The 72089-nt window shown below is 40.0% G+C and overlaps 2 protein-coding genes across 2 annotated transcripts; one reads left to right on the top strand and one right to left on the bottom strand.

The window, feature by feature from the left end:
• Window positions 1-4120: 4120 nt before the first annotated feature.
• On the top strand, window positions 4121-14032 carry LOC140234674 (uncharacterized). Its single transcript, XM_072314708.1, has 3 exons — window positions 4121-4159; window positions 6158-6316; window positions 7053-14032. The coding sequence occupies exons 1-3, from the start codon at window positions 4122-4124 to the stop codon at window positions 7285-7287; spliced, it is 432 nt and encodes a 143-aa protein (XP_072170809.1). The 5' UTR covers window position 4121; the 3' UTR covers window positions 7288-14032.
• A 1369-nt stretch (window positions 14033-15401) lies between these two features.
• LOC140234593 (uncharacterized) lies at window positions 15402-50878 on the bottom strand. The gene is made up of 45 exons (XM_072314621.1): window positions 50712-50878; window positions 49811-49828; window positions 49086-49191; window positions 48359-48470; window positions 47353-47489; window positions 46177-46435; window positions 45316-45667; window positions 44529-44669; window positions 43592-43758; window positions 42888-42982; window positions 41991-42212; window positions 41188-41376; window positions 40431-40577; window positions 39747-39965; window positions 38999-39273; window positions 38291-38572; window positions 37275-37455; window positions 36719-36788; window positions 36186-36258; window positions 35829-35856; window positions 35094-35149; window positions 34616-34672; window positions 33906-33983; window positions 33044-33193; window positions 32031-32121; window positions 30315-30413; window positions 29742-29926; window positions 28880-29000; window positions 28186-28295; window positions 27691-27913; window positions 26874-27076; window positions 26216-26309; window positions 25378-25505; window positions 24262-24481; window positions 23587-23733; window positions 22197-22411; window positions 21609-21801; window positions 20980-21060; window positions 20413-20465; window positions 19567-19701; window positions 18625-18761; window positions 17907-18169; window positions 17025-17102; window positions 16452-16599; window positions 15402-15894 (listed from the first exon to the last, which is right to left on the bottom strand). The coding sequence occupies exons 1-45, from the start codon at window positions 50876-50878 to the stop codon at window positions 15761-15763; spliced, it is 6639 nt and encodes a 2212-aa protein (XP_072170722.1). The 3' UTR covers window positions 15402-15760.
• Between the last annotated feature and the right edge of the window lie 21211 nt (window positions 50879-72089).

The raw sequence follows: 72089 nt of genomic DNA, 5'->3' as shown, positions 1-72089 counted from the left end.
TGAACATACTTTATGCATAATAAATGGGATTTGTTTTGCTTTTTAGGGGTGTTTCCTATTTTCATGCTTTTGAAAGCAACACAGCCTTGTGACACAATAGACTTGATATCATAGAAAAATTAATTGTGACATAAATGTATTGTTATGGCAAGCTGTGGTGTGATGTGCTACCTCTTGCAAATACAATGGGTGCCTTATTCTCCATTTCTGAGCAGTATTCCAACACCTCGTCAGACATGCTTTCTTTCTTTCATAGAGAAAAATCGTCATTACACTTCTTGTGGAAGTGGAATTTGCTGAGTGTGTAATGTGTACTTAGCCATCAGTAATCATTGAATCATTGGACACCAAGTAAGGTATTATCAATACTCTGCAAATATCACAAGTGAAAATGCAAAGTAATACACGTCAGTAATCTTTGGATCATTGGACACCAAGAAACGTATTGTCAATAGTCTGAAAATATTACAAGTGAAAATGCAAACTAATCAGGCAAAACATGTTTGTAGTGCTTTCTAACTTTTGAAATACTATCAATTCAACTGATTACTGCTAGCTTGGATGTATCTGTTCATGTTTACTCTGATTCTGATAGTATTTTAATACACAATCTGACTCCAGTGTGATTGTGAGGTTTTACATAAACATTGTGCCACATTTTGACTGCATGTAAAGAATAGCCATCTGGTTTCGACGATGGGTAATATCATCCTCATCCATGTGCTTCAGGTATGTTTAAATGACAGTATGATTGCTGAGGAAAAAAGAGTTTTGACCTTTTTATCTTTTTATGCTTTGTGATCAGTCACAAATCACATTTTATATACAGTGTAAGAGCAAATGAATGAATCCCTGTGTGCCAGCTGACTTTAACACTGCCATGACAATGCATAGCTTTATGCATGATGTGTTTCAAGACTTACATTGAGATTCTAACAGTTTCTTGATCATCCTTCATTGAATCTGGTGCTTTAAATTCAAAATAACCAAAGCACAGAGAAGCCAGCAGGCTGCTAGCGTCTTCTGTAGGCCTATACAGGGAAATTCTGCTGAAACAAGCTCACTTATAACGAAGTGTAGCTTTCAGTGAGGTGAATTTTGCAGTCCAGGGCCAGATTTCATAAGAGATGTTGCGATAGCAACTCTTGCTGGAATGGCAACTTTCCGTAGCAGAGTACCAGTTAAAATGAGGCAAAATTGCCAGTCTGTGTGACCTCATAGAAGAATTCCCTAGGTAGACTTTCTAAGAGTGCAGAGTGTGTGAAGTGTCTTCCATCTCAGATTTTGTACATTATTTCTTTCTTTTTCTTTTTTTCATTTTCTATTGTCCATTGTGTTATGATGGGATGTATTGTATACATACTGTATTTAGCATTAGGAGGGTATATTGTGCAATTATTGTCGAACTGTATGAACTTTTGTATTTCCTTCAACCCTATAACTAAAGTGTCTCCACTTTTGGGGTACAGGTTTGAAAGAAAATTAAGGGTGTTTTTAAAAAAATGCAAAAACACACAAAGTGTGAATCTTCAGGAGAGAAAAAAAAATGTGCCACACTGGCTCAGAAAATCAGGAGATAGAAATAGAAAAGTGACAGTACTAGATGGTGAACTATTAAAGCACAAAGAGGACAAGATAGGTTTTACTCTCCTCCTGTACAGTGTATGCTATTTCATCTTGTTTAATACATAATAATGGTTAGAGTGGCAGTAGGCTGGATCAGTAATAGGCCTATGTCTGCTCACAGTCATAGTGGTTTAGTCATTGTTGTGTGTGATCAGTCTGGCTCTGTCCCACAGATTGGAGGTAATAGCATGCAGTTTTAATGTGTTGCTTCTTGTGCATGTCACATATTAAACCTTTATTCTTTCGCAGAGCATGGGGGAAAGTTGTTGAAGGGGACCTTTTTGACAGCCCTTCTGTAAGAAACTGGTAAACAATGCCTAGCTCTTGCAGTCCAGCGTACATACACATATGTAGAATGGTATCAACGGTCTATGTACACGCTTTCTGTGTACATGTGTATGTGTATGTAAACCTGTATTAGCCAGAATCATACCACACTCTTGAAAAGATTATTATCAGAGTGATTTGTATTATCAGTTATCTGGAAGTGATTGGTGCTCAAGATGATTTTTGGGCAAGAATTTTGACAATATGAAGGCTTCCAGTATGATTTGTCCACTGATGAAATAAAAACAGCACTTTCAAATAATACACAGTAATTAAACTCAAGTGCATGAATTATACAATGTGAGATGTGAATGGATGCTGTCTGTGCATAAAAATGAGTGGGGAAAAGTGGGTTTTGTTGTTCTTGAATTCAGCAGTGATGATAATGTGTATTTCATAAATCCAGACAAGTATCAGAAATCAGCTTTCTCACAAAGCATTTAAGAGGACTGAAAATCTAATGACAAACCACCTTCCTATGAAACACCCCCCCCCCCCAAAAAAAAAAGAGAAAAATTATAAAACACACACACACACACACACACACACACCGAAAAGTGATGAAAAGTAATTCCTTTGAATCCACAGAATGCTCAACATTTCAGATTACATATATCAGGGCTCGACACTAACGGTGGCCCGGGGCCACCAAAAATAAAAGTCGGGCCACCAAACTTCAAAAAAGGGCAAATTTGGTGGCCCGCCTCGGGCCACCACATTTTTTTGAAAAGTATGTCAATAAATTCGTAAGTTTTTGCGCCGGAAATGCATAAATGCATGCAGTAAGTGTATGACTCGTTAACAAAAACAAACAAGCGGGACTTTTGATGCTTTTTATTGTTTTTTTTTTTGGGGGGGGGGGGCCACCAATTTTTTCTCTCGGGCCACCAAAAATTTGAAATTGATGATTTTGATGGCCCCAGAAAAAAAAAAAAGAAGTTAGTGTGGAGCCTTGCATATATACATGTACATTTATTATGCATTATTACAGTACTCTTGAGGGCATCAACAGCTGCCAAACCAATGTATTAATGATCCAGGATATGTTCATGACTGGATAGATCCATCAATTATGAGTGTAAAACTGAGGGGGGCATTTCATGAAGCATTTTGTCCAACAAAGTTGTTGGACAAAATGCTCTCAGCCAATCAGATGCAAGGATTTCAGGAACTCGTAGCTGTTTGTCAGAAAAATGTCTGACCATAAAACTGCTTCATGAAATGCCCCCAGCCGGTGTGATGATGATGGTGTGTGTGTGTGTGTGTGTGTGTGTGTGTGTGTGTGTGTGTTTGATGCATGCCTGTCTGTGTGTATGTACGACCAGATGCTCTATGATATTATGTTTTTGGCATTAAAGATTAGCACTGTCGGCAGTAATGTTATCAAAAGCTGAAGTCTCATGGCCAATGTCAATCGCTGACTCGTGACAACTACATGTCGGACAGTGTGGTGTCAGAATGCACGATCAAATGGTTCTTTGAACATTTTCATTGACAAAGTCTACTATATTCATACACAGTTCATAAGGTTCGTTCAAATCAATCATATAATCTTACAACACACATGCAGGGGCTGTGGAACTCCCCCCCTCCTTTTTTTTTTATTGTTTGTTTGTTTGTTTTTTGTGTGTATGTGTGTGTGGGGGGGGGAGGCGTGGGGTATGGTAACCTATAAAGGATCGAGGTATTTTACATTGATTTGCAGTGAGTCAAGGGTCAGTGCTCCTTCTCCCTCCCTCCCCCTTCTTCCTGGATGGGAAGGTTCTCAGGGGAAACCCTCAAAAGTCTCGAGTTTTCTTATGTTTCTGTTTTGTATTTTTTTTGGTTTTTAAGCTGTAAGTGGGGGTCCCCCTCCCGTGCAATATTGCAACGTACTGTTGTATCAACAAGAAAGATAACTAAATATCACTTAAAATTGCATAATAAATGTTACCAGAGATTAGCGGTACTTGAACCATTGAGCAATTCTGATACAAAGCAGAAGGATGTGCGACTTACCCTTATGTGACACCAGGATTCTGTGAGCAAATTTCCTTTTAATTTACCACACTAAAAACATAAATCTGCGTTGAGAGCGCAGAGAAATTCGCCGAACTCGAGTTCGGTGGGGAAAATCCCTCAGTACAACTACTGGCCCTGTCTGACCGTAGAGGGCTCAAACTGTCGAAATGGCGACCCGTATCGCTTTGTTGAACGCCAAGAGAAAGTAAGCAAAGTTTCCCTTTTTATCATTTCATTTTGTTACAGTATATATGATTTATGGTCTACGCTCGTATACCATTATTGTGAGTGAATTTGAAATGGAAAATAGACCATAGGGTTCGAGCGGTATGATACATTCTTGTGCAGATAGAACTGCCCGGGCGGGTGGTCTCGAACCCCTCATGAAGGGGATGAAGTCGCCAGCGCATGGGGCGCGATTGGAGCTCGCTTGGCTTTGGCAGGCGACTTCGGGGGAAAGTGATTGCGTAGGTATCGTGATCACACAATGCCATGTGGTTTGCAAAGGGACTTTTTTTTTGTATGTGTGAAAATACTGGAGATATGACAGTTTCGCCCCGGTTCAGACGATTTCCCTCTTCTGTTGTCATTTTCAGCAGAGCTGAGAACCGAATGATTGTCTACCCATATTGGCAATTGCCAGAAATTTGTGATAGGCCTAATTTTTGTTATTATTGGGAATATTGCTGCTCATCATGATCTTGGTCCATTGGTATTGGTAACGTTAGATATAACGTTAGGCCTAACGTTAAATAAAGTAAAAAGTAGACAAGACGAGACGAGGTAACAGGCGTGTAGATCTCAGTACTGGAGAGTAGAATTTAAACCTGCACATGAGGGGGGTGGGGGGGGGGGGCTCCTGCTCGTAAGGATCCCTCCTCCTCAGAGTCATATTAATAAGCATGGCCGGGAGCGGGCCTGTTCACTTTTCATCCGCATCCGGCCATCTCGCATCTGACAGATTGTCGCAAGTTTGCACTTAAATTTTTGTTACACACACATGCTCTCTCTCCATGATCAAAATATGAAACAAAAATTCTGTCTGCACTTTTTGACAAAAAAAAAAAAATCAAGATACATGTATATAATCAACTAACGTTAATGTGCCGGGACCCACCGAAACAAAGGTGCCAGTGGGCTGGCTCATCTCAGTGCAGCGAGCTGCCGCACCTAAAATATTCGGTGTGGCTTTCGCCTCACCGTGCACAAATCAGCCCTGTTAAAGTGAAATCTGACATAATTTTACAAATTTTGGTAAGGAGAAAAATAAAATCAGAGCTAACCTGATCTTGTACATAATTCCAAATTACAATGTACATGTACTATTCCACACCGATAGAGTAGTTGGGTACCAGGTACTCAAATTTGTCAGCAAACAAATCACTTTGTAGGTATTTCGGATTAAATGTCTTCTTGAATTCTGCTGTCCACCAGCCTTTGGCTGCCTTTCATGCATATGTCCCGCTGCATTCAGCGCAGACAGTGCGCAAGCCATGCAAGCTGTGGGGTTTTCATAGCAAGCTTGCACATGCACAAGAGGATCAAGCTTTCTGTTCCGGTACATAGCATTTTATTGCATGGTTTGTGCACTGTCTGCATTGGATGCCACGGGAGGCATTCAGGAAAGACACCCAAAGGCAGTCGGACAGCGGAATTCACAAAATGCAATGAGAGATGAGTATGATATTGGAAGAAAAAAAAAGCAACCTCCCAGAGTACAGACTAGAGATCACAGCCAATCAAAAAATATTATATACCAAAGTGTAAGAATTATTTTACATATGTGCTCAATGGTGCGTCAATATGTTTTCCTGAGTTTGTGGTGCATGCACAATACAAATATTCCCACCACTCCACTTTAGGACGGAAAGAAGGAAATCAACAACATCTCTTCAAGTGTGATTGAAGGAAAATTGACCCAATGAGGGAACAGGGCCTGTTTGATCTACTGTATGGTAAAGCTTTCAGAAGGTAAAGACATGATGTGAACACTGAAAGTGTGTATTTTATTTCTTCGATTTTGATTAAGGTATCATATCTTCCCTTAATTGCAGTTGAGATGTAAACTTACACAGCTGTTCTTTTTTTATTAATTGTCATGATTGCACAGTCAGACTGTGCAGACTAAATTTGCTACTCAAATTGCCTGTCAAATATGCTATTCATAATTTGTGTTGCCCACCATCTTGCCCTTGAATTGCAGTCAAAACAAGGAGAATGTGCGATGCCAGAAGTGCCTTGAGATGGGGCACTGGACTTACGAGTGCACGGGCAAGAGGAAGTACGTCCATCGGCCATCCAGAATATCAACACTCAACAAGAAGCTGAAGCAGAGGCAGCGGGAAGAGAAGGAAGGAGCACAGTAAGTTTGTGGTGGAATACAGTGAATACACCTTGGAGAAATGGTAGTGGTTGGGAATTGAATTGCTCTTTAACCCGTTAAGGATGGGCTGATTTTGCTACACCATGCATTTCCTTCAGACACTTGCCCGAGTATACTCGGGACTCGTCCTCAGTGGGTTATTAGCTTATCTTGTTAAATTCTTGGTACAGTGTAAACTTGATACAAGTAGATCTGATATGACAAAATACCTGATACGTGTATAACAACCTAATTTCTCGGGTCCCAGTGAATATATTTTCTTTCTTTTTTTTATTGTTCATTGACTAATATTCAAAAAAAAAAATCTGATATAGAGAACAAATTGTCTTGGTCCCAGGGGTCTTGTTATACTTACTTTCCACTGTAAATTGTAATGTACCTTGGTCTAAATGCAAATTGTGTTGTCTCAAGCATCAAGCAAAGGACCTTCATTTGCTAGCTGGCCATTTAGCGATTTATGTAGGAAACATGTTTGCATGTTGCACAAATTTTCTTATCTAAATATTCCGTTTAGCATCAAAATTGGATACTGTATGAAACTTTAAAAAGATATATACACGTATGTACAGTTGAAATATCGTGTGTTGGAATGTATTTTTCTGGTAAGTTCTGGACAAGTACTGATTGAGAGGAGCTAATAGCCTGTCATAAACCATACTTCTGAATTTTCATGGGTGAGTGAAGCAATGTCTTTCTGATTTCTCCATATTCACAGAGCCGGAAAGCCATCAAATGGTGAAAGCAATTCAGACGACGACAGTGAATCATCCTCAGGGACCATCGACTCTGATTCCTCATCGACAATCACTAGCTCTGAAGAGTCGAGTGACAGCGAGTCAGAGGGAAGCTCAGACAGCGATTCAGAGTCGGGATCGTCAGGAACCAGCGACTCCGACTCTGACAGTAACAGCAGTGTTGACAGCGTGCCACGGAAAAAACGCAAACGCTGATGCTGGAATAATCCTTTTAATAGAGACACCTAATGTGATGTTTGGAAAAAAAAAAATAAAGTACTGTGAGGCATCTATGAGTTTAAGGATTCTGAGTTGATGTTATTTATTGCTGTCAGGCTGCAGGAAGAGTGGAAAGATGCTTGGAGTCATTCAAGATTACGAAACTTTGGAGACATTGGAATGACATTTGCAGCCGGCACGTATAGAGTGTTACAAGAGCCATCATGAAACTCTGATGGAATTGCTACATGGTGCAATACATCTTGTCACAATTGATTTGCAATCCAATCTTCAGGACATCACACATGTTTTGTCACACCATCTCAGCCAGCTGAGATTGGTGGTGGAAAATATATCACTATGCCAATGTAGAGTACAGTATAATAAGACCAGTTGATGGGGTCAGCAACGCGAGTGAAAATCTGTTGTCATATATATTGGTATATTGTTGATGACAAATACCAGTGAAAGGTTACAAAGGTATGTATATGATGTTTTGACATTATTCATGCAGATAGCTCAATTGCAATACAGGGTGGATGTTAGAAGAATGATTACAAAGATATGGCTAAAGATAACATGGTAACAACCATGAAATGAATACCAGGCTGGCTGAATGTGTCTCTCCTTTGAATCAATTACTGTAAAATTGGATATTTTCACGCAAGGAATTTCTTGTGCTCGGCTGGGTAAAATGAATTTTGCATGTTTTTAATTCCGCGGAATCGGGACATTTTCCACTGGAACATATGGCATGCAAAAATGTTTACATGCTTTTATTTTCCACTAGTTTCTAGTTGCACGAAATGCGCAAAAATTTCCATACCGTGAAAATTTCCACTTTTACAGTACAGAAAATACCTGTAAGTACATGTAGGTCCAAACCAAAAGGCTGCCTTTCAGATCGTTAGACACTCAAATTACACATTGTGAAACGTTAACTGTGTTACAGTTCACTTGGTTCAGTCATTTTGATGTTCTTTTTGTAGATTGTTATGCATTTGCGTGTTTTGTTAGACATCTGGCTTTAATGGTACATGTATTTGCTTGCCAAGAGATTTGAAAGAAAAATATGTTTGGGGGTGAATTTTGTCTTGTCTCAATAGGGAGTTATCCACAGCCTAGGTAAATAAATAATGAGATACAAACGTATGAGCACTTGGCACAAGCAATGTATTTGAGTATGCAGAGATGTACATGCTTTGATGCCTTGTATGGGATGGCAATGTATTTAATGCAAGTGAAGGTTTCTTAGTAAGAATGAATAAGGAATGTGATTTCAATGGTATGTTAAGATTGCATTTTCATTTTAGATTGTTTCATGTGATGTATTTTTTTTTTCACACTCACGATTACATGGGGCATACTGCAGCTTTGCGTTGTTTCAGTAAATGAAATATTCCATGTGATTGTTTCATAGTATATGAGAGTCAATTAGCACTGTTCTAAACTTTATCAGTACATTGGAGGGATTTACATACAGTGTACTAAGTGTGATATATTATGCTCTACTCATATTGAGAAGTGCACATTTGAAGAGACTTTGCAAAGATATCTTGGAAACATATGGATTTTGAAATGTGTTTCATATAATTTTTGTGCTTTGCAAGCTGAAGGTTCTCTGTTTTTCCCACAATATGATAATGAGCTTACAGAGAAATATCAGCTTTTTGCTTGCAGGCATCACAAGGTATAAAGGTGCAAGTATATGATAAGAAAGATTGCTGCTCCAAAGGAGGGAGTATGTAGTTTATCACTCTACATAGATTACTTTCTGACCACTGGACATACTGTACATGTTGCATATTTCAGAATGTAACAAACTTGTGCTCACTATAATGTAAATTACAGTGGACTCCCGTCATAACAAAGTCCTAGGAACCAGCAATTTTCTTTTGTTATATCAAAATTTTGTTGTAGCCAAACAAATAAACAAACAAACAAAAAAAATGTAGAGAATATAATGTTGCAGTCTGAATTTTTATTGTGTTGTTACCGGAATTCGGTTATAACTGTGTTCGTTATAACGGGAGTGCACTGTACACACAGTCACTAGAAGCAGTAAACTGTGGCCATGCTCAGTAAGTTTAAACATACATGTTAGACATCACCCTCTGTCTTTGCCTGATACATGCACGTTATACACTTGTTCAGTTTCTTATCAGTCTACATTAGTGTGCCAAAGACCAAAGCGATGAGTTTGTGAGATTTGATGGATTAAAAAAGGTCTGGGAAGTCTATAATCTCCATGAGGACTTATGTTAACTGCAAACGCAGGAATTTTCGCAGTATATAAATTTTTGAGTATTTTGCACCACTTCTGGCTGGCATGAATTCTAAAACCCGCAAAAATATCTTCACAATTTTCTCTGCACATTCTGAATGGGCTGACAATTGCGCAGCGCGAATATGTTTTTGAGCTGCTCAGCGCAAAAAAAAATTAATCACACGAAAATATTGATGTTTACGGTTATAATTTGTAGCATTGCTCATCAGTATGGGTAAGTAACATGCCACCACTGCTCACTGTAATAGCTGATGTCACTTACATTTGGAAGTGGAAGGAAGGAAAGACTCCTCTGGCTTTGGATACACTTCTGGAGTCGGGTTCCGATGCAGAGTGCAGTGGGGACTAGACAGGATGTCGATGTGGGGGTTGGGTGTTTTCATTTGCAGTAGGTTGTCTGAGGATACTTTGTATCAAAGTCACAAAGTGTATGAATATTCTGCAGTAAACTAGGGTATGACATCAGCGGTTACTCGGTTTAAATAAGAACTAAAAGTGAGCGTCGGACAAGTTAACATTTGATATCAAGCTATGTGCTGTTCACTGTAGAATCAGAAATTTTCGTGCGCATGATATTTCAAAAAGTTTGCGAGGAGCCAAGATTCGTAAAATTAAAATGCACATGAAAGTTCTATTATATACTATGCATTGAATGCAAGTGGTGATTCGCGAAAATTTAATGCCACAAAAAAGTTGTTGGCTCCATTTTGCAAAAATTTCAGGCCGCAAATATTTCTGGTTTTATACTATTCTGAAGCAGACTTTTGCCCTCAGCAAACAGAGAGAGAGAAAAAAAAAATGATGCCTTACCTTTAATTACATTTTTTTTTGTGTGTGTTTTTTTTTTATTGCTACATCTTATCAGCTGGTATGGCAGGTTCAAAAGTGATATATGGTCATTGATTTTAGTTCTTGGTAACGATTACAGTGAATTTGTTTGCCATATTAAAGCCTTAGTCTCCTATGTGTAGTGTAGTGTTTCCCTATGATGCAACTACAGTTAAACTCGCCTAAGTCGACATCGCATATGTCGAATAATCGCGCAAGTCGATGATTTTAAAAAGTCCCGATTTTTCCCCATTGACTTACGTGTAATAATTCACTCACAAGTCGAATTTTGTAAGTCGAATACTCGCCTAAGTCGATGAAATTCGAAGAACACTTTCACGGAAAAACCATTAAATTCACTGTGCCTAAGTCGAATAAGATTTTATTGTGCAATGAATCACTGTCAAAATCACGAGACGCCAGTTTTTGTTTACGTAAGAACTAGCCCGACCAGACAGGTGACAAAAAAATGATCTAAAGTATCAAAATTCAAAGCGATCGCATGCGATTGTTGAACTCTCTTCGTGTTTGGAGGTCCGCTGGTACAGCCCTGTCGCGCTAGCGCTACGTACGTACAGCGACTTTGCTGTGTATAATTGTGCGTACAGCGACTGGGTTGTGTATAGTCTGTGTATGTTTGCAGTCTGCGCTGTGCAGTGGATGGATGAAGCTGCTGAGTTTTCAAAGCGGTAGGGGGAGAGTTACGGGCACGGGTAAATCAGAAGTACACCTCTACACGCATTTCAAGCCACGGTATGGTAAACTGGAATCAATCACTGCTCAAATATCGTTCATATTCACTTCCCCAAGGTTTAACAAGGGTGTAAAGTAATCGGACCTGTGCCAATGCTAATGCACTGTCCATGCAAAGTTAGCCGCGGCCATGCCGGGCGACCCGTGCTGCGGCACACCTCTCCAGCTCTCGGCTCCAGAGTAGACAACATACATGTACATTATACATAATGTACGTGTGGTGTGACTGTTGTTAAGTCGATTTTTTTCGACTTACGCACAAGTCGAAACTCGCCTAAGTCGATGTGTTTTGCTCAGTCCCGAGAAGATCGACTTATGCGAGTTTAACTGTATATGTTATAGGCACCTTAAATTTCTCAAGCATGATGTCTGTTGATGTGCTGAACGGCAGAAATAACCATTTTGGTCTGAAAAGTGAAAATAACTATAAAAATAAACACTTTTGAATGTATAGTTCTCTCAACAAAATCACAAATGAATTGTTTCAGGCTCTCCTGTCACTTTTTAAACATATTTTGATGTAAGAGGAGAAAATAAAACAACAGATCTTTAGAATTCAACAGACTGAGACTTAACCGAGTCAAAACAGTGTACTCTTCTAGACTGTGACATGTGTTGATGTAAACATAGCCCCTGTCAGCTCACGTAATCCATACATGTACATGTTGTGTAATTTGGTCTAGCACAAACCTGTCCAAATTAGTGTAGGCCTACAAATAGTTACTATTTTTATTCTGACAATCTCATCGAAGAAGAGAACCAATTTATTTCATATACCTAATGTGACAAAGGCTGTCTGTTCATTTCACAGTGCATGTGTATTGTATTAGGTATATTGTATTAGGTATAGGTAGATTCCCCTGTATAGGGGAATCCCCAGGGGTAGATTCCCCTGTATAACCCGCTGCACACATACATGTAAGACATCGAACACCAGAAAGACTCACAGCTTACCTTTTGTAATGATCACTACTGCAGTCATTTTAACGCCTGTCAGAATTTGCTCGCATTTGGATTTACAACAATGGCGGGCAGACTAGTATCTAAATCAACTGGATGTTCATCGCCATTACTGGTACTATCAATGCAACATTTTTAAAGAGTATAGGAACAAGACACATGCTTTGTACTCTGCATCTTGACAAGAGGCAGGAGTCCCCCCCTTTTCATCTGTCTGTAATGGCATGGTGTTCCCAATGAGCAACTTAGCCAGTAGAGAGATGGACATTCATCATTGGTGTGTATGTCACCACCACATATGTAGTACATAGAATTTTGTTAGTAAAGAGCACTTGATGGAACGAACTCTCGCAGAGAAGTAAGTTTTCTTGCCCTTAAGGTTTCTTTGTACATGTATTTCATGTGTTTCTAATCCTGGTACTGTATAACATTATTTCAACATAACAAGTGATGACACTGGTCCACCGTTTTTTTCCAGTACTAGCATACATTCAGATTTCATCTAGCAGTTGCCCTGTTTCCTAAAAAGTTGATATGATAGCAACTCTTGCTGGATTGCAAATGTCATGGTAACAACATGATCTAGCTCCCTGATTGGCTGTTGCTATGGGAAACTGCCATTCCAGCAAGAGTTGCTATCCTAACATCTTTTATGAAATGGGGCCCTGGAAAGACTCACCCCCAAAGAGAGTGGTACCATGATCTAGAAGTTACCACCTCCTTGAATACACAAGGAGCCAGATCTATTTCCCTAAAGTTTGCATTACAGCAATTGTGATGATAATAACACGGAAATTGCGTGCGTGGTACAAGCCTTTCCTTTATACATTATAGGAGGACATTTGTGACCCTCTGCAGCAAAAGGATCCGAAAGTCGGAAGAGGACAATTTTCTGAAATGACATATCATTATTCCCTTACTCTTCCACTTTGATGTCATATATAACATGACTCATAAAAGTGCTCGGTTGTGGAGATATCGATGATTTTATTAGGGCATGTCGAGTGGTTTAAGAAATCAACGTTTTGAGAAAAGCGCCTTCAAAGTTTTCCTTCCGACGCTATGATCAAGGGGATGATCATAGCATGATCAAGGGGAAGCAAGACAGTTTTCACCGTTCGACATTAGAAGGTACGCTCCTAGCAACTTCCGCGATATTCATTCAAGCTTAGCGCCAACAGTCTACGCACGACCAGTCAGTAACCAGGATGCCACGCACTGACAAATGAGATCACTTCCTCGTTGCTAGGGGCGGAGTCTAGCTGCGGCGCTAAATCCAAATCTTCGGACACGTTTCTGTTCCATTCAAAGTCGGAAAATCATGGCCCAGAAAAATGCTATTTTCTTGCCTTTCCTTTGATCATTTAGCTTCGAAATTTCGGCAGATGATAGAAGATACAGTAGACAACAAAATTATGTCAAAGAACAGAAATCCGAACGTTTTGACGGATTTTGATGATCTGACTTCAAACTTGGATTTTCTCGGCTCACCCATCAGCGACTTTAGGATCCTTCTGTTGTAGCGGGTCACATTTAAATGAGTTTGAAGAGGAACATGTTCAGTGGAATTACAAGTATGTATTTATAATTAGGAGTAGTACGTGTAGCTGTGCTGTAGAGATTTCCTATTTTGTGTGATTAGTAACCCTTACAGAAGATAAAAAATGTCTGAAAAGGGAGGGATTTTAAATGTGCCATGAATTATCGCTTCTGTACATTTTACGCAAATTTTGTTACTATACACAGGTATACATCTTCCCCACCTTGTTACTTATTAATCCCAAATCTGGGATATTTTTGTACATGATATCTATGCCATTACCCATGCAGTTGTCGCTCATCCGTAAATTCCTGCCCTTCTTTGTCAAGACGGGGCAGTTTTTATGGAGGTATGGCAAAGTTATCAAATAAAATTTGGCAAATATGCCATCAGATACTATGTTTCCCATGCTGTCCATGTTGTTCAACACTTGTCCAGAAATTCCATGTCATCTGCATGATTATACTGTACATAACTGAGCGGAACTGGGTCCAGTCACTTCCCTTAGTAGGCACTTCTTCAAGGGCAAAACAAACGTGAAATACATTTACTGTTCATAAATAACACTTTATTTGGTCTCGAAAATAGACATGTAGGTCTATGCATGACACATACATTTGCTGTGATATAATACATAACTTTACAGCTCTTCGACACTTTTCACACCTTTGCTATAATGAGAAACTGGAATGGTAATCTATTATAGAGTATCAATTATCCTGAAAGACGTTCCATAAAAGAGCTCACATATGAAATATATTGTTATCATCCAGACACGTGTATAATTTCAATGGATGGAATATATATTAGAAATTCATTCAAATTCAAATCAATTTACCTTCAGAATTAAACAAGGTGACATTTGGACGGATGTCTCACACAATTTGCACACACAGTGAAGTTTATGGACAATTCAGCGTTAACATTTTGCTTCAAATGCATTCAAATTATTCAAATCAATTTATCTTCAGAATTACACAAGGTGACATTTGGACGGATGTCTCACACAATTTACACACACAGTGCAGCTTATAGACAATTCAGTGTTGACACTTTGCTTCACATACGATCATTAATGGCCATGTGATATATAGCTTGCAATGTGTATATGTATTACATGGTCTTCTACTCATGGGATGAAAACAGTGACCATGTTTTGTTACATATTCTTGTTAAGCACTGTAAATTTGTAAAGATTCTCTGGTTTGTCATAAATGTAGGTAAAAGATCAAAGATAAAAATATTGTCATGGAAACTCAAGATATTACAAACCCAGTAGCCTGCTTACTCGGGTATAAGTATACTCGGGACTCGTCTTCAAAGGGTTAACACTTCATTGATACTTCTACGGCTTTGAAAATCTGCTTAAGGCAAAGCTCAATGGCCAAAGAAAAACAGAAAACCTGATCCTTCTGCATCCAATTTGACTTCAAATTTCCCAATTTACATTGGATGTCAAATCTCACTGTAAAACTGTCTGCCTTTCTGCTACAGGTCCTGAAATTTGACTAGAAACATAGGACACAATTCCTCCACCTCACTCTAGGGGAGGAACATAAAGGACAGACGATCTTTACACTACATATACATGTAGAACAACTGGGGCCCTTTGCATAAAACTCCAACCGGATTTTTTTCCGGTTGAAATCACAAAATTCCGGTTGGAAGCTCCCAACCAGAGTTTTTATGCAACCGATTTTACATTCTTAGATTAACAACCTTAAAAAATTCAGGTTGGGCAAATCCCAACCTGAATTTTTTAAGGTTGCGAAAAAAGTTTTATGCAACGGGACCCTGGTTTAATGCCAGAGAGTGTCTCAACTGCATACTCTGTCCACAGCTTAGCGAAGACATTAATTATTCCATGTAACTTCAGTCACCTGATGTTTGCTGCCAGGGTCTAACACTGCAGGTATATTTCCATAACAGCCTATGGTATACAGTGAATTAGAGTTCTTTCACTACCATTAATGATGTTACAACTCCAGCTCTGTAGCGAATTATTCTAGTGTGTCCAATCTTTCAGGTTTGGCTGCCCTAGGTAGTACGAGTGTTGCTTCGTTGCTTGCGGAGGGGTGAGGCAAGGTGAAATTGGGGTAAAGTCAAAAGTGCTTCTTGCTCTGGATCTCGATGGCTCTCTTGTAGTCCTGGATGGCTTCTCCCCTCTTGCCCAACTTGCCCCGCACCTCCGCCCGCCGTTTGTAGACCAAGGGGTCATCTGGTTGCAGACTTAGAGCTGTCGAGATGGAGCAATGGAAACGACAGACTAATCTCAGACCTCAGACTAATCAGTTTCAATTAACAAAACAAGATAAAACAACAATATCGAAAGCGTTTTTGTTTGTTGTTGTTTTTTTTATCTGCAAAGACACAAGCAAAATCGTCAAGGAACTATTGTAAACTATATGCAGGGCTGCCAGCATTCCCCACATCAAAGTCAGAGATGTTTCCAAGAGCTAGAGCAAATGGTGAGGTCCTTCTATATTACTTACATACAATCTCAATGGGCAGAAAAAAAAATCCACTTAGGGAAACTTGAATATTCTTCTGCCAGCTTATGAAAATAATTATATTTTCACTGAGCCTCCTGCAGAATCAGGGAGATTTTGCAGTTCTGGTATTACAACAGGAGCTATTAGAGATAACAGTAGATGGCAGCACTTCACACACATCCAGCAGATAGTCTAATAGCATTTATAGATTAATTTTTATTTCAATTACTATTTTGAAATGAATTCTATTTATAGATTAATAGATCACAGGCGCATAGGCACATGGAGACAGATGGCATACCTTCCGAGTAGTCATTCTCAGCAAGCTGGTAGCGTTTGAGAGATGTGTAGAGGTTGCCTCGATTGAAGTACAGATGAGCAGAGAATGGACTCAGCTTGACCGCCTCAAAGAAGTCCTCCAGAGCTCCCCTCGCATCCCTCATCAGCACCTGGGATGATGAGTTGGTAGTGAAGGGGAGGGGGGAGAGATTAAAGATAGAGAAGCATATGGTAGAGGTTCAAGAGGTTGTCATGACAACAGAGGCAGATCCTAATGACCTTAAAAGCCGAACAAATCATATGATCATACGGGCAAACACACACTTCAAGCACTGACATATACAATACTCAAATGGACTTTCAAAAAGCTGACCAGATTTCATATAAATGTAGTTGAGAGTGGGTGCAATACGTTAACAGTTTAAACAGCTGACCAGATTTTCATATAAACGTAGTTTAGAGTCGGTAGCTACGCAAACACTTTAGCAAAACACTTGACTTTCTCTATTGAGAAAAGCCTATACTTGGAGGATATGATGTACAGACTTGTGATTGGATGGAAAACTTTGGTGTAATGGTGTGATTCACGACATACCTTTGTGATGGCTCTGTTGAGAAGTGCTGATTCATCTGACGGATTCAGTTCCAGCGTCTTGTCATAAAACTGGAGTGCCTATACAAATCAAAGGAAGTAGTTTACAGCAGCTTAGATGTAGCAAATAATTATTACCATAAATCACATTGTCTGTACATAATGTGTTTATAAATCAGTGGAGGATCTGGGGGCGCATCAGGCACCCACCCCCTTTAATTTTGTGTCTTTTTCGTAATTCCTGGCTCCGCCCCTGTAATTAACACATCTCTACATTTGCAGTTACTTGAGTATGACTAAGAATTTGAATATCAAGCAAACTCCACAAACCAAAGTCAAAATATAATCATGAATTACAGTTCGACTTCAAACACTCAAGTTCACATAATGTAGCTTCTGTCAATTCAAACATGCATCAGAGTCAGGTATAAACAACTAATTCTTACAGATCTTTGGGTGTGAGCTGAATGCTTAATTGACAAGCTACATTCTAATCATTTGTGCAATAAATCTGCATTATCACTTAATTGATAAGGTGCTACATATTAACCTATAATCATGAAAACTTCATTTTTTAGTTATATTATCATATAAAATAGAGAGGTTTGTTCTGAGAGTTGAAAGAAAATGCTTGATCATCACCCATCCTTTTTTCTTGCAACAAGTGCTGTACCCAAACAGCTTGTCAAAGAGAGTATCATAAAGTGTTTGGATCTTGTCTTTTCATTCATATGATCATGCTGCAGAGGCTCTGGTAACTTTTATGAAGTAAAATTATTGACCTACTTCAATTCAATTCAAATTTCAAATTTCCAAAAGGTCAAATGTCGACTGAGGAAGCCACTACAATAAGACAAGAAGTCACAAGTCCCACGCAGTGAGTACCTGAATGAACTGTCGATTGCTGAAGTAGAGGTTGGCGGCATTGAAGAAGGCCAGGGCGTATTTGGGGTCCTTCCTGATGGCTGCCTGGTAGTCAGTCATGGCACTCTCGTGGTCCTGCAGGAACTGGTTGACCACGCCCCGATTCACAAAGAGCTCCGCGGTCTTGGCGATGCGGAGAGCAGTGTTCATGTCCAGTAGGGCTGCGTAGGGGTCGCTCATCTGTAGCGACACCATAGCTCGCCCTTCCAGGGCCGGACGGTATTCTAAGAGATGAGAAGGTGATAGTTTTTTAACTTAAATCGACTGGTCATCATATCATAAAACTTACTAGTGGCCACAACTATTACAGTCTAATTAAGTTCTGCGGCAGATATCTGCAAAGTTTTTTGTGTCATATGAAAGTCATCATGTACAAACTACCTTTTGATAGGGGATTAAGTTGAGGTCAGTTAGCACAGATGCTCAATACACTAATACAATCAACCTCGTCATATTGCTTTCAGGAATCACAGATGACTTATGAGGATTTCAGGTTTCTGCATAAGAAATTAGAAATATGTATATTTTGAAAGACTGCATTCTAATGCAAGCCTGGGCTTTCATTGTATGAAGACACAGAGTTGGACGGATGGTAAGAGTTACAGATGTGCAAAACAGAAAATTCAGCTCCCACGCATGGAAATGATGACATAACCTATCTTCAGGTTCTTACACTCACCAGGGTTGAGCTGCAGACAGGCTGAGAAGAGGTTCCAGGCTAGTTTGTACTGGCCACTGATCTGCATGTTGTAGGCAAGATTGACTCTCGCCACCAGGCACTCTGGCTCCAAGAGCAAGGCTCTCTGGTAGTCTCTCCTGATAGGGTTAATACGAGAGTTTACAATGTGAATGGAAATAAGGCATTTACTCATTCAATAGACTGTGAGCATCATCTCACACAACATAGATTCCATCGCAAATAAGACATTTAATTACTCGACAGACTGTGACCTTAATCTCAAATAACATGAAACCCATCACAAATTTGTTTTTTATGAAAACATAAATGATACTGACGAATACTGAAAATTGGTCCTCAAATTACAATTGTGACCACAAGAACATACCCTGTCGGGGCACTGAGAGAAAAGTGAGATATGGCACACGAAATAATCCTTCAAAGCAAGCACTCTTTGATACAGTAAAGACAGGGTAATATTTTCACACACTGAGAGAGATTCCTTTAATTTCAACTTCTCCACTCATACTGAAATGACCATTAATTTTTTCCAGGCAACTTTAAGCTGTGATTATGTGTAATGCAGTAAGAAGATGATGATTCTCGTATACACCAGGAATCTTGGTCATATATTTTCTTTTCTTCTTCTTCTTCTTCTTTCTTTCTTTCTTTTCCTAACCTTAAAGACTATAGGTGCCATGAGCATCTTTTTGATGGATTGTTGCACTATAGAAGTGTACACTATTGTTATTATTATCATGTTTCCATTTATGGGACAAACCAAGAAATTTTGTCCTCATTACCATAACAGTTACATAGTGCGATGATTCCCTCTAAGCAACCCCTACTGTAAATGTCCAACCAATATTTTCTGGTAATAACTATGTATAACATAAAATCTGGTAGTGAATGACGGGAGACCCTGAGATTCCTGCTACGCACCTTGCCAGAAGGGTTGTTTCCCTATGGCCATAATCCATGAAGGCATTGCCCCTCCCTAGGTAGGCATCGATGAAGAATGGGTTGACCTCCAGTGCACTACTGTAGATAGCCACAGCATCCTCTAGACGATTGAGTCTAGAAATTAAAAATCAAAATACAAACAAAAGAAATTTACATAAACGATCCAAAAGCTTACTGAAGTTGGACCGTCAAAAGTCACCATAGCTTCTTTTTATCATCTGGGCATTATCACATCTTTGGGCATGAATCCTTCTGAAGGTTAAACAACATAAATGTTTCATTATTTTATCCTTTACCTGCAGTCATTCACATCCATCTCAACCTCCTCTGAATAATATTCTTGACTTTAATAATCCTAATTAGTGTCCTAGAACATGCCCTTGTACCCTTTATTTCTTAGTTTCTGATTCTGTCCTTCCACAAATGACATGTTCTCCATATCTCACTGTCTTTCGATCTAGGAGTCTCATTCTATCTCTTTGGACACTCATACAACAGAATGAGAAAGTCAGCTTGCCTAGCAATCACCAGTATCTAAACTATGCCTTCTTCCTGTAAGAGAATCTGCACTGAGTATAGCACATGATGTACTACGGCAAAAAAAAGTGTCATGACTCTTGCACCAGCATCAGTGTCATGACTCTTGCACCAGCATCAGTGTCACAACAATGTGTAATTGATTTATGTTCAGCAAACATAATGAACATACTCTCTTTTCTCTAAATTCTGACAATTATGGCTTTGGTTCATGGTCATCTCTCAGATGCTGTACAAACAACATATATTATGCAATCTCTAGAAGTTTCTACAGTTTGTATAACTCACTTGTGGCAGCATAGTCCAAGAGTGTGTCTAATCTTGGGGTCCCTTGGGTTGACCTGTGTGTTCACAATGATGCAAAAAAATCAACCAAGATGGCTCAATAATGTATGAATGAAATGGAAATAATTATGCAAAGCTTTTTTTTTTTACAGTTTTTATAAGCAAAACATGTACCCTAAGTTGGGGCATGCTTTATGAGGAGCACAACAGGTTCCTTTCGGATGACAATGATTTAAACATATTGTATGAGTCCACAATGCTCAGTAGATTCTTTGACTGTACATTGAGTCCAAATCTACTTAACACTTATCCACTAGTTTGACTCTTCCTTACCCCTCCACATTTCAGGATTAAGGGAGGGAGGAGAAAGGTTCAAAAAATAAGTGAATCCACAAGAAATTTATAAGACAAGCAATACACAAACAGCTACGAGGTAATCACAGGAATATTGTGGATATTTCATCTAATAATCATATTATGCCCCATATCAGGACAGGTTTAGCTAGTGAAGATTCATATGTATGAAGCTTGAAACATGCATACAGATTAAAATCATGCAATGCTACACACCTCCACAGCCTGTGCAAAGTCATCTCGGGCATTCTTGTAGTCCTTCTGGGCAAAGTACATGAGTCCTCTGTTGATCAACACCTGAGAGAATTATGCAAGGAACCAGAAAATTATAACTGGAAAAGGCATTCATCATGTGAGTCAATCATTCAAATAATAATGAACTTTGGGATTTCATCCTGGTTTTATAACTTCAATTAAACAGTAAATCTAAATACGTACATGTCAAATTATAAATTGGTGAATAGTATGCTGCAATATGTTAATTCTTCTGCCTGATTTGTTGCAAATGAAAATATTATGAATATAAGAAGGGTCATTTTGCACACACAAAAAAAGGGAAAAAAAGAAATGGTTATAACACAGCCATCTTAAAAGACGAGACAGGAATGACACACAATATAACTGATTATTTCTTACACAATTCCCAACTATGCAACAGAGCACCTGAAGAAGCTTTGGATACCAGATAGATTAGAAGTGTTGATATAAGCTCTTGGAAAAAAAAAATCATGAAATGTATTCCTAGTTTGTAGTCAAATTGTATATTTTGATGAAGCACCTCTGAATGAGAGTAAAATGCAGATTTACAGCAGAATCAAAGAGAAAGAAAAGGTGAAAGTGCCCACCTTGAGAGAATTCTCCTCCCCCAGCATGAGGACAATCCCGTAGTCCCTCTGTGCCTTCTGGTAGTCACCCACGGTGTGGTAGCAGACTGCCCGGTTGAAGTAGGCCAGCGAGCAGGTGGTGTCCAGCTCAATGGCCTGGCACAAGTCCTTGATGGCAAGGTCGAAGGCCTTGATGTAGTACTTCAGGGCACCTCTGTCATGTACAACAGATGCACCAACAACTTTACATGTCACATTTATAGCGACAAAGATTTGATAGCAATCGACCTGAAGTCTATCTCTTGATGTGCATGTTTACTAAAGTGCAGATGCTGATCTGGATTTAAATAGATCCAGGTGTCCTCCATGATCAAATCATTACATAACATTGTCACATTGTCAACACTGACCACATAGAAATAAGAATACAACAAGGTATATAACTTGTAACAATCAATATATTAGAAAGTATTTGATCACATCCTTTGATAGTCTTTCAAATGGACAGGTTCCAAATCATCGATCAATATCCAATATCTCAATAAAGTAGAGGAACAAATATGAATGCAGGTCAGAAATAAGGTATCCCAAAATTCATGATGCACATACCTATAGAGGTAAGCCCTGACGCTGTTCGGTTGCAGGCGGATGGCCTGGTTACAGTTGTAAATGCCCTTAGAGTACCTCCCTCGCTGGCCATAGTATGCAGCTCTACTCAGGTAGGCCTGGAAGAGTTTGGGATTCAGGGCCAGGGCTCGGTTGAAGTCGAGAATACCTTTGGCTTGATGGAGTCTGGTCCTTGTCAGACCTCTCTGGTAGTAGGCCTGTAAAGTGAATACACACAAGAAGAAAGTCCCGGGGGGCAATTGACAAAGCGTTTTGTCAGATTTTTCTTTTTTTCTGACAGACTATTATAAGCTACTGAAATCCTTGCATCTGACTGGCTGAGAGCAAATTTGTCCAACAAATTATTGTCCGACAAATTCGTCGCCGGTCACACGAACCGACGAATCCCTCAGGTTTGCGTAAGAATGACAATTCGAGAAAATCGCGTTTGAAGTTAACCCATTTTTGACTTATGGTTGCTACACTTTCATGTCTATAATTTCCAATTATTTTTGTAGTACATCAGACTTCAATTCTTGCTCTAACTTGTGATGTTTTTATCGAATTGTATTGTTAACAAATAAGCGGGAAATCATCAAAGAGCTGCATGCATGTATTTTCGGTCTGCAAAGAACGTTGTCATTTTCCATGTGTGTCCATATGTACATGTACATTGAGCGTTGTCATTGTCAACACATGTATTACATAGTACGCGCACTGTGCGCGCGGTCAATGAACTGTTGAATCTAAAAAATTACACGCAAGTCAATGCGCACTGATTCATCGGTTCGGTGACCGCGTACGCGCGGTCACCGAACCGTCGAATCGCCTGATTGTTTAAACACACGCGTCTATGGGGAAAACAAATAATTTTCACAAATGGAATTACATACTTCTACAAAAGTGATAACTACGTAAAAATTACACCGAATTACACACTGAGAATTTCAGAATATGTAGTATGGAATATCTACTATCGAAATGATTGAAAATCTCAAAATCGAAAATTTGACCCAAAATCGAGTAATTCGTCGGTTCGTGTGACCGGCGACGAATTGTCCGACAAAACACTTCATAAAATGCCCCCCTGATCCAACACTGCATATCAAACAGATCATTTTCGTACTGTGGGAAGTAATAACTTATTGTACTCTTTAGTTCTGAAATCAAGTGAGGACTGTCTCAACTATCAGATATTCCACAGTTAAGACAGGAGAGAAGCAATGGTTCTTGAACCTTGCAGGTAATTTCACACAAACCCCTTTCCTCCAGCAATATCAGCTGCAGATTACAAGGTCTGATATACTTCAGAATGTCAGCTCATGAAAACTATGTAGCTTTATTGAGATATTCAGGTATCTTGGTGAGTTACTCATTTCACGGTTTGCCTTACCTCTGGGTAATCTGGGTTGATCTTGATAGCACTGTTGAAGGCCTCGTAAGCCTTGAGTATGTTTGGGATCTCCATGTGACACATTCCTATCAGGTAGTAGACCTCAGCCGCCTCCATCGGCCATGTCTGACGCTCTTGCCAGGGTTTCTGGAAAATGGCAGAGAAGATATGAAATCATTCATCTGTTTCCTAAAAAGTCTAAGTGATAGATAGTAATAAACAATTAGCATACGGTATACCTGCTACTTAAATCTAAGCAGACTGTTCTCTTCATACTACAGAGGTTGGCATACCACGTCTTTTGTCACGGAACATACCATACTTCATAAGTTTCCTCACCAAAAAAAAAGGAGAAAAAGATGGCACTATATTCAGACAATGAACGGCAGCAAGTATTATTCTAAAAGAACACACACAATGTTTAGAAATCACTGCATCTACTTCAAAATAGTATCAAACATGATAGTAGATCTATACTAAGATATGGCTGTCTCCTTTCCTTCACGCCTACAGTTGTGAATAGTGGCATGCTCTGACTATGAAAATTCACTTGCTGGTCTTTATGAAGTAGCAAAAGGATGGTTGTCATCTACTGGGGATTAAACCTATGAACTTTTTTTCTCACTCTTCGGACAAGTTAGAGGCACTTTACCACAGCACCACATGGCAGCTTACCATGAATCCCAGGGCCTTCTCCAGACTCTCCACAGCCTCCCGGTACTTCTTGGCCTTGATTTCCGTCTTGCCAAGGAGGATGTAGAGCGGGGCTGAGGGGCTGACCTTGGCCGTACTGGACAGGACATCGATGGCCCGGCCGTAGTTGTGCAGGAAGCTCTGGACAGCCGCCTGCTGGGTGGGTGAGGAGCCCAGCCCGTGGGCCAACTCAGCTGCATGTCTTTCAGATAAAGCAGAAAAGAGAGTAAAAACCCATATGGTAGAAATGGGAGCATGAGGCTTCCTTTTCACGGTTTTTGTTCATTCTAATTTGGTGAGAGAATGCACACATATAATGCTCATATATTCAATTGTTGTTGTTTTTTTTTTATAAATGAAATGATTGATCTTTATATGACGCAATTTCCCAATATTCATTGAATAGTGTCAACTTATTTTACAGCCATTCAGGTTGTGAAGTATATAACCCTTTAGATCGAAAATGACATTGAAATCAAATAACTCATACAAAATTGCCAAAGATTCACATGTACCCCTCATCACAGAACTGTAACTTTGGTGGCCCAAAATAAGAGGAAATTAATGGAAAAAATACCCAAAGACTGTCATTTAAATCACTGTTGTGAGCAGTAGGCTTATGAAACATATGACCTTGTCTGTAAGACTTAATCTACAAGGAGCTAAGACCATACAAAACAAATTTTTGCTGACCATTACACACACTTGTTACATGACACTACCAGACACTCATATCAATAGCTGTTGGTAATGAAAATGGCTTACAATGTTCCACATCATAAAAACTTGCTGGTTTCTTTTTATTATATTGAGGAACATACTGATAAATCATCACTCAGGTAGAATTTGAACAAGTAATCACAAATGTCATCTGAAAAACAAGTGAAATAACAGAGTGGTAGATTTTTCCAAAGATATACAACAACAAGAACAAAGTCGAGAGATCAGTTTTCAACAAGGAATGTATTAGCTATCCTCCCCCAGCCCCTCCCCCAAATACAAGGAATAAGTAAAGAAATTAAAAAAAAAAAATATCAAGATGATGATGATGATAAGGATGGTAGCATTCATGCCAATACAAGTAACATGATAGCTAACCGAACACAGAAGCTGGCAAGTTCCAGGTTGTTCATCTTGAGGAGGATCTGTCCACGAAGCATGTAGTAGTGCTGCTGGTCTGGCCTCAGGTGGATGGCTCTGGTGAAGTCCTTGAGGGCATTCTTCAGCTGTTAAGATCAACAATTTTAGATATCATTTTTTTCAGATATCCATCACTTCTAATCATTTCAGATCTGTAAACACACCAACAATCCAAACTATGTGAAATAACAGAGTGACCCTTCATAGCATTAACCGATAAACCACTGAATACCGGTACACATACATCCTGGCATGCTGAGGGTCACATGCTCGGCCATGAATGTGACCCTTTGCAGTTTATGGTTAATCACAGGGAGTCCAGTTGTTGTATATTTGGAAAGAACGACAAATGACAGCGCTCATCATCAAATGCAAGATCAATGGCCATCCATCTATTCAGGCATTCATAGGACATGAAGTATCTTACCAAATTCAGTACAATGCACTATGATCACACTAAAGGCGATCACAGCACATTGTATTACGGTTTATTGACCAAGGGTGGCCTTCGCAGTGTTAGCTCTGTTCTCAAACAGGACTATGTCACTATTACACCAGCATAACCAGAAACCCAATTTATCCCATAGATAAGACAGACCAATAGTAGGTAAAACATCTTGTGCAAGGATATTAGTGCAGGACAGGACTTGAATCCAGCTCCCCCACCCCCCCCCCCCCCCAACTGAAGTGAGAGTCCACAGTCAAATGCACTACTCCATAGAGTGCTACAAAAGATATTAACGGCACATTGAATAATCAATTGTGTCCAAAAAACAGAATGAATTTAAAAACTTACATCATGGATCTTATGATGTGCTTCTCCTCTGCACACAAAAGCTCTGACGTAGGTTGGATCCACTTTCACTGCGTTAGTGAACTTCTGGATAGCTCTGCAGGCAAATACAAAGTATGGAAGTCAGATATTACTGTATGTCATGTACATATAACAAAAGGACAAAGATTTTGATAGCACAATCCCTATTATGAGGACAACTATATATCACTTGATATGATAATGACTCACTTGGCTAATCTACTTGTCACATGTAAACACTCCTATGAAATTAAGTTTCTGCACTAATTATAAGAAAAATCTCCTTATAATTCAGGAATAGCAGATAAATGGAAAGCAATCAAAATATAAGGGATACAGAAATTACAAACTGTGTTTATTGATGAAGGCATTTTTTTCTTTTTTAGCTTTCATGTTTCACAGGCTGGAAATATTAGATGATAAGAATTAATGAAAGAAATATAATAATAATGATTAAAAAATACCAGCAAGTTAACATCAACTTTGAAGACCAAGAAAAACCTTTTGTGGCACTGCCTCTCAGAATTTCATGTCTCTCTGGTTCTAAAAAAAATCTAAGAATTCACAGAGAAAGTGGGAGTATCGATATTTCACATCTGTTTTTGCCAAGACTTTCCCCCACGGAGGACACCTGACGTACTTGTGATAGTTGTCCTTGTCCATCATGTAGATGAGTCCCAGATTGACGTGGGCCGCTGCGATGGTTCGGTCCAGCTTGAGCACGCTGTCAAAGTCCGTGATGGCGTCCTCGTGTCGACCCATGTCCATGTAGAGGATGCCGCGGTGGAAGAAGGCCATCACGTTATCGTAGCTGTCGTTCAGCATGATAGAAATGCTCAGATCCTGGGCACAGGACAAGAAATGACAACGGCATGATTGCGTTTAAAAGATATTGTAGTGTGATGATCGAGGGTATAGGTTGGGGTTATTCTGCTCCATGTAGACAAGAAATTATCATCATTTTTTTTCCTGTCATGTTGATTTCCCTCTGTAGAAAAGTGATGTAAGTGGGCAACAAGTCTAAAAAGCACAGCAAGAGTTCGCAAAACCTGACAAGAAAATAATGAGGTATAATTTCTACTCTTTGGCCCTGTTGCAGGAAAATGATGGTGATTAGTTTGGAGACATTTTGTACCCTTAATGTGCTAGGACAGCTGTGAGCTGGTGTGAACACTGTTTACATTCAGTACACTGTAAATTTTGAAGCAAAATTTTACTGAATATTTAAGCACCAGCATTACGATTTATCTATTCCCACCACCAAAGCGAGAGAAGGGTGCACAAACTAGATAGTAGGCCCATCTGTGCCTGAAGCGTAATCCACATGCACCTTTAATAGTCTCTACTAAAAACTATGTGTCAATTGGAAGAAAACACGAATATGGCAATTGTGTGTAGATGATGTAATTTTGGCCTTGGTAGATTGCAAGTTAACAATAGTCGGCTGTTGGTGGTACCTGTAGAGATTGCTTGGGGTGCGACTTGCGAAGCAGGCATCCCCTGTGGTAGAAAGCCACACTGTTGTTTGGGTCCAGATGCACAGCAGCGGAGAGGTCCGCCACAGCCTCCTTGTACATACCCTGCTTGGCAAAGGCCCGACCTCGATAGGTGTGACCTATGGCATTGTTAGGCTCTTGCACCAGGAGTTCGGTAAAATCTTTGATGGCCGCCATCCAGTTCCTGCAGTGCATGATAACATCATATGTCCACATTGGTCAGCAAAATTGTACAAATTCATATTTTCTACTTTACAAACAGACTGCCAATAGCATTTCAGAGGAAAAAGCTTATAAAATTTTCAAGAAACTTCAAATTCAATTACTGCATGTAAACATACTTATGGAAAGTTGATGATCATTGCATACAATGAGCGTTTTGAGAAGATTGCATGCATGCAATCACACAATATGCAGAGAGCTGAGTAAACCCTGCTGCTGATGCTATTAACTCACTTGTTCATCTCAAACTGGTAGAGACCCCTCTTCATGATGGCCTTGGTCATGTTGGGCATGAGTCGGGTGGCTTCCCGGTAGTCTTCCAGGGCTAGTAGCATCTCACCTCTCTGCAGGCAAAGCATGTAATGGTAGAGCTTTACATATTAACTGTTCTTGTTTTTGCATTTGACATGGCTTGCTTCTTTTCACACACAAGACATAATTGGGAGCCCATACAGGACTTGCATATTACAACCATCAAGATGATTTGTGTCTGCATTACATCTCTTTATCACACATGCTATAATCTAAGATGATCACACACAAGGGCATAACTTCAATGGTTTTGTGATTCATAAAATTTAAGAGAAAAATTGTGTATAAAAAATACCAGACAGTCACACATTTGAGCATCAGGGCAGACAAGGTTATTGTCAAAGTTCTGAATGATACTCAACATTGATCATTTGCATAATGAGAAACTTAACTTTGATGCAAGAATAATGCATTGGAATACCAAATTTTTACATAGGCATTACTCAGAACGGCAGTAAGGCCAGACAAAATGACACTCCCTGATGGTGTCTTCAAGAAAGCAGACAATGCACATACTCTGCCCACTTCATGTATCATACCACCTAATTTTCCTCACTGACATAAAGTCATTCTCATTCGTTTACATCTTATGTCAGAGGATCATAGCAACACTGACCTGTTCGTACAATTCCGCCCGCTTGAAGAATGCCTCGTGGTCATGAGGGTCAAGCTTGACCGTCTGGGTGAAGTTCATGATGGCCATGGTCACGTCGCCCATCTCGGTGAATATTTCAGCCCTAGCATCAGAGGAACAAGCAAGGGAAACTTAGCTGAGGCAAAGCAATTTTTTTTTTTTGAGGGGTTATGTATCTACAGCTGATAACTGTACTTATCACAGCCCACTATCTTCAGGAAATTTGTGAGTTTTGTGGAAAGTTTAAGGAGCTGTCAAAATTTTGTAAGGAAAAGGTTGAGTAATGGCACTCAACTTCCCCCAGTCCATGTAATTTAATTGGCACATCCATTAGAGATAAATGTACATGACAAATTTCATGACACTGAAATTGCAAATTATGACGATGCTTGCCCTTCAAACCTCCAGTTATTACTGGTAGGACTATCATCCGTAATCCAGTTGTCAGTGTTATATTTTATAGTCACCAAGCACTTTCACCCCTTGTAAGGCTTGTAGCTGCAAAACATAATAGGGAAGAGCATACCCATTGATCATGGTGTCTGCAGTCACAGCATGTCAATGAAACTTTTCTTAACCCATTGAAGACTAGTCCTGAGTATACCCTGGCAGGTGTCTATGGGAAATGCGTGTTACAGCAAATTCTGCCCGTCCTCAATGGGTTAAATTGCCACTGGCATTCAATGCAATGTGAGAACAAGAACTTTTGTATGCATTTCACCTTTGCGAATCTTGGCTCCTTATGACATTCACAAAAGTGTCATGCACTTGAAAAATTTCTGTGTTTACAGTGTAAGAACCAATAATGCTGAAAACAAGGCAATCCAGGCTAATTTGGTCTCACCTGGACCGGTAGGCTCCTACATGGTCCTTGTTGATCTTGAGAATGGTGTTGAGGTCCTCCAAGGCCTTGGTGGGTTTCTCCTTCAGGAGGAAGAGGAGGTGTCGGTGCCAGTAGGCATCCAGGAGGAGGGGCTCCAAGGCGATGGCTCGGTTCAGGTCATCCCAAGACTGCTTCAGCTTCCCAAGCTAAGGTGTGTGCAGGAAAATCATAACAAAAAATTTTATTTGACAATGTTAGCATAATTTCTAGCCACTCTGCCATATGCATACTCATTGTCAATGTCTAGATCAGCCTGTCAATGCCTAATCAGCCTGACTATATGAGCCACGTCCAGATAAGAACAACAAATTGCTGAAAAACAGGCAATGCTGTCAATTTACAAACACACATTTTTTCTTGTGAATACAGAACCAACACAATGCCTCTATCTAATCATAACCAGAATATGACTACCATATAATGCCCATGCTCGTGGTAAATTACAAATCACAAATCCACAACATTCGAGCCTGTACAAAATGCTAGCTACAGAACAACATGGGATACAGAAATACCTTCTCTGCTCTGACGTACCTTGCGATAGATGATTCCTCTTCTCGTAAGGTCAAAGGGCGATGGTTTGGGGTCTGTGTTGATCTTCTCTGTCATGTACAATGCCTCATTGTACAACTCCTGCAATCATTGAGACAGTCAACACAAAGAGTATTGTATGTATCTGTGAATGAATTCACCAATATACTGCAAGGTGGACTACAATGAAGTGACCAAGGGTGCCTTTCTCCTCTTTATAATTATTATGATAAGATAGAGCAATGATATGTATGAGAAAGAAACCGTTACAATAGAAACACACAGCAATGAGTAATATAATATACAACCAGTGAATGGACAGGAGTGCACTGGTACAAGGCTTTGCACAAGGTGGAGGATGAAATGCGCTATTCCATGAGGTGCTGCTGACTTTAGTTTAACATCTCATAACTTTCCCCTATTAATGCAAAATCCTTTTTCATTGCACGAGTAAAGACCATTCACAATTTGTTTAACACAGCACTTTGGATGTCAACGAATGTGGTCTATCCTAATCTCTGAGTGTAGTGAAAAAATGGCAACCATTTTGGGGTAAAGGTGAATGATTATACAATGGTACAGTAAAGGTGAATGATTATACAATGGTACAGTCGTACATGGAGGCCATCCGTGGATACTGTTGACAATGAATTAATGTTTGAGCATGAGCTTGAACTGACTGAGTCGATGCGGCTGAAAAAGTATGTCCATTGTGTCAGATGAGTGCAAAATTACAAGTAGATTATGAAAAGAGCCTATCATGGGAGTAAATGTAATGGGATGACATAAGAGTGCAATATACAGAAATACTCAACAAAAATTGTAAATAACTTATTAGTAATTGTCATGTGATGAGAAGCCGACCAATCGGACAGCAAGAATCTTTGTAGGTGTCGTATAATCCCTATCATACAGGCAAGGGATAAAATATACATACTAGACAAAGGGACAAACATTGGAAAGCACTTCTCGTGTTCACCTTCATAGACATGTGGATTGAATGAAGGCAACAATATTAGTAGAACACATCAGTGAAAGTTTGGGGAAAATCCGATAATCCGTTCAAAAGTTATGAATTTTTAAGTATCTGTGCAATCACTGCTGGAGGAGAAGACTACTACAGTGTATGATGTCACTTGCATACAACAATACAAAGAAAACAAAAAGAGAATTTCAAAAAAAATTGACTTTTTGAATAAAGTGTACATTTCTTCAACATGTTACTGACTTATGTTAGGGGTAATATTATTTCCCCTGACTTCTGAAAGAGAGAAGTTGAGTGTTCTTTTATTATGTGAGAAAAGTGAGAATATCTTGAATTTTCTTTATATAGTTGTACTCATATGACATCACAAGCTATAGTAGTCTTCTCATCCAGCCATGACTGAGCAGAAACTTCAAAAATTCATAACTTTTGAACGGATTGTCCGATTTTCCTCAAACTCTCATTGATGTGTTCCACTAATATTGTTGCATTTTCTCAACCCACATGTCTATGAAGGTGAACTTGTCCTTTAAGGACTATGTTTCATGAAACAAACAATCACAAATAAATTGTTCCAACCTGAAACAAATGCATTCCTAAGTAAACACATTAATTGTCCAACACATACTGTTTGTCTGTTTGTATGCACATTGCCTTGTTAAACATGGGAGATATCACTTGGCATTAATTGTCCAGTTATTGTCCAGTTATTGTCACTCTGCTAAGGGACTGACCTCCATCAGTTGACCCTCCTCCTCAGTGTCCGGTGGAATGTCCAGGTCCTCTAACATGACTGACACTGCAGCACTCATGGTGGAGGGACCCCTAAACAGGATTGGCAAAAAAGAATTAAAAAATCAAAAAATCAACCAAAAAATGGAGTAAAAGACTTCAATCGCCCATTTTTAAGACTAAAATTTATTGATGATCTAAAGAAAGTACTTTTATATGTAGTATTTCAGCAAATCCAGTAAAAACTATTGGACAAAGTCTTGCCTAGTCTTCATTTTCTTGACACAGAAGTATGGCATACTGTACTCAAAGTGCTATGTTGCAGGATCTAATATGTAATTAAGTTTTATTTGTATCAAACAAAGCTGCATGTGGTTTGTACAGCACCTCAGATAAATTCCTCCTCCCCTTTGAACCCCCCTCCCCTTTGTGCACATTACATAAAGTCTGACTGACAACTCCGGGATGAACATTCTCAAGTCAGTGATAGACAAAAGCAATACAGATGGGTAAGCAAATATTGAACAAACAGATTTGATTACCATGTTTTGTATTTGTCATCATCTAGCTTCTTTAACCTGTTGAGGAAGAGTCCTGAGAATACTCGGGCTGGTGTTTATGGGAAATGTGTGTTATAGCAAAATCAGTCCATCCTCAATGTGTTAAAGGAAAAAAAGGTCAGGGCCCACATCTCTAAGTCTGTGACTATTGTTGTGTGTGGAACAGAACAAGTCTACCGTGGCAGTATTATGGCAGAGTGGATGAGGCTCTAGACTCCTACAAATGAGCTCCCGTGTTCAAATCCCACAAGGTGTCAAAGTCCTGGACAAACTGTATCACCACATAACATCCTTCTTGACTGTGGTATATAAATGGGCACCTGTCAAAGTTGGGGTAATGAAATTTTGCAACACCAGCTGGGACAGCAATGTTTACTGAAGGATGCTGGCCCTGGGTACCAGTAAATAAGACAGAAGTATTATTCATGGGTACAGCATGATACTTGATCCCCTACCTCCTGGCTTGTGTGGCCCCACTGGTCACTGACTGCGCTCCTCCATCCCCCTGGCTGCCTGTCTCACTGGCCGTGTCACTGGGAGGGTACACCTCATCAAACCACTCATCCCACAGGTCTCGCACCCACTGCCGGACATTGATTTCTCTCCTGCAGAAAGAGAAGAGTGAATTTCACATTTAGAAAGAGCAAAGAATGCTTTCTAATGGATGAAGAATCAAGAAGTATCAAAAGTTTCTAGAAGCTAAACTTCTGGAATCTCTATTCTTACAAGCCATCAATGTTGTACTATGTCATGATATATGTACGTACGCGTACATATGCAACATGACGGTTTGCCATTAACATAATTCTCATCTCTAACTCCTGGACTCACAAATCCTCCAATAGATGTGGGGAAATAGAAAAAGAAAATATACCAGTAGATATATATATCAAACAACCAAGACACAAACAATGGGAAACAAAATGAGAAACTGATTAAAAAATACACATTTTCTTTACCCTTTGCCAAACCCTGTGGGTGCTTTTTGGTGCTGATTGGCACAGACACAGAAAATCCCACAGCATTGTACGCACTGTCAAAAGTTTTTGGCATAGAAAGGGTTACTTGTACATGTTGTAAACAAAATCTGAAATGCTTGATAGCATGAATGCATGAATATGCATTTCCTAGGACCTCATTTCATTTATGTGTGCACACTTTACTCTTTATTTCATATACGAAAACTTGTTTTGTTACCATTTTTGTCTCTTTTACAATGAAATTCTTTGCACAATTCAGCCTTATGACTGCAAGACATTAATAAAATACCATTCATTTATTCATCTATCTATCTCTGATGTTGAGAATAAAACTTACCTGACAAACTTCGACTTCAAGAACTGGTCAAAATCAAAGTCACTAGGTTCACTCTTTCTCCTCCTGTGACGAACCCTCCTGTAGAATGACACAACAAACAACATCAGCACTCAAGTCAAATAATGAATACAAAAACAGGATTATACACACGCTCTGAATATATACAAGTACTTCTGATCATGTGTGAACAAAATTCTCAAAGATGTTCACCACAGTCTCACACATAATGCATAATTTTGATAGTTCGAAATCTTTTGACTTCTGAACAACAGACACTGAAAAAAAACCCAACAACAATGTTTGATTGGCACAAAGACTTCAATGGGCTCATCACAATTACACAAATTGGAATACATTGTCACAGCTAGCTATATACATAAAATACCAATGCACATACACAGACACACATTCACACAAACACACACAAAATTAATAGAAAGAAAAAGTGAAGAGACGGAAAAACTATGCACAGCCACTTCTACTCAAGTGTACCGGGACACTGAAGGTACAAATCTGCCACTTACTTTTTGTAACTACTGAAATCTACAATGTAAGCCTACAAGTGTACCTCATATAATCACTAGGAGAGCTATGTGACATCAAGAGTTTATTTCTTTTAACTTTTACTCTGAAACAAATCCACAGACACAAATTTCAGCAAATTCACAGATTAGAAAGCTTCTATTATAAACTTCAAAAGAATGACTTACTTTGGAACTCTGACCTCTGGATCAACCGGTATGTGTATCTTCGGCAAACTTAGAGACCTGAAATTGCATGTGGTAGACATGAACAGGGTAAAAGAAAGATTTCAGTAGGAATACTGATACAGACATATTTTGCAAGACACATGAAAAGATGAAAACTTCATAATACACATTGCACACAAGGAATCTAGAGAAAGTACAGATCCCCAGATAGGCAAAAAATTTTCTGTCAAAGAGCACAGTAGTCCGTAACTAGTAGGTAAGCATAACATCAGTTTTTAAATCACATCAAGTGGTTTCAAATATTCAATATCCTTAAAAAAAGTACAAACTGTGCATTTATTTCAAGAGCATCACCTATGTCTAATATGAAAAATTAACTTGAAGCCATGAAAACATCTTTACCATTATGTTCTTGAAGACCCCCCCCCCCCAAAAAAAAAAAAAAAAAAAAAAAAAAAAAAAGAATGTCATTCCTTACCTGGATATCTTGTTTGGTTGTTGCCTCAGGAAGTCCTCAATCTGTCTTAATCGTCTCTGTATGCACAGAAGAATAGGAAAAGGCATGATGTATGCACAGAAGAATAGGAAAAGGCATGATATTAGCGAACTTTGTAAGTAGGAATCCTCTCTTTTATATCTCTCACAAAACGATTAAATTGATATAACCACTTAATGCTGCAGATACAGTGCACTTCTGTTATAACAAACACGGTTATAATGGAATTCTTGCCACAATAAAGTAAGAATTCAGGTTTCCAAATTATCATCTACTATGTCATTATTCTCTATCTTAACAAAAGAAAACTGCTAGTCCCAAGGACTTTATTACAACAGGAGTTGCCTATATATGACCTGTCATTTGACGTATGGCAATACTCAACTTTGAAGTAATAGATAACATTTCTTGTCTTTAATTACTGTTTCTGTGCAGATTGAAAACAAACAAATTCATACTGATGTATTATAGGTGATTGGCTACCTCCTAGACAATGTAACTCAGGGAAATATCTGCCATGGCTGCATTATCAGTCATTGTTGCAGCAAATAAATGCATACTCAGTATTAGAAATCATTTCAGTTTTGCAGTGCAGCACATCTGTCATTCTCTCCAAAGTATTTTGATGGTAAAACAGTATCATGCTAGCTTTTAAAGGTTATACAGAAAGTTATGTTTAAAGGCAACACTACAAAACTAAGTAGAATATGTACTTACTGGATCCCATTGCTTCTTTTTCTTTTTCCTGATAGAGGCAAAGGGTAAAATGAGGGTGAGATAATAAATATATTGGCATCAATAAGCAATTACTGGCCCAACAGAGGATTTATAATTAAATCAAATGTGAGTATTAAACATAGTATCACAGTTCAAACTTTTCTGTACCTCATTGCTAGATACTTCACCAAAATCATCAATATTGCCCTTTTCCCTACATATTTCATCAATAGAGTGACAAATGAGCTAACATGTTATCCAGCAGAACCAAATGATATCACAGTAACTACTCCAACAGCTTTATCAATCACAAAACACAATGTTCAATGTATCTATATCAGTCTATCATTCACTCACCCTTTGCGAGCAGGATAGATGACATATTTCATTCCAGCTTCTCTCGCTTGTTGGGCAAGTGATGGCCCATCATCTACAAACATACATAAAAACAAACAGAGATAAGAAAAAACATGAGTTGGAAAATAAATATACCTTATACAATCATCAATATCATATGATTACACTGGCACATCTAGCAAATGCTACTGAGATGATTTCTAATAGGAGTAGGACAGCAAGTGACAAGTCTGTATAACTCTGTCTTTTCTCGGGTGAAATTATACAGTATACTTCAAGAACGTGGTTGCCACAAATGGCTATTTCTTTAATGAATATGCTTCAGATAACTGAAGTCCAGGAACATGATTTGAATAACTATAGGTAGTTCATAACTAGCGACTATGATGTATTTTGTTCTATGTAGTTATATGACCATTTACATGTGAAAAAACATGAAGATAACAACAATGAGTAGTACAAACAGTGTATACATGAAATTAATGACAATCATTTAGAAAAGTCTGATTTGTGAAGTACAAAGTATATCTTACCCGGTCTCCTAAGTATACTGTGTTCAGGAGTAGCTGATTTGACCTCTGACCTGACTGCAGCTGGATCAGACTATACAGGGACAAAAAGAATATCAAATTCAATCATTTACAAGACGAATTTACTTGAAGGAAAAATCAAGTGTAAGACCACACACTGAGATGAGTAGACTTAGATTAGGGAACTCCATTTATCACACAAACAAGTCATAATGTACTGTCAGCTGGATTTATTCAATTCCACAGATCATTCTAAGTTAAGATATGTATGTGGTATACTGGAAACACTCTACAGGCATTTTTAAGATGTAAACACACTTTTTTAAAGTAAATAAGACAATAAAATAAGCTAGGAGATGCATGCATGTGAAAGCTATGAGATGCATGTATGTGAAAGGAAGCATTACTACTTTCACTTCAAAATCCTCCCTCCCTGGTTGTAAGCCATGGGGTTACAATGCGCACACAAAATAATTGTAGAAGTCTACACTGATGATCAAGGTAGCATCCAGTAGCCACAGGTGATGTCATCGTAAGGTACCAGTCAGGTGCAACTCACCCCTTCTTTGCTGAGCTCCGCATCTGCAATCACTTCCTCATCCTCCTCCAGCTCCTTGCGGTCCCTCAGCTCCATCAGGTAGAGCTTGTGCTTCTTAACGTCCTCCATGCAGGCTTCAAAGTCTGTGGGCACCTGGAGGGGGAGATCGTCTCCCTCCAGCTCAGGTGCTGAGCGAGTCCTCCTGGTGGGGGAAAGGGAAACAAGGTGCAAAGACAGAGAGGGGTGAGAAAGGGACAGATTAGTCTTAAGCTGATCCAAAGGGTGTTCTTAAGCAGTGAGGTGAAGAGTTAAAAAAAAACAAAAAAATGTGTATTAAAAGGAAGTGTTCCTTAAGCTGTGTGGCAGTTAGTCAGTGAAACAGGTTCTACACTTGTAGAAAGAATATCGTGCACTTGAATCCTGCTCGGTGCATGCATCCATATTATACTGATTTTTAAATAGAGTATTCTTTGTTTTGTTATGTTGTGTTTTGTTCTTTGTTGATATTTGTATCACCTCCATGTTTGAATTGATATTGTTTCATTCTATACCTTTGATTTGTTCTGTTTATGTCAAATGCTTTGTTCATGGCCTCACTGAAAAACAACCTCTTCGCTGATTGAGAGCTTTTAACCCCGTGATAAAATAAAAATAACAAACAAACAAACAAGTTGTTCAACCTTCTATGTCTCTGTTAATCATGTGCATGAATGGGTACCTGACAACACAAGGACATTATTACTAACATGGTAATTTGCAAGAACAGTGCTTGTATGTAATTATAGGTTACTCTATCAAAGTAAATAGGAGAATTTCACTATTACATCACTGTGAAGGTAGAAAAAAAGATATTCAGTCATCATCCATATTTATGAACACTGTATTGACAATAGCTATGATGTAGCTTTATATGAATGTTTATACATGGTTAATCACATATTGCCAACGAAAAGCATTTGGGCGTAGCAAAACACACATGCTACCACATATTAGGTGAAGGGTTGAAAGAACAAAATATCTATAATCAGCATTTGTACCTGACTCGGTGAAGCAGAGGTCTGGAATCAGAGAGCACAGAACCTGGTCTGCTGTGGAAGGACAGCCTGCTACCGCTAAATGACGACGGTGCACGCAGTCCTTCCATTGACTCCTCCCCAGTGGGAGGCTGAATACCTACAGCTTCTTCAGGGGGTAAGACCTCAGATGATGAAGAGGCAGGGCGGAGGAAGGGCGGGGGTTTCCCCTTCAGCTTTTTGGCATACTTGGCCCGGCCCAGCTCAGTCAGGTCCTCGCTGGATGAGTAGTTGCGTCCCATGATTCTGACAAAAAAGACAAATACAATTTACACTCTATTATGAGGGATCTTCATTAGTTGGGTCCCCAACAAAAATCTTGAATACTCCTTTATATCAGGACGGTATGGCTGCACACGCGACTACCACAGGTTTTTTTTTTAACAACTGATTTTGAGTGAGTATTTGCTCCACAAAAGTAGGCTTGTATAAGATATTAATGTGTTGATTTTACAGGGAATAAAATATGAAAGCCAAATACGCAGAAAAATGGACTTCACTAAAAAGTCAATGCAATCAACTATTAATCAATCAGTAAAACAGTTCAAGTCTAATATTCATTTTCTGTTTAAGGAAGAAAATCCAAAAATACCTGGTAGTATAGTGCATGCAGAGGAGGACAAATTCATTTCAAATTTGTTTTGAATGATGTGAAGTAATCAGCGGCATTACCTCTCCGCAAACAACCTCTCCTCCAAGTCGGCCTCATTCCAGGATGACATGACATCCACATCCGCATCCTCCCCGTCGGTCGTCGCCACGGAGGTCAGCCTCTCCAGTTCCTGGCTCACGCCTATCCCCTGGAATTCTGGGTACAGGATGTTCCTGATGTAGCCCGGTTCAAAGTTCATCTTGGGTGGAGCTGGGGTCCAGTAGAGGCGGGAGATGTCCTGGTCACTGCGGATTGGGGCTGGCTGACCAACAATGGTAAGGGCCTCTTCATCAAACTACAAGGTGGGGAGAATGGGGTGAGAATCTTTTAACCTGCAGGAGCACAGGGCTTTTCATCTCTTAAGGAAAAGTTACCCTACAGAGATTGTTGATCTTAGTACAAACTGTGACATACAGATGATCACAACTTGAGCAAAATTGAACAAATGATTGGAAATGAGTAATTCAAGAAAATGTGAAATGAGTACAAATTTCACGTACAAAAACTAATGAGAATTACATACCTGATATTAAAGTCACTTGACTAAAACAGTTTTCTGCTGTACCAGTCCATATTTAATGGCTTTTACGAATGAATTGGTCATAACTTCCTTTTTGAGTTGCAATGATTTGTACGGCTTTGTTTCATTTGTTTCATTCCACACTTAATTTGTGTCATCTTTGATTAGCAGAGCTAGCTACACCCAAAGAAACAAAATGACTTTTTGAGATCATGATTCAAACTCTCACTCCAGCAAACTGTTCCTACCAGCTGCATGGCTCTCTTTTCCCAGGTCTCCAGACTCCTCGCCTCCCCCTCCTCCTCCCTCTGCCTTGCTTCTCCTCCTCCTCCTGCCCCGGGATGCTGGTCTCCCGCATCAATGGACTCCGCCTCCCGGAGGATGCGTCTGGCAGCAGCAGACATCAGCTTCTGTCTCTCCTGCATGGAGGGGGTGTTGCTAGGCGTCGTCGCACGAGATGGAGCCAGCTGTAGCAAGACGGCAGGAAAGTATGTGATTGGTGCATAATCAGACATTTGGTAGTTAAAAGTATAAACTTTATATTGTCTCCATAACACAGAAGTCCTTACATTCACTCTGAGGGTTTATGTCAACAGAAGACATAAATGTTTGTGTTCTGTTCATATGATACAGGATTACTCCTGAGGTATTACATTAAATGAACTGAAATTGCTCATGTAGTTACCATGCCATATTTGTTTACGGTAGCCATGAACTATCTATCCGTCAACAATGTGAGTCAGATGGGTCTCAAAGTGCAGAAGACACATTAAGAATGGATCTAACATGCATATCTTTGATTCTACATTCCAAATGCCAATATACACATCCAGCATGAGTACTGGTAAGCTGCAATATACTATGGTGATCTGGAGAGAGAGTACCAGAAATAGTGTGCAGGGAAAAAGACTGAAGACACTCACTAGATTAGCCAAGAGTCTTGTTGCGGGATCCTTGCTTGGGGCGTGGTGGGACCGGGTCACCATCTGGAGGTTTCTGCTCAGGGTCAGGTCGGTGGGAATGTTGCAGAAGTGATGGATGCTTTCCCTCAGCTTGTAATCCATGGGCTCAGAAGTAACCTAGAAAAAGAGGGCATTTTTTTTTCTCATTACAATATTTTCTATCCATGCGAGAACTTTTCTTGATAGCTCCTTTCTTTACACATTGGTTGTTAATTACTGTGGTTGTGCACACAATTTGCCAATCTTAAATCATGGAAGCTCAAAATTCACTTGGGTTGGAATATATACTTAGACCTAATTTACAAAACAAGGTTTTCTTGTATAAACAAATCCAAATGCAAATATCTGCATGTGAAAAAAATAAACATCTAAACAAACACAAATAGCTGGCTTCTTTCAATTTTGGCGAGTGACAAGTTCAAGCTTCAATATCACACTTGAAAGTACTGTCAATTCAATTCAGTTTTACCTGTGGCCAAAATAAAGATCTAAAGGTTTGAACACATTACATATTGTATACTCAAGTTTCTTCTAAATTAAATGATATAGACTTTGATGATCACATACAGACAATAGGTCTATGTAGGGCAATTTGTCAATTAGTTGCGACAATAGGTCTGTTGGTAACGGCATTTTCCTGCTAGCAGATGCTGTTGTTCTATAGCCTTGAAATAAAACTGACTACCAACGACGCAGTGAGAAAGTGGTATGGTGGGGACATTCTCACCTCTCTCTTCCTCTCCTCCTCCTGCGGAGCCCACATGGAGAGGAATGAGACGGAGGACCCGATGACGGTCTGGACTGGGGTGCCGCCCCGCTGGGCGGGGTCAAACACTGCCCTCTCCTGCATCTCCTTCTTCTCGCCCTCCACCTTCACCACGTCGGCATAGCTGACATCCAAAGGAGCTGTCAACTCCTGGAGGGGGATGGATACAGGGCAGTGGGGTGAGCGATATATGTACATGGTTTGATAACTACAATAACAGACAGTGATAAATCTGTCACAAGAATGCATGTTGAAAGTTGATGATAATAATAATGTACTATTTTTATAAAGTGCACATTAAAGTATGCATATCATTTCTATACACTCTAGGAAGAGAAACAACAGAGCATTTTTATCTTGTCAGGGATGTTATTCCAGTCCAGGAGCCAATGATTGAAATATTTTGCACGATGAAACTGTACTTACCCGCAAGGAAACAAGTTGATACAAAAAACAAGATGACACACATATGACATAATTAAACACAAGATGTATAATCAAATAGGATTTAGAAGCAAGAGGTCACCAGCTGAACAGAAATTACATGACAAGATAATTCTCAGATACAAGAATGCTAAGTACACGGATGTGTAATTAGTTAAGGTACCCATTTCATCCTGCAATTCTAAATGTTGATAAACAATATTTGGATAGATTGTTTATGTGAGCACACGTGGACACATCAAGCCTGCAACATTCACTTTAAGGATGAAAGTCCGGATCATAATGACTTCTAAGAGCAATCACTCTGACCCACTGCTTACCTGCCACGCCTTCTCAAGGTCAATCTCCTCTTCCTCTGCCTCCTCCGCTTCCATCATGATCTCAGCCTCCTGGAATTTGACGGAGGGTTTCTGTTCCAACTCATCCTTGTCCCCGTCGACACCCTCCTCTCCCGTTTTGGCGTCGCTCAGATCCTTGCTGGGAGCCTGGCTGAGATCAGACACCACCGACACCTTGCTAGGCCTTCTGCTACTGATGTCACCCTGAGGGCCAAATATTGAGGTAGGAACACTTACATAACTAGAGCTAGCACAGCTTGACAACATTCATTCTTTTCACACCACAAAGCTAGGATACCACTGGCATCAGCAGCATCCACAAAGTAAAAATGGATCAAGCCTTACTGCTAAATTTATGAGGCCACTTGGTCTAATAGTGAACTAGTTAAAGCTCAACCACAAGGAGTAATGTAAATTAGAGCAGTACCTCACAACACAATCAACTGGTTTTATTTGTTAGTTGTATGCACTATTTGTGTTTCAAGTTCGCTGAGTGTTGAAAGGATCACAAATGGTACTCAACATGAGATATCAAACAAACGTTTAGATCATTAAGAGTACTACGGTACTCTTGTATTACAATTATCTATGTTGTCATAATCAGTGCATTTACATCTACATATGTCAAAGTGAGGTGGGTGGCAGACGATGTACCATATTATACAATCACCATCAGCACTATCATCTTCAACTCCTTTCTCATCATTACCAGCAGGAATAACTCCTGCAATATCAGACCCTTATTACGACTGTCATTATCATTTAATATACATTGTATTGTTGTCATCATCATTATCATCATCAGTACCTTCAACACTGTTATTGTTATTCATCATCATCATCATCATCACCACCATCATCATCATAAGGCATCTTCACCTTCAACAGGCCAGAATCCACAGTGCCATCTGTGTCCATGGACTCCTTTCCCACTTCATCGGTCTCCTCCACATTAACCTCTGGAACACCAAGAGCTACACAGAAACAATGGGAAGTAAAGCAGTGGCACAGAGATCAAATGAACAGTAACGTGGGACTGAAGGAAAACAAGAAGATGGGAAGGGAAGAGTACACCTCTCCTCTTGTTACGGGAGGAGTGTTGAAGAGAGAAGCAATAGTGGGAAGCTGGGAAAGGAGGAATGCTAACTCTGAACCAACATACCATGAAATGTGCCTGGGGTAAACATAGGGCATCATTGTGACACAGTCTCCTGCCTACTGTAAAAGTGGAAATTTTCGCAGTGTTGAAATTTTCGTGCATTTCGCACAACCAGAAACTAGCACAAAAATAAAAGCACACAAATATTTTTCAGTGCTTGCCATATGCTCCTGTATTTGATATCATAATCCCGCTGAATTAAAAACATGTGAAACTTTTCTTACCTGGCAAAGCGTAAAAAATTAGTCGTGCAAAAATATCCACTTTTCCAGTATGTGATTACAGTTCCTGCAGGGTTAATATAACAGGGTTTGGATATGGGAGTTGAAACTCTGGCATATTTTGCCAAGAGATGTTCCACTCCAATTATGAGGTAAAATATCATCACCCATGTCATAAAGGGGTGCTGCATGACCACGCCCACCTCCTTCTTGTGATTCCATGTCCGGTTCTTCCTCCAGCCCTTCATCTAGCTCCGGCCTCCTGTCCTCTGTCACGCCGTCATTTTTGGACCCAAGGACTTCGGCCGTTCTCGACATCACCCTCTTCATGATTTCCATGATCTTAACATCCGCTTCAGACTTCACTGATCTGTGGTAGTGTGCACAACATGATCACTTCACATTTTAGTTGCATGCTAATGTAAGGAAGACCATCTTGAAACGGAAGGGTTTATCAATGAAAAACAAACACAAATACACAATAATATATACCATTTATACAACAAGCAAGACATTAATGAAAGCAGAAATATTTGTCCATATGATTATTTCCTGAACAATATTTTGTCATAATGCCATTGTGATTCTCAAAGCTCAAGTCATAAATATTTCTGTAGACAGAACTGTCTATGTCGCAAAACATCTATAAATAAACAGTCCCATGAAAATAGAGCATTGTACGGAACAAATATATTGAGATAAGGTTCTCTAGGCATAGGATGACAGAATACAAGCAGTTTATTAGGGGTAATTTTTTCATGTGCATGTTGCCAGCTGCGATTTTTCACTGACATGCTTTCACACAAGATTGTACAGCACAAAACATGAAATTAGCCTTAGTGAAAGATGGTACTCTTTTCAGTATGGAATGACCCCTTACCACGCTTGAAAATGTCAGAAATAATTCCTTCATGGCAGACACAGGAAGATTGTTAAAAATTTGCATTTTGTAACTCAGCAGTCAAATGGAAAATAATGGTGGATGGATAAATGGAATTTCAGTCAAGAGAAAACAGCATCCCAGCTCATCATAGGAAGTTAACCCGTTCCATGCGGGAACCTGTTGGCCTGCATATTAGTCTATGGGTATTTCAGAATTCAGTATGGAATGGGTTAACAGTGACACAGAAGTTGACTCACCCTTGTTCTCTCTGGGCCTTGAGAGATGCAATGATGTCATCCACTGATCTCTCCTTGGGAGCCTCCTCTTCCTTCTCCACATGGACGGTGGTTGCCACACTGCCCTGACTCCTGCTAGACTTGCTGTGAGTTCTCCTCTTTCTGCAGAAGCACAGCGGCAGAAATGAACAAGAAAACATGTTGACACAATAAACATCAATCAAATACAAAGTGTGCTGTGACTGCAGCCCAATCAGAGAATATTAGTATGAGCCGTTTTAATATTCATAACTGGAAGTTTGCCTTCATTTCTACCTGATTTTTTCTTGCATTTTCTCGATCTTTCTTTGTGGTGCTTTTTCACCACCTTAGTCCTATCAGCCCAAGTCCTCTTGCCAGGTTAACCTGTTGAGGATGGGGTGATGTTGCCACAACACGCAATTCCCATAGACACCTGCCCGAGTATACTCAGGACTAGTCTTAAACAGGTTAAGGGAAGTGTACACCATGCATGCTTTCACTTTCAATTTCACACAATTGTTTCCTCACAAAGTAAACCTTCAATGTGACATTAATTCTGCCAAATAAAGTTGCATATATATAATGCATATCAAGCAGTTTCCAACATCAAAATCATTTGGAAAAAGACAGACAGATATTCCAGACTAATATCAGATAATTTTGCTTCATATCAGGTATTAATTTTCTTCAAATATTAACTCGTCAACTAAATTTGCAAATAAAGGAACACAAGTAATAATGCAAAGTGGCTACGATCTACGGCTCCGACAATGCCAACGTGGCATACCTGGGTCTAGACAGGCTGTCCATGCTGGCTATTTCCTGGGCTTCCTGCAGGAGCTCACTGGAGGACTTGTGGGAGCCAGAGGAGGCGGCCGAGCCCGTGGTGCGCGACCTGAGGTGGCTGGTGCGGGTCGTGGCCGTGTGGCGCGAGACGTGCCCGCCGTCCACGGAGCTCTCGTCGCCGCTGCTGTCGTGGCTCTCGTCGTCGGTCATCTGATGGCGGGATGAGTGGATGGAGCGGACGGATATGGTGCTGGTCTTGCCATTGACGTACCGGCGGCTGCCAACGCTCTTTTCACTCTGGTAGGACCGCGAAGACTTGGCTGACTTCGGGACTGACAGGCTTTCCTTATCCTCTGTGGAGATATTATCCATATTTGTATTCCACTTAAATAAATTTCCATGTACTATTTCAAAAACCTGTTTAATTGCTTGCTTCACACTACACAGCAATACACATCTCATCCTGTTTGATTTCCTCGTTGCTTAGTTGAAATACCCCATTACCCTAAAAGAAAAAACTTGTACCATGAGATCCTTTGGACATCATGATGCATTTATATCAAGTAGTTATTTTTGGATGGACCATGTAAAGATAACGCTATCATTCTCATAGTTAGCTGACACATAAACGTCTTGCCATCATCACAGAATAATGCAATTATTAGATGTTCATGGTTCCTACAAACACAATCACTATGAGCACTCAAAACCTCTGCTTGGCAAAGCTGCACATCATTCTGATTTCAGTTTTATATTTGCAAAAGCATACTGAACATACCGTACTGTTACAAATTATGACAAATATGTAAACATCAACCCTTGATCAGATGAGATGAAAAGATAGTAAGCAAAACTGACTCACCCTGCCTCACTCTGGGTCTCCTCCGTGGCACTGGGTCTGGGGGGTTCTCTACTCTGGGCTTGGGAACCGGCTTGGCCCGCTCCTGGAAGGTGACGGCCGCCAGCGTCCCCGTTGAGCTGAGAATGGCGGGCTTCTTGGGCGGGGTCTGGGGTTTCAGTGGTAGGTCCTGGGCCAGGAATGCCTGGTTTGCCTCTGGCACTTCATCAACTGCAGTCTGGGGGCGTGTGGTGACTGGGGTGGTAGAATGAACTGCATTTTCCTGCAGGAAGAGAGTAGTGTTCAAGATGTTTAGGTATACATTATGTAACAATAAGTCTTAGTATTTTGTCTTTTTATCAATAAGTCTTTTTATTAGACAGCAAATAAAAACAGAGAGATAACCTTTAATCTCTCTTGCATACACCTATTTTATCAAAGATTTTGAATCCATAAACCATTGTACCAATTTATCCATAATACATTTATTACTCCTCGTCAGAAACTGATCTGGCCAGAAAAGGCTCACATATCATAATTTCAGTTTGTATCTTGCTGTTAGTATACTGGCCACAACAATGATCATTCAGTTTCTGAATCAATACATTGTGCATGGCAATATGCAGCCAATGCATAATCATACAAAAGGGCGCCTGAGTTTACCAAAGAAATGGCAGTAGCAGGTACTGAGTTCACTTTTTCTGTTCTTTCATGTAGGTGAAGTCAAGATGTCTTTTCCAAGAGCTATCCTTTGTAAAGTCTACAGAAAGTGAGCATGAATGAGAGATAGCCAAAGTCTTCCATTTACAATACTATGACACACTTGCAGTACAAGCAAGTACTGTCACAATTCCATCTGAAAGTTCGACAAAATGAAAAATCACCATGATCTGGGAGGGAGCAAGTCAAATATATATAAAAAAAGACATCTTGACTAGACATGCCATTTATCGGCATAGAGGAAACTTAAATTCCATAAGACTAGCAGCCTTTGTATAGAGATCTGACTGTGCCAATGATTTACCATGAAATCACTTAAACCTTTGTAAAAAATGAAGCAAGTTACAGAGTATTTTTACACTGATCCCAAGGAAAAACATGAATTTATGTGGAATATTCAGAGATGAAAATGGTCTAACTATAGTTTCCTACTTTGATTGGCAATGCCATACTCGTTAAACCATTGACTGAGCTAGTTACCTCCTGGATGGCTGAGATCTCAGCATCCTGCTTTGATATGACTGGCTTGCCTTGTAGCATCACATTCAGGTTAGCCACGTCCCCTGTGCTCCTGACGGGCAGTACTCCCACTGTCTGGACATGAGGTTTTCTCATCTCTGTTGGAGCAAAGAACAGCAATACAAGGTTAGCATCAAGCCACACTATCTTTCCTTTAACCTTTTATGTGCCCAGGCACTTAACCGTAACTTGCAACGCACTATCATCAGCGTTTGGATAATACCTGCATAACTTGACTTTATTGCCACTAAGACAGCCCACTCGGGTGTAACAATGTGCCTTTAACAGTCCACTAGGAAGGTCAATGTGACACAATAGGGATCATCAACAGGATCAGGCAATTTCCAGTCATTTGCAACTAGAAAATCACTCAGAGAGCGCAAACCTCCACCAAGCAGCTCATTTCCCCCCATACATGCACACTGAAAATCACGGAAGTTCCCAATATGGAAGCCTTTTGCTTACATCACACAACTTCCTGCATGCTACGCGGCGACTTGAGTAGAAAACATGTAAATGCTTTCGTGAGCGAAAGCAAACCTCAAATACACGCAGCTTGAACTACCAGTTTATTGACCCTACCTGCCAAATGATCAAAAATCCTTCTCTGTATCACTAACAAAATTTAATCATTTGTTCCTTGTGTCATTATCAACATTTCCTGTAAGTTTCATCCAAATCTGTTCACAACTTTTTTGAGTTATTTTGCACACAGACAAAGAAACAAACACACACACACGCCAGCAAAAACATAACCTCCTTGGCGGAGGTAAACATCTGTGCCAGTGGGCAAAGAAAGCACTCCGGAAGACAGCTAACATGACTGTCTTTGCAACTTTATCAGTCCACTTGTAGTTATTATCATATAGGAAGGCATATCTCTGTCATTGGACAAGTTCGCTATTTTAGAAGGTGCCCTGCATCACAAAATTTCCAAGAGTTACCTCTGCAATCTCAAACAGTTTACCTTCCACTGTGACCGTGTCTGCCTTGCTGTAGGGAAACCTCTTGGTCTGGGCTTGTTGTGGGGCCACGCTGCTCTTGTTAAGTGGGTTGTACGTTGGAACCGTACCTGTGTCCTGGCAGAGGCAAAAGAAATGATGATGATATCAAAGACTTGATTATTGTATAATACCAGCATACCACTCAACACAGCTTGTATAGGACTATCTGCTCACTTTTACATCACCTCCCCCCCCCCCTCTCCCCACTCCAAAAAAACAAAACAAACAAACAAACAAAACAGTATTATCTGCTTAGTTGTATGAAGAATAAAAGTGGCTGCTCTAGGGGGTTTGAGCAGAATGTACTCTCTTTGATAAACATTATGCACAGTCATGATGACATTGTTCTGATTTAATAAATTTTGACAGGAATGATTTTCATGCACACAACAAATAAGGAGAAAGCAGGTGTCCTTAAACCGTTGAAGACGAGTCCCGAGTATACTCAGGCAGGTGTCTATAGAAAATGTGTGTTGTAGCAGTATCAGCCCATCCTCAAAGGGGTTACTATGGCTTATGTCCACACCACATCACAATAGCTGATTAACTGATATTAGAATAGTTCAGAAATAATTGTTATATGCTATTTTTGGAGTATGATTAAAAAAGTAGTGTTTTTTTTTTTCCACAAAATAAATGACACTTTTTTAATAAAGTAACTTTCCTCTGGTTGTGTACTAAACTACGTACATATTTTGGTGGTGGAACAGGTTTCAACAGGTACTCTTCCTCAAAGTGGGGCTCCGAATTCCGAAGGTAAGGCATGCACTTTTTTCCAAAGTCTTCACCAAGTTCCCTGTGTGAACAAAGAAAGGATGTGATTACTCAAATGAAAGATCAGCATGCTGGCAACGAAAAAAAAAAAAATGAATGAATAAAAATCAGGATAAATACATATTCATTCCATAGGCACTAAAATGATCGAGACGTTTGGGAAAGCTTTGTCATCTTACATGCTGAAGTCTGCATCAAAATATGCTGTCACAGTATTCTTTTTCAATCCAATTCCTCAGTTTCTTTGGGTTTTTTTTTTAAACTACAGACAATTTGTAATATTTCAGAAAACTTTACCTTGAAGAGTAGAGAAAATTATGCCCCTAAAATTAAAGGAGATCTGTCCATGGTAGCAACATACATTGCCATTGTTGGTTCTTTGTAAAGGAATATGAATGGAAGGGCTGGTGGAAAAGTTAATGAGAGTCAAACCTCCAGAATGCATCAGCATGCACCACACATTTAACGTCTCGCCCCATACACTTGCTGCTCTACTGTCCGTATTTGTGATTACTTCAGTGTTGGGGGGAAAAATTCAATATATCAGAGTAAAGTCATTCATTTGATTAAAAAGATGAATTTTATTATTGTTTTAGTCAAGAAGAACTATTACACAGAAAAAAAAAAATATATATACTTACACACTGTGGACTTTGGCACTGCCATCATATCCATGAGCCAGGAAAGACAACATGCAAAAGATGATGATAAGAAGAATATATATTGTCAGGAAAGGCAACAGACAAAATGTAGATTCAGGATCATAGATCCAGACAAAGGAACTAGCTTAGGAGCAAGAGCACAGATTTGCACAGATTTTTTTAATGGTGACATGTGCAGGATATTTTACTGTCGTACTACATGATCTTCACCTATGAACTCATATAAAGTTTCTGCGATAGAAAGAAAGTACCACTCATGTTGATTAAAAAAAAAAAAAAAAAAAAAAAAAAAAAAAAAAACATTGCTGAGAACAGGCTTCTTTCATTTTATCTTTTTTTAACAGACACAGTACCATCCAATTTCAGACAGTTGAGCAAAAAAAAAAATTGTTTGAATGATTTTATACCATATATGATTCTGATAAAACCATAATTCTGATTACACTGTCACATTGCAACAGAAAGTAGTTTTAGCTTTGATAATTGTCAGATGTATTTTTTTTTTTTAATGCAAATGTGAATTTTGAAAGAACCAATACAATACATGCTGGTCAAGGGAGAGTATATTGACACACCTGGCTACCTCGATAAACCTAAAACATTCAATCATCTTTTAGCATACTTTGAACCAAATTTATGTAAACTGTATAATTTGCATGTCACTTTTTTTTTCCAAGCAAAAAGAAAGAGATCAAGTCAAGAAAGGTAGTGCCGAAAATGAAATACTGATCATACACAGACAAGTGATACACATGAGGGAAATAATACTAGTTTTAATGTTGCCATTTCATCACACATATGGATACAGACAATATTATGGCATTACAATTCATCAATTGCGTTTCAAGGTGTGGGTATGGCAATGGGGTTTAATCTTCACCTGATTTTCAGCTCTTTTTCTTTGATCTTCTGCTCCACCAACTCCTGCTCCTTGCGGATGTCTTCCATACCAAGCTGGGACTTCCTCTTGATGTCCTCAATCTCTTTCTTGATGCGCAACATCTCGGCCCTCGTGGGACCGCTGCGGAATTGACCGCGGTCCTCCATTTCACTCAATCTGCGTTGCAATCAGATGGAGAACTGCATGATCTCTATAGTATGAGGACAGGAAAATGACAGTGACTGCCCTTGTCAGTCAAAGGGCTCAATATACAACTTTCTACAACTTAACAAGGAAGTACTGTGGTGTACAGAATAAGGTTCTGGACTCCCAAAGAAGCCATGTGTTGACTAGAGCAGAAGAGGTAGCATGACCCAGTTCAACATGAATTGACACGATACATAACTAATGACAACATACGATATACGATTGCGAGTGGCAGCACTTTATGCAGTTTCGTAGGAAATGACTGGCCGGAGTGCCGAGGGACCCCCCTCTGGCCGCCACAGAATACAGATCCGATAAACCAAATAACGTTAGAACCTCTCTAGACTATTACCTGTTAGAATCTAGATTTAACAATTTTAATCTCGGAGAAACACTGACGATTGTCTGGAATGGGATTTCGTGAAGCCATATCCCCAACGATAAATAGTACAGACTGCTCTTTCGGTCCAAGAGGCGAGAGGCAACGCTACGCTATAGGCCTACCCGCACGCAACGAGTCCGAAGAAAGCAGCAGATATTGAAATGCACCATCTACGCGTCCACAACGCTGCCGGAGTTTCGGGGCAGATGACGTTCGATACACGGTATCTTTTACTGCCACGACGGGTCAATTGTCTGATCTTGGCATTACAATTTCTCTCCCTTATAAGCTGTTATATATGAGTATGTCAGTTCAGCTATCAAAATAATGTACTTACATGTACTGCTAAGTCTCAGTATATTTACGGAGCAATTGTGAAAGAAGACATTATTCTGAACATCCCTCCTGAGTGAGTTCCGAAATGCCAGAATTGTTGATAGCGTAGTCTAGTTACGGGATCATGTCCAAGTGATAACTATTATGATTGGACAATCTGGAGACTTGAGCCCTCAAAGGTATCCTTTCAGCCAATAGACATCGATTTTCTATAAGAACTCCTTACACCGCAGCGTACAACTCACAAGAGGGCAGCAAACATAATATTATTTCAGTCTCTTCCAAAGAGATTTTCCCCAGTGTGGTGGGGAGGAGAAAAATCTCTTTGGTCTCTTCGTAGCTTCACACTAAAATGGCACCTATCCAGCGTTCTGGGCACCATTCCTGCGCTTCAGACCTTGACATTTTAGTTCATCGTACTCTCTGTTCTTGCTTGTACGTTATGCTTTTTCTTCAATAAAAACATAAAAAAAATCGTACCTGCTGAAAGTGAGCTCAGCTCAGTGCCGAATGGTTACCACTCTTCTAAAAGTTTAGTTTGTTTGTTTTTATTTTCGATTAAAATTTTTGTGTAATCACGAAAGGATTCAGATTTTTTTTCATGTTTGTTTCTTAACTGAAGAAGTTTTTCCAGTTTTATTACTCAGATGTTGTAGCTACGTTTTCTCTTCTTTTTATTTTGTTTTGTTTGTTGTTTGTTGTTTTTATTTTTGTTTTTTGCTCTTGTGAGTGTGTGTGTGAGGGGGGAGGGTGGCTGAAACCCTGATGCAAAGGAGCCTTTACAGTATGCTAGAATAGAGCCTTTGTGTTTCTTTTTCCTTTTATCTTTGTAAGTTTCGTTTTGTTTTCGACCCCCCCCCCCCCCCCACACACACACACACACATAAACTTGGTATAGACTCGATTCAGGAATAATTTTTTTTTTTCATGAACTGTAATTTAGATGTCGCTTTCAAACTTGGTGTTGTTGTTGTTGTTGTTGTTATTATTATCATTACCATTATTATTATTATTATTATTATTATTATCATTATTATTATTATTATTATTATTATTATTATTATTATTATCATTATTATTATTATTATCATCATCATCATCATCATCATTATCATTATTATTATCATTTTAATCAGGTTCTGCTTTTTCTATTTGACCCGATTATGTCCTCAAATAGTTTTGCAAAGTGCAAGTGAACATAATTATTTCGTTCAATTTGTTTTTGTGTTTGTTCCCTTTTTCATTTAATTTTGTTTGTAAATGTGGTAAGTTCATGGGCCCGAAGGATAGGGCACAGATATTAAGGGAAATGGAAGGTGTTTTTTTTTTTTAAGGATTTTAAGTTTTGATTATTCATTCAGCTTTCTATTTATTTTGTTAGTTGCTAACCGTGCTTTGACCTAAGTTATATTAACCAAATTGTAGCCAAAGTGTATGTGGGGTTCCGCTGCAGTCCAAAACAAAGGGATCTGCCAACAATATCTTATCAAAGATGATAGCACATGATAATAAATATACGTGAAATGGACCATAAACATAGTCCATTTTTAAAAAAAATGGAGATTATTGTCTAAATCATGACAGCTTCTTCTTCAATTATTTATTTCTACGATGGAACTGCAGAGGTCATTTCATTGTATCATCAATGATACGAAAACAGACAGGATAATAATGATAACTAAATGAATGATGATACCTACAAATAATAATTATATAAATATAACCATTATTTTGATAAAATACGATGATAAAGCCTAGTCGTAACAAATGGAACGATACTGTCTTTGTGGATGAACTACTGTTATACAGTTGTATGTGGTTTGTAAGGTAATCCAAAATTTGACGTATTCTTATGTCGGCTCAATTTAGCTTGTGGTTACTTCGTTAGCTTACTCGGCACATTATGCTTCCTTTTTTTTTTAAGAGACAGAAAATATAAAAGTGAATATTGTTAATACTACATGGTAGAAACAAATTGCTCTTTAAAAAAAAAAAATCCACATATATTTGACACACCTTCTCCAGGTATTCCACAGTGTTGCCAGCATGTTTTGGTTGGCTATGTCACTGACAGCTTTGACGTTAAATAGAATTTGTAATGTAGGAATGAACCATACCATTTGGGAGACATGACTGTGTAGTGATCATTATCTATATAGTATAGAGTTAAGCATGCACTGAATCATAGGAGTGATTGATGAAGCAAATTTAGATGTTGTATCAGGGGACAATGATGGTAAAGATGTATAGGTTCACTTTTTGACAGGTAGAAATACAACTGTATATTCTAGCTTTTAGCCAATTTTTGGCAGACAAGGGAGTTTGACAGACAAACGAAAAAGGTAGAACAGGGAAAACGCACCGAGCGTAATGACAGATTATGTCTGTTGAATATCGTGAGTGACGTGTCCAACAGGTGTGACGTCACTGTGACAGTAACCAACCACTCCGGCCCATCTGTAACCTAGCGACGGAAATGTGTGCCCAATGTCATTTGGACTCGCCAAAAAAGTGGTCAAGAGAACCAAGTCAAAACGAAAAGCAGATACATTGTACAGAGAATTTGGCCAGGGTCTATTAACCAGTTGTTACTCTATACCTCGGTATGGGGTATGCACGACAAGGGATTTTCCATCCACTATAGCTTATCCAGACGGATGTGAGAATGTTGAGGTGATCCCTGGGGAATTTGTCTTTTCAGGTACAGTGTATAACCCTCTCACTCATACCTCATGAAAAGCATCGTGGAATAGGTCTACATACACTCACGTCAATTTCTATTGTATGGTTTTATTTTGAGTGTGTGTTTGTGTGTGTGTGTGTGTGAGTGTGTGCTTGTTTGTGATCATCACAAACTGCATTAAAATAAGAAATGAAGTCAGGATGAATTCAACTTTTTCAAACTGCAAACATCATCATAATTTTCCACGTATACAATACTATAGACGTATCGTTTGATTGTGTGTGTGACGGGGGGGGGGGGTCAGATGCCGTTGGTTGGAGGGAAGATTTCAAAGAGAAATTTTGCTCCTCTTTTAGATGAAAGCTCATTTTTGTATCTTTGTCAATGTTTCTTTCAGGTTGTTGTATTTCATTTAAAACGACTGGAAGACTATTTAGTGTATAGCATGATGCAAGAGTGGGCGGCAGAGCGGAGCGTTTCAAACGCGAGCGCCTCATCGAATTTCGTTAAGATTTACACAGAAATGCGTGCATACTTTCATATTCAGATTGAGGAATTCAAACAGCAGCAATTTCTTCGTCTTATTGTTGTTTTTTTCTTCAGAAGAGAGAGATACAACAGAGAATGGGTTATGTGGAAGCCTAATGACAGTGCATGGGCTGACTTGTGACATTTGACATTTGTTTGCTCAGAAATGGGGAAAATATCTCGCGGATTTTAATTCCTCTCCGTAGACCCGTGTACTTTAAAAACAGGTCAACGCACTCTGTCACACACTGGGTCCAACGACGTGCCGTGCCATAATAAACGGGACTGACGCATTCTTTCACTTAGTTCTAACCTGTGACTTTTCTCCAGGTGATATCATAGAGTTCTTACAATTAACTTTCCAAATTTGTCTAGTTTTCGCAGCCTCCCCCTTCCGTGTTCACTCTTCCTTGATCAAACGGTAACAAACAAATAATCAGCAAACACGATCCGTAACGATTAAATTGCATCCACAATTAGAATTTTAAACAAGCGTTGTACTTTGCGGAAAGCAGGGCGTTCATATCGTGTTTCTTGTTCTGAAACCAGACACAATTCGAAGCAGGGGCATGCCTTTCGCATGTTCTACTTTGTCTGTACCTAAATCAAATCATGCGCGTAACTACATTTGCCTAATTCTTGTCAGATGATGCGCTACTGTTATCTATCACCGGTCCTTCGGAAAGCAACAGACGTTATGACCCGACACCTTTACCGGCGTACGGATAACGGATATTGGTGTGTAAACCGGATTGTAAGGATGTGTACCGTTAATCAGTGGACACGCCCACTGTTGCGGACAGACGGCGAACACAGATGTTGCCTTACTATCAAGGGCCGTCAAGTGACCACATCGCCCTGTCCGTTGCCTAAGCAGTGTCACGTGTCTCAAACAAACAAACGTAACTCAGATAGGAGTGAAAACAGAAGCATGAATATGAGTAATTCTATACTCGCCTTGAGTAGGGCACATCCTGCTATGTACATCAGTCGAATTTCAAATCGTCAATCCCTTATGTTAGACAATAAACTAGCATGTTAAATCAATATAACTTTTAAATCAACATTACAAAGTTCAATCAAGGGCATGGCAAGGATTCAATGCAAAATAGGGCCCAATTTGGCTCGCAACATTATTATTTATCAGGCCCTCAAATTGCCCAATTAAAGGTAATATAAAAAGTCGACTTACGAATCTCAAGCTGTAAATATCATGGTACATAGAGATTTGATATATCTCTCTTAACATATTATGTATATATTGCATTAAAAATGTTTTATATCGATGATTAAGGTATAAACGTGTGAAAAAGTGTGACTCGTGATGCAGATGAAGCGTCTCTGTACTTGGTGAGAAAAAAAAAGATTTTCTCAAAAACACATTAAACAAAATATGTTGTGAATCTCTACGATACCCCTGGCCACACCCATTTTGACATTCCGAATCTTTCCTATCAAGCGTATCACCACCTACCTAGCCGCGATTTATAATCCCCTGGAAGTAAGAGGAAGAAAAATTTTCCTTCTTTACTTTCTATTTTCTTAACATTGATAAAGTTTCACTTCTTCTGGCCGTAAGACTGGCAGCACCTCGATTGATGATAGGCTCTGGAAGTTGGGCGCTGGGCTGAATGGGACTCGAATGAGGTGTGAAGTGATGGTTGTATTTTCCCCGCCGCTTTCCAGAAGGTCAATCGTGTTTTTGTCTTCGTGAAGGAGCTCCTAACTTTCATGAATACTGTGACGAATTACTCTTACAATATCATCATCAATCCCGTTCTCTCCCTCCCCCCCCCCTCTCTCTCTCCCTCTCTTTCCCTTCTTCCTCTCTTTCTCTCTCAATTTGTATTACCAGTATATAAACTTTACATTACACTTAATTTTCATGACTTAGACAACTATCTGTCGACTGATTAATAAAATTTTATATGATCATGTTTCAGGGCTTGAAAACATCGCTTTACCTACAGTTTTGTTACACGAACACTCTTTCTTTTTATATTTTCTATCTCTCGAATAAAATATCAAGGCACCCACAATCAAGTAGACCCATATTTATAGGCAAGGAGTCAATCCTGTATTAGGATTAATTGTGTGTTGGTTAATGAAACACTGCGCTATTGGTGTGGTTTTTATCATGGTAATTTCATAAGGCGCTACCTCTTGTTTTTCATTACTGTCATGATGGAATGTTTTCGGAAGCAAACATTCTATGTTTGCAAAAATCAATTCTATATAAACATCCCAGGCTTACACTGAAATTTCGTTTAGAAACTTTTAGGGACAACAGCTATGTACCGTAAACAATTTCCCGACACTCTCCCAACGATGATTTCTGTACTTTAAAGCTACACCCGATTGCGAAAGCCTGCCTGATTCAGAAACTAAGTTTATAGTAATGATAGTTTACTAGGAGTGAAAGAACAGTAACGACATAATTAAATAGACATTGACGTCTGAAATAAAAGGAAAGCTTGCTTTATCCCTTCGAGTCAATTTGTTACTTACATCAAGCAAAGACTCGTTGAAGATGATGGCGAATAATTGGTAACTAGCTTGCTTCATAATTCCTATAGGAAAGATTACATTGAAAGATATATCTATTTTTTAATGTAATGGAGTATTTAGATTCAGCTTTCTGGAGATTTAAACATAAAAGAGAATCGAGACCGACCCTTTCTGAATGCAAAGTTGAAGATGTTAATTGTTGTCTTTTTTTTCTATTATTATAATTTCGTACGCTATCTTCATCGCCATTATTATAATTCTTATTATTATTATTATTATTATTATAATTATTATTATTATTATCATTATCATTATAATTATTGTTATTATTATTATCATTATTATCATTATTATTATTGTTCTCATTATCATTATCATCATCATTGTTATCATTGTCGTTACAATTTCCAATCATCCACTATATGCTGCAAACTATTCGATTTCAACGTTTAAGGAGGATACTTAGTTTGTTTTTGTTTTTGTTTCCTTACTCATTCTATTGTATTAGATTGCACTAGTTTATTTGTTACATAATCCAATTAAAGCACCGTTAAATCTCGGACTCTTGTTTTCTTACATGCATGGTTGGTTTTGAATTCATAATATTCTTTCCATTGCGCTCAATATATGCTGTGAGTGACTTTCGTCACTGCACAGTGAGTTTAATTTAACTTCGTCGTTACCACTGAATACCACAGAGCAAACTATGGTAATGGTATGTGACAACAGTAATCCACAGAGGGCTAAATCCTCTTATTTCGGCACAGCAAATTGTGGCACATTATAAGATATATACCTGTCTTAGACGAGTTTGCTCGTGTCTGAAATTTATTAGTTCTAATGGAGAATAGGAATGGATGAAAACGACCCTCGTCTTCTTGCAGGAGAGAACCATGAGAGTGGAGATTCTTCCTCAAAGACAACGAGATGGAAGTTAACAACAAGGTCGGTTATTATAGTCTTGTGTGATTTGCACAGCAGGCAGGGGAGTATGTCCCCTTTCTCCTTTCTCCAACCTATCATACGACATCAATTCAACTCGAGAGGTATCAAACAGTGACAGCTGAATGGATCGAAACAAACCTCGTCATAACAAAAAATTTACTGGATTCCTTTTCCTTTCTTTCTTTCTTTTTCTTTTTTTTTCGTAGTGCCTCGTAAAGAGTTGCCTTTGCGCCACGGTCAATACTGCGCACTTCTAGCTCGGTGGTCCGGAGCGTCACATCCACGCAGCAAACATAAACATTGACTCTCGAACATCGACTTCATTAATATCCATGTGACAGAGCGAAGCTGCCGAAGCGAAAATGCTCCGGGTCATGCTTAGTTACCACTCTATATAAGCCATTGCATTTTGGGTACTGCAATGCGTAAAAGGTCTTATGAACTTATACATCAGTGGTCGTGGGGGAGATACGGGGCGGTTTCACATCGTAAAATAAACTAAACGAAGTGCTACATGCTTTCATATAACTGTTTTATCGATAGCAGCAAAATCTCAAATTTGATGAGGTTATGGTAACTATCACGCGCACACAAATTTCCAATTGATCAAGATACAATTGTTCATAAAGAAAAAAAAAACGAAATTAAATTTGACGAAGAGAGATTTGTATTCTGCTCTTTAGATATTTCAGAATGTTCCAGTAACTTAGCAATCATAATGTTTAGAGAGGAAGGGTTGTAGTTGCTGAATTATGGATTAAAAGCATGTTTTATGGTATTTAGCGGCTGCGAGATGCGATCAAGAAAGTCAGATATCGTTCATACAGACCTTGTAGTGATACAAAGGGATTAACACTGACAATAGAGGCTATTTCTTTCTTGCTTACTTTGAAAAAGTGCGTGGAAAGGTCACCTTTACTATCGCATTGTTAACATTCAAATCTTCATCAATATGTTTCTCATAAAATGGTACTCGTATTGTGTCATTATAATAACGACTGTAAAAAAACAAAAGGAGCGGGATTTTATGGCCCAAAACGTAGATGTGCGGGTCGATTCTCCGTTTGTATAGCACGGATGTGTTCTTGAAAAACATTCAGGTTCTAGATGAATAAGGAAATAACAGATGGTGGACAAGATGTACAAGGTATAAGGGTCTTATTTTATTGTCATTTTTATCTCGTAAAACAGGACAAAGCATTTTAGAGGACGATAAATATCCGAACGCAGGCACGCTGCCTTCACAGACACAAGAATGTGAGCCTCTTGGAATTATTTTTTGAGATAATGATATTAACATTTTCCATTTACCTCTACTTAATCTCATGTTCATCTCCTGTTTCTAAAAAGAAAAGGGTATAAACTTGTCATGTACATGATGATAGATGTACACATTTATCGCATACAATGTCATTGAGTAAAGTAGGCAATTATGTGCGACACGTACAAATTACTGTCTGTTTTAAGGATCGTGTCTGTATTTTACTGACTTCTTATCGATAATGAAATTATTGAATGGATACGTAACAATGACGGGTGCCGCTGTGGGATAGATGTGTCTCAAAGTAATATCAGTGATTGTAATGAATACTGTTCCTCCTATAAGCAGTCCATTATAAGTAGAAGCAATTGTACCTTCGCTTTAGCTCCCGTACTCCCCACTCATAGCACCCTATACCCCTTCTCTCGGGTTCAGGGAGAGGAGGGTTAAAAGAAGTTTAAAGAAACCGAGAGAAGGGGAAGGACAAAATATTTAGTATCTATGAATCAAAGGCATATGTATTTCGTTTATTCTTTTATTCGGAGTAATTTTTATCATCCCTTCTTGATATAAGACGAAACAACTATCAAAATGGTCTTTATTGTTTTTATTTCTCTTTGCCGATAATGAGGCAATGAGATGAGTCTGAAATTTGTGCGTTGAATTAAGAATCTTCCAAATAATGAACAAAACAAAACAAATCAAGCTTGAGTAAGGATAAATAATCTTTGGAATAGAATGCGTCTTGCTCCATCACCAACGTTTATCACTGATCTGACGGCGTGAAGTGATGTCGAACGCGCGTTTTGTCTGTCGCAGAGGTGTAGGTAGAAGTGATCAATTCCGACGCATGTGCAGTTTGATTGTTCCTAACATAGCCACCATGTGCTGGCAAGTTGATCAAACTTTCAGGGTATGACGAAGTAAAGCATATCAACTTACTCATCACTTTCATTAAGCTTTGAAAACTGAGCCTTCAAAACACTGTAGCTAATTCATTTTGCGCTAAGGACACCAACAAAGATTTACAGAGCTGGCAGAAAGAAAGAAGGAAGAAAACCGAAACGGGCTCATAAAATGTGAACAAGACAACGCACAAACAATTGGAAAGCTAAGTGAAATATGACGTGGATGAATCAACATGAACCAGTCTATGTCATTTCTAGCAGTGCCACATTTTATACAAATGGTGCGAGAGATAAACTTTGTGATGTAGTATCATAAAGTAGCTACATGGAACTTCACATGATACGTTAGATGGGTAACACAAGTAGAAAAGGATATGGTAAAGAAAAAAGAGAAGTATGATCGTCTGCGTTTCGTCATCCACAAGGTTATTATGCCTTCTGAAACGTGAGGATTGCGACCTACAAGGGCTTCTCCGTGTCCTACGATAGAACAACCAACCCGAGCATCGCGACAGCCAAACCCATCATGCCGACCCGTAAATTACCATAGCAATATGGAATAATTAAGCACAATGAAGCCGGATGAATCATACGTCAAGAATCCGACAAGAAATCGGTGATGCTTGAGAACGCAATAAAATGAAATAAAATAATTTATTGGAATCGTATAAAGCATCAGCAGGGGTAGACTTGACTCCGCTTTTAGAAAATTCTTGTAACCGAAACTTCACTGCATCCCCCACACCTGCCCGACCCGTTTGACCTAAGCGTCGCCGTTGAACCTTGGTTCTTCCCTTGCCATAACCTTGGCCACAAACAATAACACCAAGCCACAACGAAACCCTTAATTGCCCATCTTAGAGTAAACCGGGCACTTATAAAGCATAAATCTTCCACACCGCCAAAAAGGGGATGGAAAAAAGTTTGGTGAAAAACCTCTTTCTTGCCAACTTGCGATGGAGGCGGGCCGCTCGGTACAACTCGCCATGACAACGGTGCCGCTGTGTCTTCTCGCCGCTACTAACCCGTCGGGACTGCGCGGGCTCACAGTAAATCTTGCGGCTCGTTCGACCTGCCAAGATCGACGACTCGCATTACTTGCCGAAAGTTAAGTTCTCTGAATGACACACTTTTCCGACCTATATGCTGCCATTCAGCTTCTATAAACATTTTCGTAGTAGAGTAGACGGTCAAGCACGCGGGAAGTGCGCTATTGTTTTGGCGCGTTCTGTGCGGTCAAGCTCACGCTATTCATCACTTGGCTACTGAATAAGAAAAAAAAAATGAATCTTGGGGCCCCGTAAGCTTAGAAAGCAGCATTGACTTGTATCCAGGTAGCATGTCGTTTTATAGTTTTAATAAACAGAGAAGAAATCCCTCTCTCGCTTACATTACAGTGGCTTGGCTGAAGAAGACTTATGAAAAAAAAAAACAAATGCAGGGAATCAGTACTACCATTTTGTTGCTGTGTTTCTCGACACTTTTACGATCTTTGGATGTCCCCTCTATACATTTTTTTCTATTAGTACTGTGATCGCTTGGCAGCATTGCAAATGTTCAGGAATCTTATTTCCGTGTACATGCTAGGTTGACAAAAAGTATTGGCACACATTTTATGTCCATCATATACATTGATAATTGTAATACATAATTGTAGTGATCAAGGACGACAATCACGATAAATTGTAGTATGTCTTCACGGCAAACTCCAAAACAAAACAAAAAATACAGTATCACGTATTTGCTCAAACTATAAACTGCGCATGCGCCGAAGACATTATTCTCAGGACTTGGGGGAACGTGACATGCAGGATAAGATATTGAACGAATTTCTTTTATTGTTGTTGTTGTTGTTGTTGTCTTTCGTTCATTTTTGTTTTCTTTGTTTCTGCTTCTCTTTTTCTGATTTCGATACTGCTCTTTCTCCTCTTCAGCGGCTGCGTTTAATCTTTTATCTGGTACTGACGGACGTAACACACATGTCTCAAGGTATAATCTGTCTTCGTTGTCAACATTGATGGATGATATGATAATATGATATATGAAGGGAATAGAAGTCACCGAACATCACCGAACGGGCCTCCCCAGGGCTCCCCGGGGCTCCTTCACCGAGGGAAGGAGATTGTGATTATGATTATGATTATGATTATGATTATGATTATGATTATGATTATGATTATGATTATGATTATGATTATGATTATGGTTATGGTTATGGTTATGTATGGTTATACATGTATCTTAATTTCTCTAAGTGTGTCAAAATTGTCGTTCCATAATCCGTCAGTTAAAACAAAAATTGATATCGGCACACAGACATTAATTCTACTATAACAAAACAATGTATGACACACAAATCTATCACAATATGAACTATTTTCCTTTTGAAATATTAGATACTTACAAGTCATTTCAACGGTGTTCTCTACATAATGTTTTCTCCGTCTTTTTATTCATGTGGTATTTTCTACTAGCTCATTACACATCAAATTGTAAGGATGATTAATGCGTCCCGGTTTATAATTTTGAAACAAAGATGGGATATCCGAATAATCTACTTGATTTAATCTAGAAAGGTTGTGTGCTGCAAAGGATGCGTGGTGGGCTTTGAAAATGCATGTATACATACATATATATATATATATATATATATATATATATATACATATATATGTAACACCAGGTTCGCTCTCTTGGCACAATGTAAATAAATACAATGTACAATTCAACGGTTATGTTTATAAGTGTGGATATTCCTCCTTTTAATCACAGATTACTATTGGCAGGAGCAACAATATCTTTGACACATAATTCACATGGGGTTCAATAAGAAAGGCATCGATAAATATCCTCCAACTGCTATCATCAGAGAACTATTAACGGCGTTGTTTCGTGGGGAAATAACTGCTACTTTGGATTAACAGCAGAGCGTCCTTCACCAAACATTAAACAAAATCAGGGGGGGGGTGTCACATCCAAAGAAGATCCAAATTGCGCGTTACTGTCGCTGATGTCTCGCGTGTAGACTATCGAGGAGATGAATCCATGAAGAAAACCCTTGAAAGGAGGTACCTTGAAAGGAGGTGCATATACAACATATACAAATGCACTAAATAAAAGGTCTAATACATACAACGTGTTTATGAACAATTTGCCTGACTTCTTAACCTAATAATTATTACGTACACTTATCAATCAAATAAGTTTATACTGACTAACAACCAATATTCTATAATTAGCCAAAACCATTCAAATCAACCATAAGGATTAAATATTAAAATAAAGGTCATCTGTACTAAACATAAGGGTTGAACTACACGTATTATCCAAACCGGACATAATAACATTGAAGTTGCATAAACACTTTCATGCATTTGTATCATCACTCCGAAAATAATTATCATTACGGGTGTTATGGGATATATTCTCTTTTCCACTTATATAGCTACATTGATCTAATTACCCATTCAGTTGTGAAATACTTTGTCCTATGAAAATGAAATATATCATTATGACTTCTACACTTGTCAGCCTTGTCAATCTCAAAATATAGTTGCATTTCTCCTTATAAACATTAATAATGCAGGGTAGTTCTTAGCTATAACTGTACAGAATGTTTACTTTGGATGTCACTCATCCTCAATTTTATTCTATCACATATACTGCAGAAACCTACCTACTATTTATCAAAACACTTACAACTATGCTATACTATACTACACAAGAATAATGTAGCGGAACAATCATAATAGAATGGTAGTGGATAGTTATTCTCAACAATGATTGATTTCAAGTAGATGGTATAACATACGAGTATATTATATACCTATCAAGCCTGCAATGTATTTCACTACCAATGCATACTACGAACACAGCTCTTATCAGTTTTGTCCTAAAATCGGGATGAAGCCAGAGCCAAGCACTAAAACAATCAAGTCCTTTCTCTCCGCAGAGGCAGGCTCTATCTCTCTCTCTCTCTCTCTCTCTCTCACGCCCTAGCATGCAAACACACCTAACATTAGCCTGTACTATTCAGACCCTAAAAGTTTTGATTATCTTCAGTCATTATATTATGCACATTACTTAGCTCGTTGAAATGATAAGTCATTTACATGGCAGAGTTCAGATCTACATGATTTTCATACAATATGGTGTAGAAAGTCCAACAAATATAATATAAATACATGAGTGCATACCACAGGTATTGTTCAAAACTACACTATAACCCTAACACTTCGTCTCACACACATATAAAGGGTTGCGAACTGACAGCCTCGCCTGATTCATTGTGTGAAATATTTCATAAATTGAACATCCTAACTTTCCTTTACAAAAATAAGTTTATCAGTCTATTATACCTTCACTTTGCATGTAAACTGAAATTACAGTAATCGCCATAAAGGTTTATGACATGTAAAACTGGCATAATATTGCTCTCACCTTGAAAGGAGCCAGCACCACGCCTTATTACATCCACTCTCTCCAACGTCCAAGGGGGCAAGAGGACGCGGCACTATGTGAACTCTATCTTTATCTCCCAAAATTTGGCAGTACCGGTGTTGGTAGGGGAAAAGACGAATACGAGATGAGGAGAGACTTATGTACATTAGGGGTCTGCATCCCCGTGTAAAAGGAGAGAGGGCAGAAGAAAGATAAGGATGGAATCAGGGACTGGAGGACAATGCACGAGAGGGCATGTGCATATGGGAGGAAGGGGTTGTGTATGTATACACTGAGGTTGAAGACTCCAAACTCTGTGGTCTTCATCACAGACCTTGTAACCCGGGGTTACACTCTCCCCCACCAAATCTCGCACCGTCCCGGTGGAAGAAGAGGAGCATAATATAAAAATCTACTTAGACATATTTCCAATACATGATTAGCAATTAGCTGAAATCAGTAGCCTAGCAGCCTTTGTCTTAATGCAGTAAACAACCCTTCACGTTTTGGGCGGGTCGTAACTGAACAGTTCAGTGATTGACCTCGTCCATAATAGTTTAGTCGTTCAGGTGCCACACTCTGTCTGGACGACCTTCTCAAATGTGTGTGCCCAGAAGACGACGGTAAGGGATTGCCAGTCTCACCACCAACTCCCTGAGCAACATCGTTGTGGTTTGCAGTTTCATCATTGGTGGCGACGTTTCGGCCTTCACCAGCTGGATCGGGAGTAGGAGAGTGCGGCTTTTCAGGAACGCCATTAAAAGCTGGGGAATCCGCTCTATCCGGGTCAACAGGAGTGCTAATAATGTCAGTAGTCTCAGGAACGGTGGTATCTCCAACGGCAAGTCTCTCGCATGGTGAATCAATTTCTTCAGGCGGCTCACGTGTTGGACTTTGGGCATCGAGAGGGGAAGGACTCTGGACTTCTTCTGGAGGGTCGTTTGCCATGGGAGCATCCTGTTCTGAGATCTCTTCAGAAGTCATGGGAATTCCTGCCTCGGGGTGTTGTCTTTCTGCAGTGGGGACAAGGGCTCGATTTTCAGTGACGTCTCCCTCCTGAGGGGTGTCTCCAGTGGCCTGAGCCTGAACATGCTCGGGTTGGCCTGTTCTTTGCTGACCACGGAATGGCTGGTTGGGGATCGTCTGGTCCCAACGACGATGTGAGGGCAAAGGAGGTATGAGCCATCCATCGCTCTCAGATTCACTCGATGGCGGGGCTGTGGTTGGTTGCGGGCTTCTATTAACTCGCCGACCCCTCGCTCTGGGGCGTCTAGTGGTGGAAGTTCGGGGAGAGAGGACAGGTGGGTGCTCATCATTGGGCACATCTGTTGACCCAATAGGGAGAAGCAAGTTGCGGTGCAGTGTCAGAGTTCTACCACCGGCTTCTGGCTGAACATCATATACGGGCAGGGATGGATTTCTGCGTCCCACCACAACATACGAATCAGGTTTCCATCGATTCGCCAGCTTGTGTGGACCTTTCAATCCTACATTCCGCATGAGCACTTTATCACCATTCTGAAGTTCTCCACCACGAACTTTCAGATCATAGCGTCGCTTATTGGTGGCTGCTGCTTTCTCCGAAGCCTCCTTCGCTGCTCGGTATGCTCGGTGAAGACCAGCTTTCAACTTGGAGACATACTTCACGTGGTCTAGGGCAGTTGTTCCATCTGGACGTGTGTTGAACGTAACGTCGATGGGGAGTCTTGCTTCCCTGCCGAACATAAGCAGGTAAGGACTGTACCCTGTGCTCGCTGACTTCGTAGCATTGTAAGCGTGAACCAGGCTCGCTACGTGTTGGCTCCAGTTGACTTTCTGTTCTTCAGTCAGAGTACCCAACATGTTGAGAAGGGTCCGGTTGAACCGTTCAGGTTGTGGGTCTCCTTGGGGATGGTAGGGTGTAGTGTGGGATTTCTTGATGCCAAGAAGTTGAGTAAGCTCCTTTATAACCTTGCCCTCAAACTCTCGGCCCTGATCGGAGTGTAGCCGTTGAGGTAGGCCATAATGCACAAAGTACTTCTCCCATAGAGTTTTCGCGACAGTGTGAGCGGATTGATCTTTTGTGGGAAATGCCTGTGCGTATCTCGTAAAATGGTCAGTTACGACTAGAATGGACTTGAATCCCTTTCCATCCATCTCCAAACCCAGAAAATCCATACAGACCAGCTCCATCGGTTGAGTCGTCTGGATGCTGTGGAGTGGTGCACTTCTAGTCGGAAGGGTCTTGCGGGCGAGGCATCTTCTACAGTTCCCTATCCATTTCTCAATGTCCAAGGCCATCTTGGGCCAGTAAAACCTAGCCCGAATGAGGGAGGAAGTCTTGTCGGTGCCCAAGTGTCCATGTTCATCATGAAGTCTGCGGAGTGCATCCTTCCTGTGAGATGCCGGAAGCACTAGCTGGTAAACTGGCTCACCATCTTGGTCCTTCAGCATCCTGTGAAGTACGCCCTCGATGAGATTCAGCTTGGGAAACTCTCGTGCCAGGATGCGTTCCTCTGGCGTCTTCAAGGTGCGTCCATTTGGCTTTTGACCAGCTTGAACCCAAGATGTAGCCTTCTTGATGGTTAAGTCAGCATTCTGGGCACTCTTCCAGTTGGTGGGGCTGGACATATTACTGATATGTGGGAACTCATAATCATCGGGAATGGCTTCGGCACGTATGGAAAGGCAGGTTATCAGTGGACTAGAAGTTAGATGTGCAGAAGGTGTGTCCTCCTTGCTAGACACAGACATCAAAACGGCATTTGCAGCCTCAAGACCGATCTGTTGGTCCGGTTCCGCCACCTCATTTCTCAGCCGGGCTTCCAGGTAGCTGAGGTCTGTGTAGTCATCTGCACCTCTAACCTTGGGCAGTCGGGAGAGTACGTCGGCATTGGTGTTTACTCGGCCGGGACGGTAGTGGATGGTAATGTCATAATTTGCTAGTTCTGACACCCATCGGTGGCCTGTTGCATCTAGTTTAGCTTTGCTCAGAACATAGGTGAGAGGGTTGTTGTCAGTGAATATGGCGGTGTTCTTGGCAAGATACAAGTAGTCCTTGAAACGTTCAGCAACCGCCCACTTCAGCGCTAAGAACTCCAGCTTGTGGGCTGGGTAATTTCGCTCTGACTTGGAGAGGCCCCTACTGGCGTACGCTACAGGACGCAGGTGTCCGTCGTGGTCCTGGCACAGAACTGCACCTAACCCATCTCGGCTGGCATCGAGTTGGAGGACAAACGGCTTTTGTAGGTCCGCAAATGCCAATACAGGTGCAGTGGTTAGGGCATCCTTCAGGTGTTTGAAGGCCCTAGAACACTCTGGAGTCCACTTCTCACTGATGTTTGCTGAAGGTTTGGGTCTCCCAGCTTCCTTCGTGTGTCCCTTTTGTGATGTGCCTGCAGTCAGTTCATGAAGAGGTCGGGCAATCTTCGAATACCCCTTCACGAATCTCCGGTAGTATCCGGTGAATCCCAGGAAAGAGCGCAGTTCTTTCACAGTCTTAGGAGCAGGCCAGTCTCGAAGCACTTCTGTCTTGCTTGGGTCTGTCCTCACACCTTCGCCAGAGACTATGTGCCCAAGATACCTCACAGAGGTGCAGCACAGCTGACACTTCTCAGGAGAAATCTTGAGACCATACTCCTGTAGACGGTCGAGAACACGGAGAAGGCGTTCTTCCATTTCCTCCAGAGTTTTCCCAAAGACAATGATATCATCCATATAAACCAAAACTTCGGACATATGGAGACCCGACATACATCGTTCCATCAACCGCTGAAAGGTAGCGGGGGCTCCTTTCACTCCTTGAGGCATTCTTTCGAACTGAAAGAATCCTACTGGACAAATGAACGCCGTCTTCTCTTTGTCGCAGTCGGCCATAGGGATCTGATAATACCCCGATTTCAAGTCTATCACAGAAAACCACTGGTTACCATTGAGGGCATCAATTGCTTCCTGGATCAAGGGGACAGCATATTGGTCAGGAACAGTTCGAGAATTCAATGTGCGATAATCCACACAAAGACGGAGGTTCCCGTTCTTTTTCCTGACGAGGACAATTGGCGAGGCATAGGGGCTCTTTGAGTCGGTTATAATCCCTGCTTGGGAGAGCTCCTGCAGGTGGGCCCGCAGATCCGCTAAGTCGGAGGGAGATACTCTCCTCGAACGTTCTCGAAATGGGGTTTCATCGGTTAGTCTAATCCGGTGCTCAATCCTATTCGTCACTCCATAATCTTGGTCAGTGAGGCAGAAAACACTGGACCTCTCTTGAAGTTTGTCAAGCAGACGATCCTTGTCCACCTGTGGAATGGGTCCCCACTGGATCGGTAACTCCTTGACATCCGTCCTTGTGTCAGCAGACATTCTTTGGTAGATTGCTGCGCAGACAGCGCTGACTTCACCCTCCTTCTCTATCTGACAGGCTTGGTGCAAGGATTCGAATATTCCAGAATTTGTGCCTACCACCACAGGATGGACAGCTGTGTTTGGATTTTCTGGGATGACAAGTGCCAATGTATGAACACGTTTGGACGTCCCTGAGAATGATGGGTCAAAACCCAGCTCGATGTGTGTATATCCGATATAGGGTATGTGACCTCCCCCACCATGCCATAGAATGAGGTCTTCCAATGGCAGAATCTCCTTACCTAGCTTCTTGCTAAGTCCTTCGGAGAGTAGGGTGACTTGGGAACCACTGTCCAATAGACACTTAGAGGGCTGACCATCGATGAGGCAGGGGTATGTGGCTCTCTCCCCCACCAAACCATCAGGAACGTCTCCTTGACTTTTGCTTTCTGTATCTGGATGAAGTTCGTTTACTGCTGCTGGGAGAAGGTCTGGGGAGCTTGAGTTGATCCGGGCCCCTGATTGCTCCGACTCCGGCGCCCTTGCTCGTTTCCCTGCAGCTGATTAATATGTTTCAACAACTTCTGGTTCACTGCTGCTAAGTCGGGAGGGTTGGGACAATTTCTGCGGAAGTGTCCATCTTGACCACACTTGTAGCAGAAGTCAGGGAGTTTGGTTGCAGCTTGGGGTGTTTGGTGGGCGTTATACATGGCGATGTTCGGCAGTTTCACCGCAGCCATCTGCTCTTCCAATCTTGCCAAGCGAGCTTCCATGACACCTGTAGATGGCTCGGCGAGGGCCTGCAGGCTCCTACCCCTGGTAGGTGTTCTCTGCCTCTTTTGGGAGGCCTCCTCCTCATATCTCCTCACTCGGCTGAGTAGATCTATGAAGGAGGGCGGGTTTGGCAGATAGTCCCTCAACCTAAGGCTTATGAGAAGCATCTCATCGTGAACGGCCCTGATGAATTTCTGGAGTCTCAGGTAGTCTGCTCTCTCCGGTTCTGCTCCTCCCTTTCGGATGGCACGACGGAGTACCACATTAACCCTCATTAAGAAATCTGAAGGTTTCTCTCGCTCCTGTTGGGTGGTATCATGGAATTTCAGCAAAATTTCCTCTCCACTCTCAGTAGTTCCAAAGGCAGCGTCTAGAGCAGAAACATAGTCTCCAGCAGAAGCGTGAACGTTGTAGAGCTTCAGGTCCCTTACTATGGTCGAAGCAGGTGGTCTGAGAGCTTCACTTATCCTTCTTCTCTTCTCCACCTCTCCAATGCCGGCGGCTGTCCACTCTTCTAGCTGACCCTCTGCCTGATCCACCCAGACATCGAAGGGATCTTCGTCCTTCGCGGACGGAGATCCAGAGAAGGGTCGCAGCTTCCTATAAGTAGCAGGGATACTCATGGATAAGCTTTGTCCTGCCTGTTGATGTTCATATGGGGAGGCATGTTGATGCTCCGGACTCGATTGTGGTAAGGCGGATCTGTAATTTGAAGATGAGGAAGGCGGCAATGGAGCAGGATCTGCCATCCTCAAGTTTCTCCTGGCTTCCGCAAGTGTCACTCGTCTTGATGAGGGTCCGGCCACATCGGTGAGTAGTGCCAAGAAAAAAGGTCTAGGTGCCCCATGTATGTTCAAGTGAATGTTTTGGTCCCGCATCATCACTTGGGAGGACTTGATTTCCAGTTCCACGAGGAGTGCTACAGAGGGAGACTGGATGTGAGACTGACGCTCCAGAACCATGCCACTCCGAACGCAATCTACCACCTCAGACAAGGCAACTATTAGCTCATCCGTGGTCACACCATCTAACTCTTCCCCAATAAGTAATAACGCCATATCAAGGGCTATATCTTCCTTCTTACACAAAGCCTTAGCAGGGGCAAGAAGGTTTGGTTTAAAGGCAGCCATAGTCTATCACGATGAAATTCAATGTAATAGAAATCAGTACAAAATTCTGAGAACACCTTATACTCCGTATAACTACAGAATATTACCTGTTGATCTTCAGATGAGATCACTTTGATTTGCTCACATATGCAAAATACCTGTAAATACCTCCTTAATGTGATGTACTTTCTTTGCAATACAACACTATATCATTAACCTGCGCTGGTGCTGGCTCCTTTACGAATAATCAAATAACAAACATTAAAACAATGTGTAAATCGTATATATATTGTGACAATTCACATAACACAAATCTAATCGAGAGCAAGTCCTGGCAGGGTCGCCATTTGTAACACCAGGTTCGCTCTCTTGGCACAATGTAAATAAATACAATGTACAATTCAACGGTTATGTTTATAAGTGTGGATATTCCTCCTTTTAATCACAGATTACTATTGGCAGGAGCAACAATATCTTTGACACATAATTCACATGGGGTTCAATAAGAAAGGCATCGATAAATATCCTCCAACTGCTATCATCAGAGAACTATTAACGGCGTTGTTTCGTGGGGAAATAACTGCTACTTTGGATTAACAGCAGAGCGTCCTTCACCAAACATTAAACAAAATCAGGGGGGGGGGTGTCACATCCAAAGAAGATCCAAATTGCGCGTTACTGTCGCTGATGTCTCGCGTGTAGACTATCGAGGAGATGAATCCATGAAGAAAACCCTTGAAAGGAGGTACCTTGAAAGGAGGTGCATATACAACATATACAAATGCACTAAATAAAAGGTCTAATACATACAACGTGTTTATGAACAATTTGCCTGACTTCTTAACCTAATAATTATTACGTACACTTATCAATCAAATAAGTTTATACTGACTAACAACCAATATTCTATAATTAGCCAAAACCATTCAAATCAACCATAAGGATTAAATATTAAAATAAAGGTCATCTGTACTAAA

Source organism: Diadema setosum, chromosome 11 (genome assembly GCF_964275005.1).
Source record: "Diadema setosum chromosome 11, eeDiaSeto1, whole genome shotgun sequence".
NCBI lineage: Eukaryota > Metazoa > Echinodermata > Echinoidea > Diadematoida > Diadematidae > Diadema > Diadema setosum.
Note: the sequence above shows the minus strand (reverse complement) of the source record. Positions and strands in the feature narration are given on the sequence as shown.

Bases quoted from the DNA above. Each gene is read 5' to 3' on its own strand.
- LOC140234674 (XM_072314708.1), top strand. From the start codon at position 4,122: ATGGCGACCCGTATCGCTTTGTTGAACGCCAAGAGAAA. The intron at 4,160-6,157 runs GTAAGCAAAGTT...CTTGAATTGCAG, and splicing joins TTGTTGAACGCCAAGAGAAA to TCAAAACAAGGAGAATGTGC. The intron at 6,317-7,052 runs GTAAGTTTGTGG...CCATATTCACAG, and splicing joins GAAGAGAAGGAAGGAGCACA to AGCCGGAAAGCCATCAAATG.
- LOC140234593 (XM_072314621.1), bottom strand. From the start codon at position 50,878: ATGGAGGACCGCGGTCAATTCCGCAGCGGTCCCACGAGGGCCGAGATG. The intron at 34,673-35,093 runs GTAAGGAATGAC...ATGCAATTTCAG, and splicing joins CAACCAAACAAGATATCCAG to GTCTCTAAGTTTGCCGAAGA. The intron at 20,466-20,979 runs GTGTGTAGCATT...GTGAACACACAG, and splicing joins ACTTTGCACAGGCTGTGGAG to GTCAACCCAAGGGACCCCAA.